Here is a 72,089-nt window from a genome sequence, read left to right as displayed (position 1 = left end):
AGGCCTGATCGTCCCTTCTATCATCATCCTAATCATTAAGAAGCTATGCAACAGCACTAGCCTTTTAAGCTAGCCAAAGAGGGACTTCCCCCTCCTTAATGATATGCCACAGCTTAACCCCGCACCATGATTTTCAATCATAATTATAACCTGATTAACCCTAGCACTCCTCATCCAACCAAAACTACTAGCCTTCACCACAACCAACCCCCCATCAAATAAGACCTCCCTCACTACCAAACCCACACCATGATCCTGACCATGAACCTAAGCTTCTTTGACCAATTTTCCAGCCCCAATCTATTTGGCATCCCCTTAATCCTACTATCCCTACTCTTCCCAGCCCTACTATTCCCGTCCCCAAACAACCGATGAATCAACAACCGCCTTTCTACTATCCAAACATGACTCCTTCACCTAATCACAAAACAACTAATAGTCCCACTCAACAAAAATGGCCACAAATGAGCCATAATATTTACATCCCTAATAATCATACTTCTTACAATCAACCTTCTAGGCCTCCTTCCATATACATTCACCCCAACCACCCAACTATCTATGAACATAGCCCTAGCCTTCCCACTATGGCTCGCCACACTACTAACAGGCCTACGAAACCAACCATCAGCCTCTTTAGCCCACCTATTACCCGAAGGTACCCCTACACCCCTAATCCCCGCACTAATCCTGATCGAAACAACCAGCCTACTAATCCGCCCCCTAGCCCTCGGAGTCCGCCTTACAGCCAACCTTACAGCAGGACACTTACTCATCCAACTCATCTCTACAGCCTCCATTGCATTAATACCCACCCTTCCTGCAGTATCCATCCTAACAATAATCATCCTACTACTCCTAACCATCCTAGAAGTAGCAGTAGCCATAATCCAGGCCTACGTCTTCGTGCTCCTTCTAAGCCTATACTTACAAGAAAACATCTAATGGCACACCAAGCACACTCATACCACATAGTTGACCCAAGCCCTTGACCAATCTTCGGGGCAGCCGCCGCCCTACTCACAACCTCAGGATTAATCATGTGATTCCACTACAACTCATCCATACTACTAACCCTAGGCCTCATCTCAATACTCCTAGTAATACTCCAATGATGACGAGACATTGTACGAGAAAGCACCTTCCAAGGCCATCACACTCCCACAGTCCAAAAAGGCCTACGATACGGCATAATCCTTTTCATCACATCCGAAGCATTCTTCTTCTTAGGGTTCTTCTGAGCGTTCTTCCACTCGAGCCTGGCCCCAACCCCAGAACTAGGAGGCCAATGACCCCCAACAGGAATTAAACCACTCAACCCGATAGAAGTCCCCCTACTAAACACAGCCATCCTACTAGCCTCAGGCGTTACCGTAACGTGAGCCCATCACAGCATCACAGAAGGAAACCGAAAACACGCCATCCACGCCCTAACCCTAACGATCCTCTTGGGATTCTACTTCACAGCCCTACAAGCAATAGAATACCACGAAGCCCCATTCTCAATCGCCGATAGCGTCTACGGATCTACCTTCTTCGTTGCCACTGGATTCCACGGACTCCACGTAATCATCGGATCCTCCTTCCTGACCGTCTGCCTCTTCCGACTGATCAAGTTCCACTTTACATCAGACCACCACTTCGGATTCGAGGCAGCAGCCTGATACTGACACTTCGTAGACGTCATCTGACTATTCCTCTACATAACCATCTACTGATGAGGATCTTGCTCTTCTAGTATATTAATTACAATTGACTTCCAATCTCTAGAATCTGGTATAAACCCAGAGGAGAGCAATGAACGCACTCATGTTCATATTCGCCCTATCATCAATCCTAAGCGCCGCCCTAACCGCATTAAACTTCTGACTCGCCCAAATAAACCCCGACTCAGAGAAACTCTCACCGTACGAATGTGGATTCGACCCACTTGGATCTGCTCGATTACCATTCTCAGTCCGATTCTTCCTCAGTAGCCATCCTGTTCGTCCTATTCGACCTAGAAATCGCCCTCCTACTCCCCCTGCCATGAGCCGTCCAACTCCAATCCCCCCTAATGACCCTCACCTGAACTGTAGTGATCCTCCTTCTCCTAACACTCGGACTGGCCTACGAGTGAATTCAAGGGGGCCTAGAATGAGCAGAATAACAGGAAGTTAGTCTAACCAAAAAGATAGCTGGTTTCGACCCAGCAGATTACAGCCAACCCTGTAACTTTCTTATGTCGCCCCTACATTTAAGCTTCTACTCAGCCTTCATTTTCAGCGGACTAGGGCTAGCCTTCCACCGAACCCACCTAGTATCCGCCCTACTATGCCTTGAAAGCATAATATTATCGATATTCGTAGGCCTATCAATATGATCCATCGAAAACCAAGTCTCCTCATTCACCATGGTACCAATTCTCATGCTAACCTTCTCAGCGTGTGAGGCGGGCACAGGCCTGGCCATCCTAGTAGCCTCCACCCGCACACATGGCTCCGACCATCTACACAACCTAAACCTCCTGCAATGCTAAAAATCATCCTACCCACAATCATACTTCTTCCAACAGCCCTGCTGTCTCCACCAAAATTTCTATGGACTAACACCACCTTATACAGCCTCCTAATCGCTGCCCTAAGCCTACAGTGATTAATCCCAACCTACTACCCCTACAAATTTTTATCCAACTGAACAGGAATTGACCAAATCTCATCCCCCCTCCTAGTACTATCCTGCTGACTACTCCCACTCATAATCATAGCAAGCCAAAACCACCTGCAACAAGAACCCCTACAACGCAAACGAATCTTTATCTCAACCTTAGTCGCAGTCCAGCCATTCATCCTACTAGCCTTTTCCACCACAGAACTAGCACTATTTTACATCTCATTTGAAGCAACCCTCATTCCCACCCTAATCTTAATCACCCGATGGGGGAACCAACCAGAACGCCTAAGCGCTGGCATCTACCTGCTATTCTACACGCCAGTAAGCTCTCTACCCCTGCTAATCACAATCATACACCTATACGTGAAAATTGGCACCCTGCACCTGCCAACCCTACAACTAACCCACCCAACCCTATCCACCTCATGGACAGGAATACTATCAGGTCTAGCACTGCTCATAGCATTCATAGTAAAAGCCCCACTATACGGCCTACACCTCTGACTGCCAAAAGCCCACGTAGAAGCACCCATCGCAGGCTCAATACTCCTCGCCGCCCTACTACTAAAGCTAGGAGGATACGGAATTATACGAGTCACTCTATTTATGGGCCCACTGTCCAACCTCCTGCACTACCCCTTCCTAACCCTGGCCCTATGAGGCGCCCTAATGACTAGCTCAATCTGCCTACGACAGACAGACCTAAAATCACTAATCGCTTATTCATCCGTTAGCCACATAGGCCTAGTTATCGCCGCAGGAATAATCCAAACCCACTGATCATTCTCAGGGGCAATGATCCTAATAATTTCCCATGGACTAACTTCCTCCATACTATTCTGCCTAGCCAACACAAACTATGAACGTACGCACAGCCGAATTCTACTACTCACACGAGGCCTACAACCTCTCCTACCACTCATAGCTACCTGATGATTGCTGGCCAATCTAACAAACATAGCCTTACCCCCAACAACAAACCTCATAGCAGAGCTAACCATTATAATCACCTTATTCAACTGATCTGCCTTCACGATCATCCTAACAGGAATCGCAACCCTACTAACCGCCTCCTACACCTTATTCATACTACTAATGACCCAACGAGGCTCAATCCCCTCCCACATCACATCTATGCAAAACTCAACCACGCGAGAACACCTGCTCATAACACTCCACATTATCCCAATATTCCTCCTAATCCTCAAACCCGAACTGATCTCCGGAATCCCCTCATGCAAGTATAGTTTAAACCAAACATTAGACTGTGATTCTAAGAATAGAAGTTCAAACCTTCTTACCTGCCGAGGGGAGGGTTTAACCAACAAGAGCTGCTAACTCTTACATCTGAGCCTAAAACCTCAGCCCCCTTACTTTTAAAGGATAACAGCAATCCACTGGTCTTAGGAACCACCCATCTTGGTGCAAATCCAAGTAAAAGTAGTGAACCCCACACTACTAATCAACTCCCTCACACTACTCACGCTGACAATCCTCCTAACCCCAATCATCCTGCCATTTCTATTTAAAAACTTTAAAAACACCCCACAAGCCACCACCCGCGCTGTTAAAACCGCATTCCTAATTAGCCTAGCCCCTACAACCGCATTCATCTACTCGGGAGTAGAATCTGTCACCTGCCACTGGGAGTGAAAATTCATTATAAACTTTAAAATCCCCCTGAGCCTAAAAATAGACCAATACTCAATAACATTTCTTCCAATCGCCCTATTTGTAACATGATCAATCCTACAATTCGCCATATGATACATGGCCTCAGAGCCATACGTAACAAAATTTTTCACCTACCTACTGACATTCCTAGTCGCCATACTCCTCCTAACAACCGCAAACAACATATTCCTCCTATTCGTAGGCTGGGAAGGAGTACGAATCATGTCCTTCCTTCTCATCGGCTGATGACAAGGCCGAGCAGATGCCAACACCGCCGCCCTACGAGCCGTAATCTACAACCGAATCGGAGACATCGGACTGATCCTGAGCATAGCATGACTAGCTTCAACATTCAACACCTGAGAGATCCAACAAGCCGTACACCCCCACCAAACCCCAATCCTCCCCCTCATAGGATTAATCCTCGCAGCCGCAGGAAAATCCGCCCAATTTGGACTCCACCCATGACTGCCCGCAGCAATAGAAGGCCCCACCCCAGTATCAGCCCTACTGCACTCCAGTACCATAGTAGTAGCCGGAATCTTCCTGCTCATCCGCATGCACCCCCTGCTAGCCACCAACCAGACAGCCCTAACTGCCTGCCTATGCCTAGGTGCTCTATCAACCCTATTCGCTGCCACATGCACCCTAACCCAAAATGACATCAAAAAAATCATTGCTTTCTCAACATCCAGCCAACTAGGACTAATAATAGTCACTATCGGACTAAACCTCCCACAACTAGCCTTCCTACACATCTCAACCCATGCCTTCTTTAAAGCCATACTATTCCTATGCTCAGGGTCTATCATCCACAACCTAAACGGAGAACAAGATATCCGAAAGATAGGAGGCCTACAGAAAATACTCCCAGTCACTACTTCCTGCCTAACCATCGGAAACCTGGCGCTGATAGGAACCCCATTCCTAGCCGGATTCTACTCAAAAGACCTCATCATCGAAAGCTTAAACACATCATACCTAAATACTTGAGCCCTACTCCTAACCCTTATAGCCACAGCATTCACCGCAACCTACAGCATCCGCATAACCATCCTAGTCCAAGCTGGACAAACCCGAATCCCCCCAATAGTATCAATAAACGAAAACAACCCACTAATCACCGCCCCCCTAACCCGACTCGCCCTAGGCAGCATTACAGCAGGAATAATCATTACCTCTTTCATCACACCAACCAAAACCCCCCCAATAACCATACCCCTTATCACCAAAACCGCTGCCATCCTCATAACAATCCTAGGAATCATCCTAGGCCCCTCATGTACAGGGCCACACCCCTCTAACGGCGCAAGCTTACATAGAAACATTATTAACAGACCTAGACAGATACAAAAACCCCTACAAGACCACGTATTAACTAACCCTGTTAACCCGACTCAGGAGCGCCTATAAGAGCGATTAAAATCTGTGAAAGGAACTCGGCAAATTAATAAGGCCCGACTGTTTACCAAAAACATAGCCTTCAGCAAATTAAACAAGTATTGAAGGTGATGCCTGCCCGGTGACTTAGGTTTAACGGCCGCGGTATCCTAACCGTGCAAAGGTAGCGCAATCAATTGTCCCATAAATCGAGACTTGTATGAATGGCTAAACGAGGTCTTAACTGTCTCTCACAGATAATCAGTGAAATTGATCTCCCCGTGCAAAAGCGGGGATGTGAACATAAGACGAGAAGACCCTGTGGAACTTAAAAATCAACGACCACCGCGAATCCTCAATCAACCCCACTGGGGCCACTACCATCGCAGAGCCTGGTCGATATTTTTCGGTTGGGGCGACCTTGGAGGAGAACAAATCCTCCAAAAACAAGACCATACCTCTTTACCTAGAGCTACCCCTCAAAGTGCTAACAGTGACCAGACCCAATATAATTGATTAATGGACCAAGCTACCCCAGGGATAACAGCGCAATCCCCCTCAAGAGCCCATATCGACAGGGGGGTTTACGACCTCGATGTTGGATCAGGACATCCTAATGGTGCAGCCGCTATTAAGGGTTCGTTTGTTCAACGATTAACAGTCCTACGTGATCTGAGTTCAGACCGGAGCAATCCAGGTCGGTTTCTATCTATGACACACTCTCCCCAGTACGAAAGGACCGGGAAAGTGGGGCCAATACCACAAGCACGCCCCCCCCCTCTAAGCAGTGAAACCAACTAAACCGTGAAGAGGGCCTTCCCCCACCACTTTCAATCCTAGAAAAGGACCAGCTAGAGTGGCAGAGCCCGGCAAGTGCAGAAGGCTTAAGCCCTTTCCCCAGAGGTTCAAATCCTCTCCCTAGCTTCACCCATGATTCAAATAACAACACTAAGCTGCCTCGTTATATCCCTCCTATACATCATCCCAATCCTGATTGCCGTAGCCTTCCTAACCCTAGTAGAACGGAAAATCCTAAGCTACATACAATCCCGCAAAGGCCCTAACGTTGTCGGGCCTTTTGGCCTACTTCAACCATTTGCGGACGGACTGAAACTATTTACCAAAGAGCCCATCCGACCCTCTACCTCTTCCCCACTTCTATTCATTCTGATACCAATACTAGCCCTTGTCCTAGCCCTCACCACTTGAGCACCACTACCACTCCCATTTCCCCTAGCAGATCTAAACCTCGGAATTCTCTTCCTAATAGCCATGTCAAGCCTAGCCGTCTACTCAGTCCTATGATCAGGCTGAGCCTCGAACTCAAAATACGCACTAATCGGAGCCCTACGGGCAGTAGCACAGACCATTTCATACGAAGTGACACTGGCCATAATCCTGCTATCAATAATCATACTAAGCGGAAGCTACACACTCAGCTCCTTTGCCATCGCACAGGAGCCTCTATACTTCATTTTCTCCTCATGACCCCTAGCAATAATATGATACGTATCCACCCTAGCAGAGACAAACCGAGCTCCTTTTGACCTCACAGAGGGTGAATCTGAGCTAGTCTCAGGGTTTAACGTTGAATACGCCGCAGGACCCTTCGCCTTATTCTTCCTAGCTGAATATGCGAACATTATGCTAATAAATACACTTACAGCCATCATATTCCTAAACCCAAGCGCCCTAGGGCCACCCACAGAACTATTCCCCGTCATCCTAGCCACAAAAGTCCTCCTACTATCTTCTGGTTTCTTATGGGTCCGAGCTTCATACCCACGATTCCGATATGACCAACTAATGCACCTACTATGAAAAAACTTCCTACCCCTCACACTAGCTCTGTGCCTCTGACACATCAGCATACCTATCTGCTATACAGGCCTACCTCCTTACATAAGGAAATGTGCCTGAACTACAAAGGGTCACTATGATAAAGTGAACATAGAGGTATAACAGCCCTCTCATTTCCTGTTGACCTTAGAAAAGTAGGAATTGAACCCACACAAGAGAAATCAAAATTCTCCATACTTCCCTTATATTATTTTCTAGTAGAGTCAGCTAATCAAGCTATCGGGCCCATACCCCGAAAATGATGGTTTAACCCCCTCCTCTACTAATGAACCCTTACGCGACCCCAATCATAACCTTCAGTCTCATCTTGGGCACCACAATCACAATTTCCAGCAACCACTGAGTTCTGGCCTGGACAGGACTGGAGATCAACGCACTAGCCATCATTCCCCTAATTGCCAAATCCCACCACCCACGAGCAGTAGAAGCCGCAACGAAATACTTCCTAACCCAAGCAGCTGCTTCCGCCCTGGTCCTATTCTCTAGCATAACCAATGCCTGAGTCACCGGCCAATGAGACATCACACAAATAAACCACCCAACCTCCTGTCTACTACTGACAGCAGCAATCGCTATTAAACTGGGCCTAGTGCCATTTCACTTCTGATTCCCAGAAGTACTACAAGGATCGCCACTAATAACAGCCCTGCTACTCTCGACCCTCATAAAATTCCCCCCACTAACCCTGCTCCTACTAACATCCAAATCCCTTGACCCAGCTCTACTCACCGCCATGGCCCTAGCCTCAACAGCACTAGGAGGCTGAATAGGACTGAACCAAACACAAACACGCAAAATCCTAGCCTTCTCGTCCATCTCCCACTTAGGCTGAATCGCCATCATCCTAGTTTACAGCCCCAAATTGGCCTTACTTACCTTCTACCTATACACAATCATAACATCAGCCGTATTCCTAGCCCTTAACAAAATCAAAGCCCTTAACCTATCCATGATCACAACCTCATGAACAAAAACCCCAGTGCTAAACGCCACCCTAATACTAGTACTTTTATCCCTAGCAGGCCTCCCCCCATTAACAGGCTTTATACCAAAGTGACTTATCATCCAAGAACTAACTAAACAGGAAATAACACCAGCAGCCATGGCAATTGCCATGCTATCACTGCTCAGCCTCTTCTTCTACCTACGCCTCGCATACCACTCAACAATTACCCTTCCCCCCAACTCCTCTAACCACATAAAACAATGATACACTAGCAAAGCCCCAAGCACACCTACTGCGGTCCTTGCCTCACTATCAATCCTCTTACTTCCCCTGTCCCCAATAATACATGCCATTGTCTAGAAACTTAGGATAACACCCCAAACCGAAGGCCTTCAAAGCCTTAAATAAGAGTTAAACCCTCTTAGTTTCTGCACATTAAGACTTACAGAATATTAACCTGTATCTTCTGAATGCAAGTCAGACGCTTTAATTAAGCTAAAGCCTCCCTAGACAGATGGGCTTCGATCCCACAAAACTCTAGTTAACAGCTAAATGCCTAAACCAATTGGCTTCTGCCTACAAAGACCCTGACGCACCCTAGTGCGCATCGATGAGCTTGCAACTCAACATGAATTTCACTACAGAGCCGATAAGAAGAGGAATTAAACCTCTGTAAAAAGGACTACAGCCTAACGCTTCAACACTCAGCCATCTTACCCGTCACCTTCATCAACCGATGACTATTTTCCACTAACCATAAGGATATTGGCACCCTGTACCTCATCTTCGGGGCATGAGCAGGAATAGTCGGCACCGCACTCAGCCTATTAATCCGCGCAGAACTAGGACAACCAGGAACTCTCCTAGGCGACGACCAAATTTACAATGTAATCGTTACCGCTCACGCCTTTGTAATAAGCTTCTTTATAGTCATACCCATCATGATCGGAGGATTCGGCAACTGATTAGTCCCCCTCATAATCGGTGCCCCCGACATAGCATTCCCGCGAATAAACAACATAAGCTTTTGACTCCTCCCCCCATCATTCCTCCTCCTACTAGCCTCATCCACTGTAGAAGCTGGCGCCGGCACAGGCTGAACTGTCTACCCTCCCCTAGCAGGTAACCTTGCCCACGCCGGAGCTTCAGTAGACCTGGCTATCTTCTCACTCCACTTAGCCGGTATCTCCTCCATCCTTGGGGCCATCAACTTTATCACCACAGCCATCAACATAAAACCCCCCGCACTCTCACAATACCAAACCCCACTATTTGTCTGATCCGTACTAATTACCGCCATCCTACTCCTTCTATCACTCCCCGTACTCGCCGCCGGTATTACAATATTACTAACTGATTGAAACCTAAACACCACATTCTTCGACCCCGCTGGAGGAGGAGACCCAATCCTGTACCAACACCTATTCTGATTCTTCGGACACCCAGAAGTCTATATTCTGATCCTACCGGGGTTTGGAATCATCTCACACGTAGTCACGTACTACTCAGGCAAAAAGGAGCCCTTCGGCTACATGGGAATAGTCTGAGCCATACTATCCATCGGCTTCCTAGGATTCATCGTCTGAGCTCACCACATGTTTACAGTAGGAATAGACGTTGATACCCGAGCCTACTTTACATCAGCCACTATAATCATTGCCATCCCTACCGGAATCAAAGTATTTAGCTGACTAGCCACCCTGCACGGAGGAACAATCAAATGAGACCCCCCCAATACTATGAGCTCTAGGATTTATCTTCCTATTTACCATCGGAGGATTAACAGGAATCGTTCTTGCAAACTCTTCCCTAGACATCGCCCTGCACGACACGTACTACGTAGTTGCCCACTTCCACTACGTCCTATCCATAGGCGCCGTCTTTGCCATTCTAGCAGGATTTACTCACTGATTCCCACTACTCACTGGGTTTACCCTACACCAAACATGAGCAAAAGCCCACTTCGGGGTAATATTTACAGGAGTAAACCTAACGTTCTTCCCCCAGCACTTCCTAGGCCTAGCAGGAATACCCCGACGATACTCGGACTATCCCGACGCCTACACACTATGAAACACCATTTCCTCCATCGGCTCCCTAATCTCAATAGTAGCCGTAATCATACTAATATTCATCATCTGAGAAGCCTTTTCGGCCAAACGAAAAGTCCTACAACCAGAACTAACTACCACAAACGTTGAATGAATCCACGGCTGCCCTCCCCCATACCATACTTTCGAGGAACCGGCCTTCGTCCAAGTACAAGAAAGGAAGGAATCGAACCCTCACATGCTGGTTTCAAGCCAACTGCATTCACCGCTCATGCTTCTTTCTTATGAGACGTTAGTAAACCAATTACATAGCCTTGTCAAGACTAAATCACAGGTAAAAATCCTGTACATCTCATGTGGCCAACCACTCCCAACTAGGATTCCAAGACGCCTCATCACCCATCATAGAAGAACTCGTTGAATTCCACGACCACGCCCTAATCGTTGCCCTAGCTATCTGCAGCCTAGTTCTCTACCTTTTAGCCCACATACTAACAGAAAAACTCTCGTCCAATGCTGTAGACGCCCAAGAAGTAGAGCTGATCTGGACAATCCTACCTGCTATCGTCCTGGTACTCCTCGCCCTCCCATCCCTACAAATCCTCTACATAATGGACAAAATCGATGAACCAGACCTCACCCTAAAAGCCATCGGCCACCAATGATACTGAAGCTACGAATACACAGACTTCAAAGACCTATCATTCGACTCCTACATAGTGCCCACCCCAGACTTACCCAACAGCCACTTCCGACTGCTAGAAGTTGACCACCGCGTAGTTATCCCAATAGAATCCCCCATCCGCGTGATCATTACTGCAGGAGACGTACTCCACTCCTGAGCAGTCCCAACGCTCGGAGTTAAAACAGACGCAATCCCAGGCCGACTAAACCATCAACAGTCCTACGTGATCTGAGTTCAGACCGGAGCAATCCAGGTCGGTTTCTATCTATGACACACTCTCCCCAGTACGAAAGGACCGGGAAAGTGGGGCCAATACCACAAGCACGCCCCCCCCCTCTAAGCAGTGAAACCAACTAAACCGTGAAGAGGGCCTTCCCCCACCACTTTCAATCCTAGAAAAGGACCAGCTAGAGTGGCAGAGCCCGGCAAGTGCAGAAGGCTTAAGCCCTTTCCCCAGAGGTTCAAATCCTCTCCCTAGCTTCACCCATGATTCAAATAACAACACTAAGCTGCCTCATTATATCCCTCCTATACATCATCCCAATCCTGATTGCCGTAGCCTTCCTAACCCTAGTAGAACGGAAAATCCTAAGCTACATACAATCCCGCAAAGGCCCTAACGTTGTCGGGCCTTTTGGCCTACTTCAACCATTTGCGGACGGACTGAAACTATTTACCAAAGAGCCCATCCGACCCTCTACCTCTTCCCCACTTCTATTCATTCTGATACCAATACTAGCCCTTGTCCTAGCCCTCACCACTTGAGCACCACTACCACTCCCATTTCCCCTAGCAGATCTAAACCTCGGAGTTCTCTTCCTAATAGCCATGTCAAGCCTAGCCGTCTACTCAGTCCTATGATCAGGCTGAGCCTCGAACTCAAAATACGCACTAATCGGAGCCCTACGGGCAGTAGCACAGACCATTTCATACGAAGTGACACTGGCCATAATCCTGCTATCAATAATCATACTAAGCGGAAGCTACACACTCAGCTCCTTTGCCGTCGCACAGGAGCCTCTATACTTCATTTTCTCCTCATGACCCCTAGCAATAATATGATACGTATCCACCCTAGCAGAGACAAACCGAGCTCCTTTTGACCTCACAGAGGGTGAATCTGAGCTAGTCTCAGGGTTTAACGTTGAATACGCCGCAGGACCCTTCGCCTTATTCTTCCTAGCTGAATATGCGAACATTATGCTAATAAATACACTTACAGCCATCATATTCCTAAACCCAAGCGCCCTAGGGCCACCCACAGAACTATTCCCCGTCATCCTAGCCACAAAAGTCCTCCTACTATCTTCTGGTTTCTTATGGGTCCGAGCTTCATACCCACGATTCCGATATGACCAACTAATGCACCTACTATGAAAAAACTTCCTACCCCTCACACTAGCTCTGTGCCTCTGACACATCAGCATACCTATCTGCTATGCAGGCCTACCTCCTTACATAAGGAAATGTGCCTGAACTACAAAGGGTCACTATGATAAAGTGAACATAGAGGTATAACAGCCCTCTCATTTCCTGTTGACCTTAGAAAAGTAGGAATTGAACCCACACAAGAGAAATCAAAATTCTCCATACTTCCCTTATATTATTTTCTAGTAGAGTCAGCTAATCAAGCTATCGGGCCCATACCCCGAAAATGATGGTTTAACCCCCTCCTCTACTAATGAACCCTTACGCGACCCCAATCATAACCTTCAGCCTCATCTTGGGCACCACAATCACAATTTCCAGCAACCACTGAGTTCTGGCCTGGACAGGACTGGAGATCAACGCACTAGCCATCATTCCCCTAATTGCCAAATCCCACCACCCACGAGCAGTAGAAGCCGCAACGAAATACTTCCTAACCCAAGCAGCTGCTTCCGCCCTGGTCCTATTCTCTAGCATAACCAATGCCTGAGTCACCGGCCAATGAGACATCACACAAATAAACCACCCAACCTCCTGTCTACTACTGACAGCAGCAATCGCTATTAAACTGGGCCTAGTGCCATTTCACTTCTGATTCCCAGAAGTACTACAAGGATCGCCACTAATAACAGCCCTGCTACTCTCGACCCTCATAAAATTCCCCCCACTAACCCTGCTCCTACTAACATCCAAATCCCTTGACCCAGCTCTACTCACCGCCATGGCCCTAGCCTCAACAGCACTAGGAGGCTGAATAGGACTGAACCAAACACAAACACGCAAAATCCTAGCCTTCTCGTCCATCTCCCACTTAGGCTGAATCGCCATCATCCTAGTTTACAGCCCCAAATTGGCCTTACTTACCTTCTACCTATACACAATCATAACATCAGCCGTATTCCTAGCCCTTAACAAAATCAAAGCCCTTAACCTATCCATGATCACAACCTCATGAACAAAAACCCCAGTGCTAAACGCCACCCTAATACTAGTACTTTTATCCCTAGCAGGCCTCCCCCCATTAACAGGCTTTATACCAAAGTGACTTATCATCCAAGAACTAACTAAACAGGAAATAACACCAGCAGCCATGGCAATTGCCATGCTATCACTGCTCAGCCTCTTCTTCTACCTACGCCTCGCATACCACTCAACAATTACCCTTCCCCCCAACTCCTCTAACCACATAAAACAATGATACACTAGCAAAGCCCCAAGCACACCTACTGCGGTCCTTGCCTCACTATCAATCCTCTTACTTCCCCTGTCCCCAATAATACATGCCATTGTCTAGAAACTTAGGATAACACCCCAAACCGAAGGCCTTCAAAGCCTTAAATAAGAGTTAAACCCTCTTAGTTTCTGCACATTAAGACTTACAGAATATTAACCTGTATCTTCTGAATGCAAGTCAGACGCTTTAATTAAGCTAAAGCCTCCCTAGACAGATGGGCTTCGATCCCACAAAACTCTAGTTAACAGCTAAATGCCTAAACCAATTGGCTTCTGCCTACAAAGACCCTGACGCACCCTAGTGCGCATCGATGAGCTTGCAACTCAACATGAATTTCACTACAGAGCCGATAAGAAGAGGAATTAAACCTCTGTAAAAAGGACTACAGCCTAACGCTTCAACACTCAGCCATCTTACCCGTCACCTTCATCAACCGATGACTATTTTCCACTAACCATAAGGATATTGGCACCCTGTACCTCATCTTCGGGGCATGAGCAGGAATAGTCGGCACCGCACTCAGCCTATTAATCCGCGCAGAACTAGGACAACCAGGAACTCTCCTAGGCGACGACCAAATTTACAATGTAATCGTTACCGCTCACGCCTTTGTAATAAGCTTCTTTATAGTCATACCCATCATGATCGGAGGATTCGGCAACTGATTAGTCCCCCTCATAATCGGTGCCCCCGACATAGCATTCCCGCGAATAAACAACATAAGCTTTTGACTCCTCCCCCCATCATTCCTCCTCCTACTAGCCTCATCCACTGTAGAAGCTGGCGCCGGCACAGGCTGAACTGTCTACCCTCCCCTAGCAGGTAACCTTGCCCACGCCGGAGCTTCAGTAGACCTGGCTATCTTCTCACTCCACTTAGCCGGTATCTCCTCCATCCTTGGGGCCATCAACTTTATCACCACAGCCATCAACATAAAACCCCCCGCACTCTCACAATACCAAACCCCACTATTTGTCTGATCCGTACTAATTACCGCCATCCTACTCCTTCTATCACTCCCCGTACTCGCCGCCGGTATTACAATATTACTAACTGATCGAAACCTAAACACCACATTCTTCGACCCCGCTGGAGGAGGAGACCCAATCCTGTACCAACACCTATTCTGATTCTTCGGACACCCAGAAGTCTATATTCTGATCCTACCGGGGTTCGGAATCATCTCACACGTAGTCACGTACTACTCAGGCAAAAAGGAGCCCTTCGGCTACATGGGAATAGTCTGAGCCATACTATCCATCGGCTTCCTAGGATTCATCGTCTGAGCTCACCACATGTTTACAGTAGGAATAGACGTTGATACCCGAGCCTACTTTACATCAGCCACTATAATCATTGCCATCCCTACCGGAATCAAAGTATTTAGCTGACTAGCCACCCTGCACGGAGGAACAATCAAATGAGACCCCCCCAATACTATGAGCTCTAGGATTTATCTTCCTATTTACCATCGGAGGATTAACAGGAATCGTTCTTGCAAACTCTTCCCTAGACATCGCCCTGCACGACACGTACTACGTAGTTGCCCACTTCCACTACGTCCTATCCATAGGCGCCGTCTTTGCCATTCTAGCAGGATTTACTCACTGATTCCCACTACTCACTGGGTTTACCCTACACCAAACATGAGCAAAAGCCCACTTCGGGGTAATATTTACAGGAGTAAACCTAACGTTCTTCCCCCAGCACTTCCTAGGCCTAGCAGGAATACCCCGACGATACTCGGACTATCCCGACGCCTACACACTATGAAACACCATTTCCTCCATCGGCTCCCTAATCTCAATAGTAGCCGTAATCATACTAATATTCATCATCTGAGAAGCCTTTTCGGCCAAACGAAAAGTCCTACAACCAGAACTAACTACCACAAACGTTGAATGAATCCACGGCTGCCCTCCCCCATACCATACTTTCGAGGAACCGGCCTTCGTCCAAGTACAAGAAAGGAAGGAATCGAACCCTCACATGCTGGTTTCAAGCCAACTGCATTAACCGCTCATGCTTCTTTCTTATGAGACGTTAGTAAACCAATTACATAGCCTTGTCAAGACTAAATCACAGGTAAAAATCCTGTACATCTCATGTGGCCAACCACTCCCAACTAGGATTCCAAGACGCCTCATCACCCATCATAGAAGAACTCGTTGAATTCCACGACCACGCCCTAATCGTTGCCCTAGCTATCTGCAGCCTAGTTCTCTACCTTTTAGCCCACATACTAACAGAAAAACTCTCGTCCAATGCTGTAGACGCCCAAGAAGTAGAGCTGATCTGGACAATCCTACCTGCTATCGTCCTGGTACTCCTCGCCCTCCCATCCCTACAAATCCTCTACATAATGGACAAAATCGATGAACCAGACCTCACCCTAAAAGCCATCGACCACCAATGATACTGAAGCTACGAATACACAGACTTCAAAGACCTATCATTCGACTCCTACATAGTGCCCACCCCAGACTTACCCAACGGCCACTTCCGACTGCTAGAAGTTGACCACCACGTAGTTATCCCAATAGAATCCCCCATCCGCGTGATCATTACTGCAGGAGACGTACTCCACTCCTGAGCAGTCCCAACGCTCGGAGTTAAAACAGACGCAATCCCAGGCCGACTAAACCAAACTTCATTCATTACCACCCGGCCTGGGACTTTTTACGGACAATGCTCAGAAATTTGCGGGGCTAATCACAGCTACATACCCATTGTAGTAGAATCAACCCCACTCCCACATTTCGAGGCCTGATCGTCCCTTCTATCATCATCCTAATCATTAAGAAGCTATGCAACAGCACTAGCCTTTTAAGCTAGCCAAAGAGGGACTTCCCCCTCCTTAATGATATGCCACAGCTTAACCCCGCACCATGATTTTCAATCATAATTATAACCTGATTAACCCTAGCACTCCTCATCCAACCAAAACTACTAGCCTTCACCACAACCAACCCCCCATCAAATAAGACCTCCCTCACTACCAAACCCACACCATGATCCTGACCATGAACCTAAGCTTCTTTGACCAATTTTCCAGCCCCAATCTATTTGGCATCCCCTTAATCCTACTATCCCTACTCTTCCCAGCCCTACTATTCCCGTCCCCAAACAACCGATGAATCAACAACCGCCTTTCTACTATCCAAACATGACTCCTTCACCTAATCACAAAACAACTAATAGTCCCACTCAACAAAAATGGCCACAAATGAGCCATAATATTTACATCCCTAATAATCATACTTCTTACAATCAACCTTCTAGGCCTCCTTCCATATACATTCACCCCAACCACCCAACTATCTATGAACATAGCCCTAGCCTTCCCACTATGGCTCGCCACACTACTAACAGGCCTACGAAACCAACCATCAGCCTCTTTAGCCCACCTATTACCCGAAGGTACCCCTACACCCCTAATCCCCGCACTAATCCTGATCGAAACAACCAGCCTACTAATCCGCCCCCTAGCCCTCGGAGTCCGCCTTACAGCCAACCTTACAGCAGGACACTTACTCATCCAACTCATCTCTACAGCCTCCATTGCATTAATACCCACCCTTCCTGCAGTATCCATCCTAACAATAATCATCCTACTACTCCTAACCATCCTAGAAGTAGCAGTAGCCATAATCCAGGCCTACGTCTTCGTGCTCCTTCTAAGCCTATACTTACAAGAAAACATCTAATGGCACACCAAGCACACTCATACCACATAGTTGACCCAAGCCCTTGACCAATCTTCGGGGCAGCCGCCGCCCTACTCACAACCTCAGGATTAATCATGTGATTCCACTACAACTCATCCATACTACTAACCCTAGGCCTCATCTCAATACTCCTAGTAATACTCCAATGATGACGAGACATTGTACGAGAAAGCACCTTCCAAGGCCATCACACTCCCACAGTCCAAAAAGGCCTACGATACGGCATAATCCTTTTCATCACATCCGAAGCATTCTTCTTCTTAGGGTTCTTCTGAGCGTTCTTCCACTCGAGCCTGGCCCCAACCCCAGAACTAGGAGGCCAATGACCCCCAACAGGAATTAAACCACTCAACCCGATAGAAGTCCCCCTACTAAACACAGCCATCCTACTAGCCTCAGGCGTTACCGTAACGTGAGCCCATCACAGCATCACAGAAGGAAACCGAAAACACGCCATCCACGCCCTAACCCTAACGATCCTCTTGGGATTCTACTTCACAGCCCTACAAGCAATAGAATACCACGAAGCCCCATTCTCAATCGCCGATAGCGTCTACGGATCTACCTTCTTCGTTGCCACTGGATTCCACGGACTCCACGTAATCATCGGATCCTCCTTCCTGACCGTCTGCCTCTTCCGACTGATCAAGTTCCACTTTACATCAGACCACCACTTCGGATTCGAGGCAGCAGCCTGATACTGACACTTCGTAGACGTCATCTGACTATTCCTCTACATAACCATCTACTGATGAGGATCTTGCTCTTCTAGTATATTAATTACAATTGACTTCCAATCTCTAGAATCTGGTATAAACCCAGAGGAGAGCAATGAACGCACTCATGTTCATATTCGCCCTATCATCAATCCTAAGCGCCGCCCTAACCGCATTAAACTTCTGACTCGCCCAAATAAACCCCGACTCAGAGAAACTCTCACCGTACGAATGTGGATTCGACCCACTTGGATCTGCTCGATTACCATTCTCAGTCCGATTCTTCCTCAGTAGCCATCCTGTTCGTCCTATTCGACCTAGAAATCGCCCTCCTACTCCCCCTGCCATGAGCCGTCCAACTCCAATCCCCCCTAATGACCCTCACCTGAACTGTAGTGATCCTCCTTCTCCTAACACTCGGACTGGCCTACGAGTGAATTCAAGGGGGCCTAGAATGAGCAGAATAACAGGAAGTTAGTCTAACCAAAAAGATAGCTGGTTTCGACCCAGCAGATTACAGCCAACCCTGTAACTTTCTTATGTCGCCCCTACATTTAAGCTTCTACTCAGCCTTCATTTTCAGCGGACTAGGGCTAGCCTTCCACCGAACCCACCTAGTATCCGCCCTACTATGCCTTGAAAGCATAATATTATCGATATTCGTAGGCCTATCAATATGATCCATCGAAAACCAAGTCTCCTCATTCACCATGGTACCAATTCTCATGCTAACCTTCTCAGCGTGTGAGGCGGGCACAGGCCTGGCCATCCTAGTAGCCTCCACCCGCACACATGGCTCCGACCATCTACACAACCTAAACCTCCTGCAATGCTAAAAATCATCCTACCCACAATCATACTTCTTCCAACAGCCCTGCTGTCTCCACCAAAATTTCTATGGACTAACACCACCTTATACAGCCTCCTAATCGCTGCCCTAAGCCTACAGTGATTAATCCCAACCTACTACCCCTACAAATTTTTATCCAACTGAACAGGAATTGACCAAATCTCATCCCCCCTCCTAGTACTATCCTGCTGACTACTCCCACTCATAATCATAGCAAGCCAAAACCACCTGCAACAAGAACCCCTACAACGCAAACGAATCTTTATCTCAACCTTAGTCGCAGTCCAGCCATTCATCCTACTAGCCTTTTCCACCACAGAACTAGCACTATTTTACATCTCATTTGAAGCAACCCTCATTCCCACCCTAATCTTAATCACCCGATGGGGGAACCAACCAGAACGCCTAAGCGCTGGCATCTACCTGCTATTCTACACGCCAGTAAGCTCTCTACCCCTGCTAATCACAATCATACACCTATACGTGAAAATTGGCACCCTGCACCTGCCAACCCTACAACTAACCCACCCAACCCTATCCACCTCATGGACAGGAATACTATCAGGTCTAGCACTGCTCATAGCATTCATAGTAAAAGCCCCACTATACGGCCTACACCTCTGACTGCCAAAAGCCCACGTAGAAGCACCCATCGCAGGCTCAATACTCCTCGCCGCCCTACTACTAAAGCTAGGAGGATACGGAATTATACGAGTCACTCTATTTATGGGCCCACTGTCCAACCTCCTGCACTACCCCTTCCTAACCCTGGCCCTATGAGGCGCCCTAATGACTAGCTCAATCTGCCTACGACAGACAGACCTAAAATCACTAATCGCTTATTCATCCGTTAGCCACATAGGCCTAGTTATCGCCGCAGGAATAATCCAAACCCACTGATCATTCTCAGGGGCAATGATCCTAATAATTTCCCATGGACTAACTTCCTCCATACTATTCTGCCTAGCCAACACAAACTATGAACGTACGCACAGCCGAATTCTACTACTCACACGAGGCCTACAACCTCTCCTACCACTCATAGCTACCTGATGATTGCTGGCCAATCTAACAAACATAGCCTTACCCCCAACAACAAACCTCATAGCAGAGCTAACCATTATAATCACCTTATTCAACTGATCTGCCTTCACGATCATCCTAACAGGAATCGCAACCCTACTAACCGCCTCCTACACCTTATTCATACTACTAATGACCCAACGAGGCTCAATCCCCTCCCACATCACATCTATGCAAAACTCAACCACGCGAGAACACCTGCTCATAACACTCCACATTATCCCAATATTCCTCCTAATCCTCAAACCCGAACTGATCTCCGGAATCCCCTCATGCAAGTATAGTTTAAACCAAACATTAGACTGTGATTCTAAGAATAGAAGTTCAAACCTTCTTACCTGCCGAGGGGAGGGTTTAACCAACAAGAGCTGCTAACTCTTACATCTGAGCCTAAAACCTCAGCCCCCTTACTTTTAAAGGATAACAGCAATCCACTGGTCTTAGGAACCACCCATCTTGGTGCAAATCCAAGTAAAAGTAGTGAACCCCACACTACTAATCAACTCCCTCACACTACTCACGCTGACAATCCTCCTAACCCCAATCATCCTGCCATTTCTATTTAAAAACTTTAAAAACACCCCACAAGCCACCACCCGCGCTGTTAAAACCGCATTCCTAATTAGCCTAGCCCCTACAACCGCATTCATCTACTCGGGAGTAGAATCTGTCACCTGCCACTGGGAGTGAAAATTCATTATAAACTTTAAAATCCCCCTGAGCCTAAAAATAGACCAATACTCAATAACATTTCTTCCAATCGCCCTATTTGTAACATGATCAATCCTACAATTCGCCATATGATACATGGCCTCAGAGCCATACGTAACAAAATTTTTCACCTACCTACTGACATTCCTAGTCGCCATACTCCTCCTAACAACCGCAAACAACATATTCCTCCTATTCGTAGGCTGGGAAGGAGTACGAATCATGTCCTTCCTTCTCATCGGCTGATGACAAGGCCGAGCAGATGCCAACACCGCCGCCCTACGAGCCGTAATCTACAACCGAATCGGAGACATCGGACTGATCCTGAGCATAGCATGACTAGCTTCAACATTCAACACCTGAGAGATCCAACAAGCCGTACACCCCCACCAAACCCCAATCCTCCCCCTCATAGGATTAATCCTCGCAGCCGCAGGAAAATCCGCCCAATTTGGACTCCACCCATGACTGCCCGCAGCAATAGAAGGCCCCACCCCAGTATCAGCCCTACTGCACTCCAGTACCATAGTAGTAGCCGGAATCTTCCTGCTCATCCGCATGCACCCCCTGCTAGCCACCAACCAGACAGCCCTAACTGCCTGCCTATGCCTAGGTGCTCTATCAACCCTATTCGCTGCCACATGCACCCTAACCCAAAATGACATCAAAAAAATCATTGCTTTCTCAACATCCAGCCAACTAGGACTAATAATAGTCACTATCGGACTAAACCTCCCACAACTAGCCTTCCTACACATCTCAACCCATGCCTTCTTTAAAGCCATACTATTCCTATGCTCAGGGTCTATCATCCACAACCTAAACGGAGAACAAGATATCCGAAAGATAGGAGGCCTACAGAAAATACTCCCAGTCACTACTTCCTGCCTAACCATCGGAAACCTGGCGCTGATAGGAACCCCATTCCTAGCCGGATTCTACTCAAAAGACCTCATCATCGAAAGCTTAAACACATCATACCTAAATACTTGAGCCCTACTCCTAACCCTTATAGCCACAGCATTCACCGCAACCTACAGCATCCGCATAACCATCCTAGTCCAAGCTGGACAAACCCGAATCCCCCCAATAGTATCAATAAACGAAAACAACCCACTAATCACCGCCCCCCTAACCCGACTCGCCCTAGGCAGCATTACAGCAGGAATAATCATTACCTCTTTCATCACACCAACCAAAACCCCCCCAATAACCATACCCCTTATCACCAAAACCGCTGCCATCCTCATAACAATCCTAGGAATCATCCTAGGCCCCTCATGTACAGGGCCACACCCCTCTAACGGCGCAAGCTTACATAGAAACATTATTAACAGACCTAGACAGATACAAAAACCCCTACAAGACCACGTATTAACTAACCCTGTTAACCCGACTCAGGAGCGCCTATAAGAGCGATTAAAATCTGTGAAAGGAACTCGGCAAATTAATAAGGCCCGACTGTTTACCAAAAACATAGCCTTCAGCAAATTAAACAAGTATTGAAGGTGATGCCTGCCCGGTGACTTAGGTTTAACGGCCGCGGTATCCTAACCGTGCAAAGGTAGCGCAATCAATTGTCCCATAAATCGAGACTTGTATGAATGGCTAAACGAGGTCTTAACTGTCTCTCACAGATAATCAGTGAAATTGATCTCCCCGTGCAAAAGCGGGGATGTGAACATAAGACGAGAAGACCCTGTGGAACTTAAAAATCAACGACCACCGCGAATCCTCAATCAACCCCACTGGGGCCACTACCATCGCAGAGCCTGGTCGATATTTTTCGGTTGGGGCGACCTTGGAGGAGAACAAATCCTCCAAAAACAAGACCATACCTCTTTACCTAGAGCTACCCCTCAAAGTGCTAACAGTGACCAGACCCAATATAATTGATTAATGGACCAAGCTACCCCAGGGATAACAGCGCAATCCCCCTCAAGAGCCCATATCGACAGGGGGGTTTACGACCTCGATGTTGGATCAGGACATCCTAATGGTGCAGCCGCTATTAAGGGTTCGTTTGTTCAACGATTAACAGTCCTACGTGATCTGAGTTCAGACCGGAGCAATCCAGGTCGGTTTCTATCTATGACACACTCTCCCCAGTACGAAAGGACCGGGAAAGTGGGGCCAATACCACAAGCACGCCCCCCCCCTCTAAGCAGTGAAACCAACTAAACCGTGAAGAGGGCCTTCCCCCACCACTTTCAATCCTAGAAAAGGACCAGCTAGAGTGGCAGAGCCCGGCAAGTGCAGAAGGCTTAAGCCCTTTCCCCAGAGGTTCAAATCCTCTCCCTAGCTTCACCCATGATTCAAATAACAACACTAAGCTGCCTCGTTATATCCCTCCTATACATCATCCCAATCCTGATTGCCGTAGCCTTCCTAACCCTAGTAGAACGGAAAATCCTAAGCTACATACAATCCCGCAAAGGCCCTAACGTTGTCGGGCCTTTTGGCCTACTTCAACCATTTGCGGACGGACTGAAACTATTTACCAAAGAGCCCATCCAACCCTCTACCTCTTCCCCACTTCTATTCATTCTGATACCAATACTAGCCCTTGTCCTAGCCCTCACCACTTGAGCACCACTACCACTCCCATTTCCCCTAGCAGATCTAAACCTCGGAATTCTCTTCCTAATAGCCATGTCAAGCCTAGCCGTCTACTCAGTCCTATGATCAGGCTGAGCCTCGAACTCAAAATACGCACTAATCGGAGCCCTACGGGCAGTAGCACAGACCATTTCATACGAAGTGACACTGGCCATAATCCTGCTATCAATAATCATACTAAGCGGAAGCTACACACTCAGCTCCTTTGCCATCGCACAGGAGCCTCTATACTTCATTTTCTCCTCATGACCCCTAGCAATAATATGATACGTATCCACCCTAGCAGAGACAAACCGAGCTCCTTTTGACCTCACAGAGGGTGAATCTGAGCTAGTCTCAGGGTTTAACGTTGAATACGCCGCAGGACCCTTCGCCTTATTCTTCCTAGCTGAATATGCGAACATTATGCTAATAAATACACTTACAGCCATCATATTCCTAAACCCAAGCGCCCTAGGGCCACCCACAGAACTATTCCCCGTCATCCTAGCCACAAAAGTCCTCCTACTATCTTCTGGTTTCTTATGGGTCCGAGCTTCATACCCACGATTCCGATATGACCAACTAATGCACCTACTATGAAAAAACTTCCTACCCCTCACACTAGCTCTGTGCCTCTGACACATCAGCATACCTATCTGCTATGCAGGCCTACCTCCTTACATAAGGAAATGTGCCTGAACTACAAAGGGTCACTATGATAAAGTGAACATAGAGGTATAACAGCCCTCTCATTTCCTGTTGACCTTAGAAAAGTAGGAATTGAACCCACACAAGAGAAATCAAAATTCTCCATACTTCCCTTATATTATTTTCTAGTAGAGTCAGCTAATCAAGCTATCGGGCCCATACCCCGAAAATGATGGTTTAACCCCCTCCTCTACTAATGAACCCTTACGCGACCCCAATCATAACCTTCAGCCTCATCTTGGGCACCACAATCACAATTTCCAGCAACCACTGAGTTCTGGCCTGGACAGGACTGGAGATCAACGCACTAGCCATCATTCCCCTAATTGCCAAATCCCACCACCCACGAGCAGTAGAAGCCGCAACGAAATACTTCCTAACCCAAGCAGCTGCTTCCGCCCTGGTCCTATTCTCTAGCATAACCAATGCCTGAGTCACCGGCCAATGAGACATCACACAAATAAACCACCCAACCTCCTGTCTACTACTGACAGCAGCAATCGCTATTAAACTGGGCCTAGTGCCATTTCACTTCTGATTCCCAGAAGTACTACAAGGATCGCCACTAATAACAGCCCTGCTACTCTCGACCCTCATAAAATTCCCCCCACTAACCCTGCTCCTACTAACATCCAAATCCCTTGACCCAGCTCTACTCACCGCCATGGCCCTAGCCTCAACAGCACTAGGAGGCTGAATAGGACTGAACCAAACACAAACACGCAAAATCCTAGCCTTCTCGTCCATCTCCCACTTAGGCTGAATCGCCATCATCCTAGTTTACAGCCCCAAATTGGCCTTACTTACCTTCTACCTATACACAATCATAACATCAGCCGTATTCCTAGCCCTTAACAAAATCAAAGCCCTTAACCTATCCATGATCACAACCTCATGAACAAAAACCCCAGTGCTAAACGCCACCCTAATACTAGTACTTTTATCCCTAGCAGGCCTCCCCCCATTAACAGGCTTTATACCAAAGTGACTTATCATCCAAGAACTAACTAAACAGGAAATAACACCAGCAGCCATGGCAATTGCCATGCTATCACTGCTCAGCCTCTTCTTCTACCTACGCCTCGCATACCACTCAACAATTACCCTTCCCCCCAACTCCTCTAACCACATAAAACAATGATACACTAGCAAAGCCCCAAGCACACCTACTGCGGTCCTTGCCTCACTATCAATCCTCTTACTTCCCCTGTCCCCAATAATACATGCCATTGTCTAGAAACTTAGGATAACACCCCAAACCGAAGGCCTTCAAAGCCTTAAATAAGAGTTAAACCCTCTTAGTTTCTGCACATTAAGACTTACAGAATATTAACCTGTATCTTCTGAATGCAAGTCAGACGCTTTAATTAAGCTAAAGCCTCCCTAGACAGATGGGCTTCGATCCCACAAAACTCTAGTTAACAGCTAAATGCCTAAACCAATTGGCTTCTGCCTACAAAGACCCTGACGCACCCTAGTGCGCATCGATGAGCTTGCAACTCAACATGAATTTCACTACAGAGCCGATAAGAAGAGGAATTAAACCTCTGTAAAAAGGACTACAGCCTAACGCTTCAACACTCAGCCATCTTACCCGTCACCTTCATCAACCGATGACTATTTTCCACTAACCATAAGGATATTGGCACCCTGTACCTCATCTTCGGGGCATGAGCAGGAATAGTCGGCACCGCACTCAGCCTATTAATCCGCGCAGAACTAGGACAACCAGGAACTCTCCTAGGCGACGACCAAATTTACAATGTAATCGTTACCGCTCACGCCTTTGTAATAAGCTTCTTTATAGTCATACCCATCATGATCGGAGGATTCGGCAACTGATTAGTCCCCCTCATAATCGGTGCCCCCGACATAGCATTCCCGCGAATAAACAACATAAGCTTTTGACTCCTCCCCCCATCATTCCTCCTCCTACTAGCCTCATCCACTGTAGAAGCTGGCGCCGGCACAGGCTGAACTGTCTACCCTCCCCTAGCAGGTAACCTTGCCCACGCCGGAGCTTCAGTAGACCTGGCTATCTTCTCACTCCACTTAGCCGGTATCTCCTCCATCCTTGGGGCCATCAACTTTATCACCACAGCCATCAACATAAAACCCCCCGCACTCTCACAATACCAAACCCCACTATTTGTCTGATCCGTACTAATTACCGCCATCCTACTCCTTCTATCACTCCCCGTACTCGCCGCCGGTATTACAATATTACTAACTGATTGAAACCTAAACACCACATTCTTCGACCCCGCTGGAGGAGGAGACCCAATCCTGTACCAACACCTATTCTGATTCTTCGGACACCCAGAAGTCTATATTCTGATCCTACCGGGGTTTGGAATCATCTCACACGTAGTCACGTACTACTCAGGCAAAAAGGAGCCCTTCGGCTACATGGGAATAGTCTGAGCCATACTATCCATCGGCTTCCTAGGATTCATCGTCTGAGCTCACCACATGTTTACAGTAGGAATAGACGTTGATACCCGAGCCTACTTTACATCAGCCACTATAATCATTGCCATCCCTACCGGAATCAAAGTATTTAGCTGACTAGCCACCCTGCACGGAGGAACAATCAAATGAGACCCCCCCAATACTATGAGCTCTAGGATTTATCTTCCTATTTACCATCGGAGGATTAACAGGAATCGTTCTTGCAAACTCTTCCCTAGACATCGCCCTGCACGACACGTACTACGTAGTTGCCCACTTCCACTACGTCCTATCCATAGGCGCCGTCTTTGCCATTCTAGCAGGATTTACTCACTGATTCCCACTACTCACTGGGTTTACCCTACACCAAACATGAGCAAAAGCCCACTTCGGGGTAATATTTACAGGAGTAAACCTAACGTTCTTCCCCCAGCACTTCCTAGGCCTAGCAGGAATACCCCGACGATACTCGGACTATCCCGACGCCTACACACTATGAAACACCATTTCCTCCATCGGCTCCCTAATCTCAATAGTAGCCGTAATCATACTAATATTCATCATCTGAGAAGCCTTTTCGGCCAAACGAAAAGTCCTACAACCAGAACTAACTACCACAAACGTTGAATGAATCCACGGCTGCCCTCCCCCATACCATACTTTCGAGGAACCGGCCTTCGTCCAAGTACAAGAAAGGAAGGAATCGAACCCTCACATGCTGGTTTCAAGCCAACTGCATTCACCGCTCATGCTTCTTTCTTATGAGACGTTAGTAAACCAATTACATAGCCTTGTCAAGACTAAATCACAGGTAAAAATCCTGTACATCTCATGTGGCCAACCACTCCCAACTAGGATTCCAAGACGCCTCATCACCCATCATAGAAGAACTCGTTGAATTCCACGACCACGCCCTAATCGTTGCCCTAGCTATCTGCAGCCTAGTTCTCTACCTTTTAGCCCACATACTAACAGAAAAACTCTCGTCCAATGCTGTAGACGCCCAAGAAGTAGAGCTGATCTGGACAATCCTACCTGCTATCGTCCTGGTACTCCTCGCCCTCCCATCCCTACAAATCCTCTACATAATGGACAAAATCGATGAACCAGACCTCACCCTAAAAGCCATCGGCCACCAATGATACTGAAGCTACGAATACACAGACTTCAAAGACCTATCATTCGACTCCTACATAGTGCCCACCCCAGACTTACCCAACAGCCACTTCCGACTGCTAGAAGTTGACCACCGCGTAGTTATCCCAATAGAATCCCCCATCCGCGTGATCATTACTGCAGGAGACGTACTCCACTCCTGAGCAGTCCCAACGCTCGGAGTTAAAACAGACGCAATCCCAGGCCGACTAAACCATCAACAGTCCTACGTGATCTGAGTTCAGACCGGAGCAATCCAGGTCGGTTTCTATCTATGACACACTCTCCCCAGTACGAAAGGACCGGGAAAGTGGGGCCAATACCACAAGCACGCCCCCCCCCTCTAAGCAGTGAAACCAACTAAACCGTGAAGAGGGCCTTCCCCCACCACTTTCAATCCTAGAAAAGGACCAGCTAGAGTGGCAGAGCCCGGCAAGTGCAGAAGGCTTAAGCCCTTTCCCCAGAGGTTCAAATCCTCTCCCTAGCTTCACCCATGATTCAAATAACAACACTAAGCTGCCTCATTATATCCCTCCTATACATCATCCCAATCCTGATTGCCGTAGCCTTCCTAACCCTAGTAGAACGGAAAATCCTAAGCTACATACAATCCCGCAAAGGCCCTAACGTTGTCGGGCCTTTTGGCCTACTTCAACCATTTGCGGACGGACTGAAACTATTTACCAAAGAGCCCATCCGACCCTCTACCTCTTCCCCACTTCTATTCATTCTGATACCAATACTAGCCCTTGTCCTAGCCCTCACCACTTGAGCACCACTACCACTCCCATTTCCCCTAGCAGATCTAAACCTCGGAGTTCTCTTCCTAATAGCCATGTCAAGCCTAGCCGTCTACTCAGTCCTATGATCAGGCTGAGCCTCGAACTCAAAATACGCACTAATCGGAGCCCTACGGGCAGTAGCACAGACCATTTCATACGAAGTGACACTGGCCATAATCCTGCTATCAATAATCATACTAAGCGGAAGCTACACACTCAGCTCCTTTGCCGTCGCACAGGAGCCTCTATACTTCATTTTCTCCTCATGACCCCTAGCAATAATATGATACGTATCCACCCTAGCAGAGACAAACCGAGCTCCTTTTGACCTCACAGAGGGTGAATCTGAGCTAGTCTCAGGGTTTAACGTTGAATACGCCGCAGGACCCTTCGCCTTATTCTTCCTAGCTGAATATGCGAACATTATGCTAATAAATACACTTACAGCCATCATATTCCTAAACCCAAGCGCCCTAGGGCCACCCACAGAACTATTCCCCGTCATCCTAGCCACAAAAGTCCTCCTACTATCTTCTGGTTTCTTATGGGTCCGAGCTTCATACCCACGATTCCGATATGACCAACTAATGCACCTACTATGAAAAAACTTCCTACCCCTCACACTAGCTCTGTGCCTCTGACACATCAGCATACCTATCTGCTATGCAGGCCTACCTCCTTACATAAGGAAATGTGCCTGAACTACAAAGGGTCACTATGATAAAGTGAACATAGAGGTATAACAGCCCTCTCATTTCCTGTTGACCTTAGAAAAGTAGGAATTGAACCCACACAAGAGAAATCAAAATTCTCCATACTTCCCTTATATTATTTTCTAGTAGAGTCAGCTAATCAAGCTATCGGGCCCATACCCCGAAAATGATGGTTTAACCCCCTCCTCTACTAATGAACCCTTACGCGACCCCAATCATAACCTTCAGCCTCATCTTGGGCACCACAATCACAATTTCCAGCAACCACTGAGTTCTGGCCTGGACAGGACTGGAGATCAACGCACTAGCCATCATTCCCCTAATTGCCAAATCCCACCACCCACGAGCAGTAGAAGCCGCAACGAAATACTTCCTAACCCAAGCAGCTGCTTCCGCCCTGGTCCTATTCTCTAGCATAACCAATGCCTGAGTCACCGGCCAATGAGACATCACACAAATAAACCACCCAACCTCCTGTCTACTACTGACAGCAGCAATCGCTATTAAACTGGGCCTAGTGCCATTTCACTTCTGATTCCCAGAAGTACTACAAGGATCGCCACTAATAACAGCCCTGCTACTCTCGACCCTCATAAAATTCCCCCCACTAACCCTGCTCCTACTAACATCCAAATCCCTTGACCCAGCTCTACTCACCGCCATGGCCCTAGCCTCAACAGCACTAGGAGGCTGAATAGGACTGAACCAAACACAAACATGCAAAATCCTAGCCTTCTCGTCCATCTCCCACTTAGGCTGAATCGCCATCATCCTAGTTTACAGCCCCAAATTGGCCTTACTTACCTTCTACCTATACACAATCATAACATCAGCCGTATTCCTAGCCCTTAACAAAATCAAAGCCCTTAACCTATCCATGATCACAACCTCATGAACAAAAACCCCAGTGCTAAACGCCACCCTAATACTAGTACTTTTATCCCTAGCAGGCCTCCCCCCATTAACAGGCTTTATACCAAAGTGACTTATCATCCAAGAACTAACTAAACAGGAAATAACACCAGCAGCCATGGCAATTGCCATGCTATCACTGCTCAGCCTCTTCTTCTACCTACGCCTCGCATACCACTCAACAATTACCCTTCCCCCCAACTCCTCTAACCACATAAAACAATGATACACTAGCAAAGCCCCAAGCACACCTACTGCGGTCCTTGCCTCACTATCAATCCTCTTACTTCCCCTGTCCCCAATAATACATGCCATTGTCTAGAAACTTAGGATAACACCCCAAACCGAAGGCCTTCAAAGCCTTAAATAAGAGTTAAACCCTCTTAGTTTCTGCACATTAAGACTTACAGAATATTAACCTGTATCTTCTGAATGCAAGTCAGACGCTTTAATTAAGCTAAAGCCTCCCTAGACAGATGGGCTTCGATCCCACAAAACTCTAGTTAACAGCTAAATGCCTAAACCAATTGGCTTCTGCCTACAAAGACCCTGACGCACCCTAGTGCGCATCGATGAGCTTGCAACTCAACATGAATTTCACTACAGAGCCGATAAGAAGAGGAATTAAACCTCTGTAAAAAGGACTACAGCCTAACGCTTCAACACTCAGCCATCTTACCCGTCACCTTCATCAACCGATGACTATTTTCCACTAACCATAAGGATATTGGCACCCTGTACCTCATCTTCGGGGCATGAGCAGGAATAGTCGGCACCGCACTCAGCCTATTAATCCGCGCAGAACTAGGACAACCAGGAACTCTCCTAGGCGACGACCAAATTTACAATGTAATCGTTACCGCTCACGCCTTTGTAATAAGCTTCTTTATAGTCATACCCATCATGATCGGAGGATTCGGCAACTGATTAGTCCCCCTCATAATCGGTGCCCCCGACATAGCATTCCCGCGAATAAACAACATAAGCTTTTGACTCCTCCCCCCATCATTCCTCCTCCTACTAGCCTCATCCACTGTAGAAGCTGGCGCCGGCACAGGCTGAACTGTCTACCCTCCCCTAGCAGGTAACCTTGCCCACGCCGGAGCTTCAGTAGACCTGGCTATCTTCTCACTCCACTTAGCCGGTATCTCCTCCATCCTTGGGGCCATCAACTTTATCACCACAGCCATCAACATAAAACCCCCCGCACTCTCACAATACCAAACCCCACTATTTGTCTGATCCGTACTAATTACCGCCATCCTACTCCTTCTATCACTCCCCGTACTCGCCGCCGGTATTACAATATTACTAACTGATCGAAACCTAAACACCACATTCTTCGACCCCGCTGGAGGAGGAGACCCAATCCTGTACCAACACCTATTCTGATTCTTCGGACACCCAGAAGTCTATATTCTGATCCTACCGGGGTTCGGAATCATCTCACACGTAGTCACGTACTACTCAGGCAAAAAGGAGCCCTTCGGCTACATGGGAATAGTCTGAGCCATACTATCCATCGGCTTCCTAGGATTCATCGTCTGAGCTCACCACATGTTTACAGTAGGAATAGACGTTGATACCCGAGCCTACTTTACATCAGCCACTATAATCATTGCCATCCCTACCGGAATCAAAGTATTTAGCTGACTAGCCACCCTGCACGGAGGAACAATCAAATGAGACCCCCCCAATACTATGAGCTCTAGGATTTATCTTCCTATTTACCATCGGAGGATTAACAGGAATCGTTCTTGCAAACTCTTCCCTAGACATCGCCCTGCACGACACGTACTACGTAGTTGCCCACTTCCACTACGTCCTATCCATAGGCGCCGTCTTTGCCATTCTAGCAGGATTTACTCACTGATTCCCACTACTCACTGGGTTTACCCTACACCAAACATGAGCAAAAGCCCACTTCGGGGTAATATTTACAGGAGTAAACCTAACGTTCTTCCCCCAGCACTTCCTAGGCCTAGCAGGAATACCCCGACGATACTCGGACTATCCCGACGCCTACACACTATGAAACACCATTTCCTCCATCGGCTCCCTAATCTCAATAGTAGCCGTAATCATACTAATATTCATCATCTGAGAAGCCTTTTCGGCCAAACGAAAAGTCCTACAACCAGAACTAACTACCACAAACGTTGAATGAATCCACGGCTGCCCTCCCCCATACCATACTTTCGAGGAACCGGCCTTCGTCCAAGTACAAGAAAGGAAGGAATCGAACCCTCACATGCTGGTTTCAAGCCAACTGCATTAACCGCTCATGCTTCTTTCTTATGAGACGTTAGTAAACCAATTACATAGCCTTGTCAAGACTAAATCACAGGTAAAAATCCTGTACATCTCATGTGGCCAACCACTCCCAACTAGGATTCCAAGACGCCTCATCACCCATCATAGAAGAACTCGTTGAATTCCACGACCACGCCCTAATCGTTGCCCTAGCTATCTGCAGCCTAGTTCTCTACCTTTTAGCCCACATACTAACAGAAAAACTCTCGTCCAATGCTGTAGACGCCCAAGAAGTAGAGCTGATCTGGACAATCCTACCTGCTATCGTCCTGGTACTCCTCGCCCTCCCATCCCTACAAATCCTCTACATAATGGACAAAATCGATGAACCAGACCTCACCCTAAAAGCCATCGACCACCAATGATACTGAAGCTACGAATACACAGACTTCAAAGACCTATCATTCGACTCCTACATAGTGCCCACCCCAGACTTACCCAACGGCCACTTCCGACTGCTAGAAGTTGACCACCACGTAGTTATCCCAATAGAATCCCCCATCCGCGTGATCATTACTGCAGGAGACGTACTCCACTCCTGAGCAGTCCCAACGCTCGGAGTTAAAACAGACGCAATCCCAGGCCGACTAAACCAAACTTCATTCATTACCACCCGGCCTGGGACTTTTTACGGACAATGCTCAGAAATTTGCGGGGCTAATCACAGCTACATACCCATTGTAGTAGAATCAACCCCACTCCCACATTTCGAGGCCTGATCGTCCCTTCTATCATCATCCTAATCATTAAGAAGCTATGCAACAGCACTAGCCTTTTAAGCTAGCCAAAGAGGGACTTCCCCCTCCTTAATGATATGCCACAGCTTAACCCCGCACCATGATTTTCAATCATAATTATAACCTGATTAACCCTAGCACTCCTCATCCAACCAAAACTACTAGCCTTCACCACAACCAACCCCCCATCAAATAAGACCTCCCTCACTACCAAACCCACACCATGATCCTGACCATGAACCTAAGCTTCTTTGACCAATTTTCCAGCCCCAATCTATTTGGCATCCCCTTAATCCTACTATCCCTACTCTTCCCAGCCCTACTATTCCCGTCCCCAAACAACCGATGAATCAACAACCGCCTTTCTACTATCCAAACATGACTCCTTCACCTAATCACAAAACAACTAATAGTCCCACTCAACAAAAATGGCCACAAATGAGCCATAATATTTACATCCCTAATAATCATACTTCTTACAATCAACCTTCTAGGCCTCCTTCCATATACATTCACCCCAACCACCCAACTATCTATGAACATAGCCCTAGCCTTCCCACTATGGCTCGCCACACTACTAACAGGCCTACGAAACCAACCATCAGCCTCTTTAGCCCACCTATTACCCGAAGGTACCCCTACACCCCTAATCCCCGCACTAATCCTGATCGAAACAACCAGCCTACTAATCCGCCCCCTAGCCCTCGGAGTCCGCCTTACAGCCAACCTTACAGCAGGACACTTACTCATCCAACTCATCTCTACAGCCTCCATTGCATTAATACCCACCCTTCCTGCAGTATCCATCCTAACAATAATCATCCTACTACTCCTAACCATCCTAGAAGTAGCAGTAGCCATAATCCAGGCCTACGTCTTCGTGCTCCTTCTAAGCCTATACTTACAAGAAAACATCTAATGGCACACCAAGCACACTCATACCACATAGTTGACCCAAGCCCTTGACCAATCTTCGGGGCAGCCGCCGCCCTACTCACAACCTCAGGATTAATCATGTGATTCCACTACAACTCATCCATACTACTAACCCTAGGCCTCATCTCAATACTCCTAGTAATACTCCAATGATGACGAGACATTGTACGAGAAAGCACCTTCCAAGGCCATCACACTCCCACAGTCCAAAAAGGCCTACGATACGGCATAATCCTTTTCATCACATCCGAAGCATTCTTCTTCTTAGGGTTCTTCTGAGCGTTCTTCCACTCGAGCCTGGCCCCAACCCCAGAACTAGGAGGCCAATGACCCCCAACAGGAATTAAACCACTCAACCCGATAGAAGTCCCCCTACTAAACACAGCCATCCTACTAGCCTCAGGCGTTACCGTAACGTGAGCCCATCACAGCATCACAGAAGGAAACCGAAAACACGCCATCCACGCCCTAACCCTAACGATCCTCTTGGGATTCTACTTCACAGCCCTACAAGCAATAGAATACCACGAAGCCCCATTCTCAATCGCCGATAGCGTCTACGGATCTACCTTCTTCGTTGCCACTGGATTCCACGGACTCCACGTAATCATCGGATCCTCCTTCCTGACCGTCTGCCTCTTCCGACTGATCAAGTTCCACTTTACATCAGACCACCACTTCGGATTCGAGGCAGCAGCCTGATACTGACACTTCGTAGACGTCATCTGACTATTCCTCTACATAACCATCTACTGATGAGGATCTTGCTCTTCTAGTATATTAATTACAATTGACTTCCAATCTCTAGAATCTGGTATAAACCCAGAGGAGAGCAATGAACGCACTCATGTTCATATTCGCCCTATCATCAATCCTAAGCGCCGCCCTAACCGCATTAAACTTCTGACTCGCCCAAATAAACCCCGACTCAGAGAAACTCTCACCGTACGAATGTGGATTCGACCCACTTGGATCTGCTCGATTACCATTCTCAGTCCGATTCTTCCTCAGTAGCCATCCTGTTCGTCCTATTCGACCTAGAAATCGCCCTCCTACTCCCCCTGCCATGAGCCGTCCAACTCCAATCCCCCCTAATGACCCTCACCTGAACTGTAGTGATCCTCCTTCTCCTAACACTCGGACTGGCCTACGAGTGAATTCAAGGGGGCCTAGAATGAGCAGAATAACAGGAAGTTAGTCTAACCAAAAAGATAGCTGGTTTCGACCCAGCAGATTACAGCCAACCCTGTAACTTTCTTATGTCGCCCCTACATTTAAGCTTCTACTCAGCCTTCATTTTCAGCGGACTAGGGCTAGCCTTCCACCGAACCCACCTAGTATCCGCCCTACTATGCCTTGAAAGCATAATATTATCGATATTCGTAGGCCTATCAATATGATCCATCGAAAACCAAGTCTCCTCATTCACCATGGTACCAATTCTCATGCTAACCTTCTCAGCGTGTGAGGCGGGCACAGGCCTGGCCATCCTAGTAGCCTCCACCCGCACACATGGCTCCGACCATCTACACAACCTAAACCTCCTGCAATGCTAAAAATCATCCTACCCACAATCATACTTCTTCCAACAGCCCTGCTGTCTCCACCAAAATTTCTATGGACTAACACCACCTTATACAGCCTCCTAATCGCTGCCCTAAGCCTACAGTGATTAATCCCAACCTACTACCCCTACAAATTTTTATCCAACTGAACAGGAATTGACCAAATCTCATCCCCCCTCCTAGTACTATCCTGCTGACTACTCCCACTCATAATCATAGCAAGCCAAAACCACCTGCAACAAGAACCCCTACAACGCAAACGAATCTTTATCTCAACCTTAGTCGCAGTCCAGCCATTCATCCTACTAGCCTTTTCCACCACAGAACTAGCACTATTTTACATCTCATTTGAAGCAACCCTCATTCCCACCCTAATCTTAATCACCCGATGGGGGAACCAACCAGAACGCCTAAGCGCTGGCATCTACCTGCTATTCTACACGCCAGTAAGCTCTCTACCCCTGCTAATCACAATCATACACCTATACGTGAAAATTGGCACCCTGCACCTGCCAACCCTACAACTAACCCACCCAACCCTATCCACCTCATGGACAGGAATACTATCAGGTCTAGCACTGCTCATAGCATTCATAGTAAAAGCCCCACTATACGGCCTACACCTCTGACTGCCAAAAGCCCACGTAGAAGCACCCATCGCAGGCTCAATACTCCTCGCCGCCCTACTACTAAAGCTAGGAGGATACGGAATTATACGAGTCACTCTATTTATGGGCCCACTGTCCAACCTCCTGCACTACCCCTTCCTAACCCTGGCCCTATGAGGCGCCCTAATGACTAGCTCAATCTGCCTACGACAGACAGACCTAAAATCACTAATCGCTTATTCATCCGTTAGCCACATAGGCCTAGTTATCGCCGCAGGAATAATCCAAACCCACTGATCATTCTCAGGGGCAATGATCCTAATAATTTCCCATGGACTAACTTCCTCCATACTATTCTGCCTAGCCAACACAAACTATGAACGTACGCACAGCCGAATTCTACTACTCACACGAGGCCTACAACCTCTCCTACCACTCATAGCTACCTGATGATTGCTGGCCAATCTAACAAACATAGCCTTACCCCCAACAACAAACCTCATAGCAGAGCTAACCATTATAATCACCTTATTCAACTGATCTGCCTTCACGATCATCCTAACAGGAATCGCAACCCTACTAACCGCCTCCTACACCTTATTCATACTACTAATGACCCAACGAGGCTCAATCCCCTCCCACATCACATCTATGCAAAACTCAACCACGCGAGAACACCTGCTCATAACACTCCACATTATCCCAATATTCCTCCTAATCCTCAAACCCGAACTGATCTCCGGAATCCCCTCATGCAAGTATAGTTTAAACCAAACATTAGACTGTGATTCTAAGAATAGAAGTTCAAACCTTCTTACCTGCCGAGGGGAGGGTTTAACCAACAAGAGCTGCTAACTCTTACATCTGAGCCTAAAACCTCAGCCCCCTTACTTTTAAAGGATAACAGCAATCCACTGGTCTTAGGAACCACCCATCTTGGTGCAAATCCAAGTAAAAGTAGTGAACCCCACACTACTAATCAACTCCCTCACACTACTCACGCTGACAATCCTCCTAACCCCAATCATCCTGCCATTTCTATTTAAAAACTTTAAAAACACCCCACAAGCCACCACCCGCGCTGTTAAAACCGCATTCCTAATTAGCCTAGCCCCTACAACCGCATTCATCTACTCGGGAGTAGAATCTGTCACCTGCCACTGGGAGTGAAAATTCATTATAAACTTTAAAATCCCCCTGAGCCTAAAAATAGACCAATACTCAATAACATTTCTTCCAATCGCCCTATTTGTAACATGATCAATCCTACAATTCGCCATATGATACATGGCCTCAGAGCCATACGTAACAAAATTTTTCACCTACCTACTGACATTCCTAGTCGCCATACTCCTCCTAACAACCGCAAACAACATATTCCTCCTATTCGTAGGCTGGGAAGGAGTACGAATCATGTCCTTCCTTCTCATCGGCTGATGACAAGGCCGAGCAGATGCCAACACCGCCGCCCTACGAGCCGTAATCTACAACCGAATCGGAGACATCGGACTGATCCTGAGCATAGCATGACTAGCTTCAACATTCAACACCTGAGAGATCCAACAAGCCGTACACCCCCACCAAACCCCAATCCTCCCCCTCATAGGATTAATCCTCGCAGCCGCAGGAAAATCCGCCCAATTTGGACTCCACCCATGACTGCCCGCAGCAATAGAAGGCCCCACCCCAGTATCAGCCCTACTGCACTCCAGTACCATAGTAGTAGCCGGAATCTTCCTGCTCATCCGCATGCACCCCCTGCTAGCCACCAACCAGACAGCCCTAACTGCCTGCCTATGCCTAGGTGCTCTATCAACCCTATTCGCTGCCACATGCACCCTAACCCAAAATGACATCAAAAAAATCATTGCTTTCTCAACATCCAGCCAACTAGGACTAATAATAGTCACTATCGGACTAAACCTCCCACAACTAGCCTTCCTACACATCTCAACCCATGCCTTCTTTAAAGCCATACTATTCCTATGCTCAGGGTCTATCATCCACAACCTAAACGGAGAACAAGATATCCGAAAGATAGGAGGCCTACAGAAAATACTCCCAGTCACTACTTCCTGCCTAACCATCGGAAACCTGGCGCTGATAGGAACCCCATTCCTAGCCGGATTCTACTCAAAAGACCTCATCATCGAAAGCTTAAACACATCATACCTAAATACTTGAGCCCTACTCCTAACCCTTATAGCCACAGCATTCACCGCAACCTACAGCATCCGCATAACCATCCTAGTCCAAGCTGGACAAACCCGAATCCCCCCAATAGTATCAATAAACGAAAACAACCCACTAATCACCGCCCCCCTAACCCGACTCGCCCTAGGCAGCATTACAGCAGGAATAATCATTACCTCTTTCATCACACCAACCAAAACCCCCCCAATAACCATACCCCTTATCACCAAAACCGCTGCCATCCTCATAACAATCCTAGGAATCATCCTAGGCCCCTCATGTACAGGGCCACACCCCTCTAACGGCGCAAGCTTACATAGAAACATTATTAACAGACCTAGACAGATACAAAAACCCCTACAAGACCACGTATTAACTAACCCTGTTAACCCGACTCAGGAGCGCCTATAAGAGCGATTAAAATCTGTGAAAGGAACTCGGCAAATTAATAAGGCCCGACTGTTTACCAAAAACATAGCCTTCAGCAAATTAAACAAGTATTGAAGGTGATGCCTGCCCGGTGACTTAGGTTTAACGGCCGCGGTATCCTAACCGTGCAAAGGTAGCGCAATCAATTGTCCCATAAATCGAGACTTGTATGAATGGCTAAACGAGGTCTTAACTGTCTCTCACAGATAATCAGTGAAATTGATCTCCCCGTGCAAAAGCGGGGATGTGAACATAAGACGAGAAGACCCTGTGGAACTTAAAAATCAACGACCACCGCGAATCCTCAATCAACCCCACTGGGGCCACTACCATCGCAGAGCCTGGTCGATATTTTTCGGTTGGGGCGACCTTGGAGGAGAACAAATCCTCCAAAAACAAGACCATACCTCTTTACCTAGAGCTACCCCTCAAAGTGCTAACAGTGACCAGACCCAATATAATTGATTAATGGACCAAGCTACCCCAGGGATAACAGCGCAATCCCCCTCAAGAGCCCATATCGACAGGGGGGTTTACGACCTCGATGTTGGATCAGGACATCCTAATGGTGCAGCCGCTATTAAGGGTTCGTTTGTTCAACGATTAACAGTCCTACGTGATCTGAGTTCAGACCGGAGCAATCCAGGTCGGTTTCTATCTATGACACACTCTCCCCAGTACGAAAGGACCGGGAAAGTGGGGCCAATACCACAAGCACGCCCCCCCCCTCTAAGCAGTGAAACCAACTAAACCGTGAAGAGGGCCTTCCCCCACCACTTTCAATCCTAGAAAAGGACCAGCTAGAGTGGCAGAGCCCGGCAAGTGCAGAAGGCTTAAGCCCTTTCCCCAGAGGTTCAAATCCTCTCCCTAGCTTCACCCATGATTCAAATAACAACACTAAGCTGCCTCGTTATATCCCTCCTATACATCATCCCAATCCTGATTGCCGTAGCCTTCCTAACCCTAGTAGAACGGAAAATCCTAAGCTACATACAATCCCGCAAAGGCCCTAACGTTGTCGGGCCTTTTGGCCTACTTCAACCATTTGCGGACGGACTGAAACTATTTACCAAAGAGCCCATCCGACCCTCTACCTCTTCCCCACTTCTATTCATTCTGATACCAATACTAGCCCTTGTCCTAGCCCTCACCACTTGAGCACCACTACCACTCCCATTTCCCCTAGCAGATCTAAACCTCGGAATTCTCTTCCTAATAGCCATGTCAAGCCTAGCCGTCTACTCAGTCCTATGATCAGGCTGAGCCTCGAACTCAAAATACGCACTAATCGGAGCCCTACGGGCAGTAGCACAGACCATTTCATACGAAGTGACACTGGCCATAATCCTGCTATCAATAATCATACTAAGCGGAAGCTACACACTCAGCTCCTTTGCCATCGCACAGGAGCCTCTATACTTCATTTTCTCCTCATGACCCCTAGCAATAATATGATACGTATCCACCCTAGCAGAGACAAACCGAGCTCCTTTTGACCTCACAGAGGGTGAATCTGAGCTAGTCTCAGGGTTTAACGTTGAATACGCCGCAGGACCCTTCGCCTTATTCTTCCTAGCTGAATATGCGAACATTATGCTAATAAATACACTTACAGCCATCATATTCCTAAACCCAAGCGCCCTAGGGCCACCCACAGAACTATTCCCCGTCATCCTAGCCACAAAAGTCCTCCTACTATCTTCTGGTTTCTTATGGGTCCGAGCTTCATACCCACGATTCCGATATGACCAACTAATGCACCTACTATGAAAAAACTTCCTACCCCTCACACTAGCTCTGTGCCTCTGACACATCAGCATACCTATCTGCTATGCAGGCCTACCTCCTTACATAAGGAAATGTGCCTGAACTACAAAGGGTCACTATGATAAAGTGAACATAGAGGTATAACAGCCCTCTCATTTCCTGTTGACCTTAGAAAAGTAGGAATTGAACCCACACAAGAGAAATCAAAATTCTCCATACTTCCCTTATATTATTTTCTAGTAGAGTCAGCTAATCAAGCTATCGGGCCCATACCCCGAAAATGATGGTTTAACCCCCTCCTCTACTAATGAACCCTTACGCGACCCCAATCATAACCTTCAGCCTCATCTTGGGCACCACAATCACAATTTCCAGCAACCACTGAGTTCTGGCCTGGACAGGACTGGAGATCAACGCACTAGCCATCATTCCCCTAATTGCCAAATCCCACCACCCACGAGCAGTAGAAGCCGCAACGAAATACTTCCTAACCCAAGCAGCTGCTTCCGCCCTGGTCCTATTCTCTAGCATAACCAATGCCTGAGTCACCGGCCAATGAGACATCACACAAATAAACCACCCAACCTCCTGTCTACTACTGACAGCAGCAATCGCTATTAAACTGGGCCTAGTGCCATTTCACTTCTGATTCCCAGAAGTACTACAAGGATCGCCACTAATAACAGCCCTGCTACTCTCGACCCTCATAAAATTCCCCCCACTAACCCTGCTCCTACTAACATCCAAATCCCTTGACCCAGCTCTACTCACCGCCATGGCCCTAGCCTCAACAGCACTAGGAGGCTGAATAGGACTGAACCAAACACAAACACGCAAAATCCTAGCCTTCTCGTCCATCTCCCACTTAGGCTGAATCGCCATCATCCTAGTTTACAGCCCCAAATTGGCCTTACTTACCTTCTACCTATACACAATCATAACATCAGCCGTATTCCTAGCCCTTAACAAAATCAAAGCCCTTAACCTATCCATGATCACAACCTCATGAACAAAAACCCCAGTGCTAAACGCCACCCTAATACTAGTACTTTTATCCCTAGCAGGCCTCCCCCCATTAACAGGCTTTATACCAAAGTGACTTATCATCCAAGAACTAACTAAACAGGAAATAACACCAGCAGCCATGGCAATTGCCATGCTATCACTGCTCAGCCTCTTCTTCTACCTACGCCTCGCATACCACTCAACAATTACCCTTCCCCCCAACTCCTCTAACCACATAAAACAATGATACACTAGCAAAGCCCCAAGCACACCTACTGCGGTCCTTGCCTCACTATCAATCCTCTTACTTCCCCTGTCCCCAATAATACATGCCATTGTCTAGAAACTTAGGATAACACCCCAAACCGAAGGCCTTCAAAGCCTTAAATAAGAGTTAAACCCTCTTAGTTTCTGCACATTAAGACTTACAGAATATTAACCTGTATCTTCTGAATGCAAGTCAGACGCTTTAATTAAGCTAAAGCCTCCCTAGACAGATGGGCTTCGATCCCACAAAACTCTAGTTAACAGCTAAATGCCTAAACCAATTGGCTTCTGCCTACAAAGACCCTGACGCACCCTAGTGCGCATCGATGAGCTTGCAACTCAACATGAATTTCACTACAGAGCCGATAAGAAGAGGAATTAAACCTCTGTAAAAAGGACTACAGCCTAACGCTTCAACACTCAGCCATCTTACCCGTCACCTTCATCAACCGATGACTATTTTCCACTAACCATAAGGATATTGGCACCCTGTACCTCATCTTCGGGGCATGAGCAGGAATAGTCGGCACCGCACTCAGCCTATTAATCCGCGCAGAACTAGGACAACCAGGAACTCTCCTAGGCGACGACCAAATTTACAATGTAATCGTTACCGCTCACGCCTTTGTAATAAGCTTCTTTATAGTCATACCCATCATGATCGGAGGATTCGGCAACTGATTAGTCCCCCTCATAATCGGTGCCCCCGACATAGCATTCCCGCGAATAAACAACATAAGCTTTTGACTCCTCCCCCCATCATTCCTCCTCCTACTAGCCTCATCCACTGTAGAAGCTGGCGCCGGCACAGGCTGAACTGTCTACCCTCCCCTAGCAGGTAACCTTGCCCACGCCGGAGCTTCAGTAGACCTGGCTATCTTCTCACTCCACTTAGCCGGTATCTCCTCCATCCTTGGGGCCATCAACTTTATCACCACAGCCATCAACATAAAACCCCCCGCACTCTCACAATACCAAACCCCACTATTTGTCTGATCCGTACTAATTACCGCCATCCTACTCCTTCTATCACTCCCCGTACTCGCCGCCGGTATTACAATATTACTAACTGATTGAAACCTAAACACCACATTCTTCGACCCCGCTGGAGGAGGAGACCCAATCCTGTACCAACACCTATTCTGATTCTTCGGACACCCAGAAGTCTATATTCTGATCCTACCGGGGTTTGGAATCATCTCACACGTAGTCACGTACTACTCAGGCAAAAAGGAGCCCTTCGGCTACATGGGAATAGTCTGAGCCATACTATCCATCGGCTTCCTAGGATTCATCGTCTGAGCTCACCACATGTTTACAGTAGGAATAGACGTTGATACCCGAGCCTACTTTACATCAGCCACTATAATCATTGCCATCCCTACCGGAATCAAAGTATTTAGCTGACTAGCCACCCTGCACGGAGGAACAATCAAATGAGACCCCCCCAATACTATGAGCTCTAGGATTTATCTTCCTATTTACCATCGGAGGATTAACAGGAATCGTTCTTGCAAACTCTTCCCTAGACATCGCCCTGCACGACACGTACTACGTAGTTGCCCACTTCCACTACGTCCTATCCATAGGCGCCGTCTTTGCCATTCTAGCAGGATTTACTCACTGATTCCCACTACTCACTGGGTTTACCCTACACCAAACATGAGCAAAAGCCCACTTCGGGGTAATATTTACAGGAGTAAACCTAACGTTCTTCCCCCAGCACTTCCTAGGCCTAGCAGGAATACCCCGACGATACTCGGACTATCCCGACGCCTACACACTATGAAACACCATTTCCTCCATCGGCTCCCTAATCTCAATAGTAGCCGTAATCATACTAATATTCATCATCTGAGAAGCCTTTTCGGCCAAACGAAAAGTCCTACAACCAGAACTAACTACCACAAACGTTGAATGAATCCACGGCTGCCCTCCCCCATACCATACTTTCGAGGAACCGGCCTTCGTCCAAGTACAAGAAAGGAAGGAATCGAACCCTCACATGCTGGTTTCAAGCCAACTGCATTCACCGCTCATGCTTCTTTCTTATGAGACGTTAGTAAACCAATTACATAGCCTTGTCAAGACTAAATCACAGGTAAAAATCCTGTACATCTCATGTGGCCAACCACTCCCAACTAGGATTCCAAGACGCCTCATCACCCATCATAGAAGAACTCGTTGAATTCCACGACCACGCCCTAATCGTTGCCCTAGCTATCTGCAGCCTAGTTCTCTACCTTTTAGCCCACATACTAACAGAAAAACTCTCGTCCAATGCTGTAGACGCCCAAGAAGTAGAGCTGATCTGGACAATCCTACCTGCTATCGTCCTGGTACTCCTCGCCCTCCCATCCCTACAAATCCTCTACATAATGGACAAAATCGATGAACCAGACCTCACCCTAAAAGCCATCGGCCACCAATGATACTGAAGCTACGAATACACAGACTTCAAAGACCTATCATTCGACTCCTACATAGTGCCCACCCCAGACTTACCCAACAGCCACTTCCGACTGCTAGAAGTTGACCACCGCGTAGTTATCCCAATAGAATCCCCCATCCGCGTGATCATTACTGCAGGAGACGTACTCCACTCCTGAGCAGTCCCAACGCTCGGAGTTAAAACAGACGCAATCCCAGGCCGACTAAACCATCAACAGTCCTACGTGATCTGAGTTCAGACCGGAGCAATCCAGGTCGGTTTCTATCTATGACACACTCTCCCCAGTACGAAAGGACCGGGAAAGTGGGGCCAATACCACAAGCACGCCCCCCCCCTCTAAGCAGTGAAACCAACTAAACCGTGAAGAGGGCCTTCCCCCACCACTTTCAATCCTAGAAAAGGACCAGCTAGAGTGGCAGAGCCCGGCAAGTGCAGAAGGCTTAAGCCCTTTCCCCAGAGGTTCAAATCCTCTCCCTAGCTTCACCCATGATTCAAATAACAACACTAAGCTGCCTCATTATATCCCTCCTATACATCATCCCAATCCTGATTGCCGTAGCCTTCCTAACCCTAGTAGAACGGAAAATCCTAAGCTACATACAATCCCGCAAAGGCCCTAACGTTGTCGGGCCTTTTGGCCTACTTCAACCATTTGCGGACGGACTGAAACTATTTACCAAAGAGCCCATCCGACCCTCTACCTCTTCCCCACTTCTATTCATTCTGATACCAATACTAGCCCTTGTCCTAGCCCTCACCACTTGAGCACCACTACCACTCCCATTTCCCCTAGCAGATCTAAACCTCGGAGTTCTCTTCCTAATAGCCATGTCAAGCCTAGCCGTCTACTCAGTCCTATGATCAGGCTGAGCCTCGAACTCAAAATACGCACTAATCGGAGCCCTACGGGCAGTAGCACAGACCATTTCATACGAAGTGACACTGGCCATAATCCTGCTATCAATAATCATACTAAGCGGAAGCTACACACTCAGCTCCTTTGCCGTCGCACAGGAGCCTCTATACTTCATTTTCTCCTCATGACCCCTAGCAATAATATGATACGTATCCACCCTAGCAGAGACAAACCGAGCTCCTTTTGACCTCACAGAGGGTGAATCTGAGCTAGTCTCAGGGTTTAACGTTGAATACGCCGCAGGACCCTTCGCCTTATTCTTCCTAGCTGAATATGCGAACATTATGCTAATAAATACACTTACAGCCATCATATTCCTAAACCCAAGCGCCCTAGGGCCACCCACAGAACTATTCCCCGTCATCCTAGCCACAAAAGTCCTCCTACTATCTTCTGGTTTCTTATGGGTCCGAGCTTCATACCCACGATTCCGATATGACCAACTAATGCACCTACTATGAAAAAACTTCCTACCCCTCACACTAGCTCTGTGCCTCTGACACATCAGCATACCTATCTGCTATGCAGGCCTACCTCCTTACATAAGGAAATGTGCCTGAACTACAAAGGGTCACTATGATAAAGTGAACATAGAGGTATAACAGCCCTCTCATTTCCTGTTGACCTTAGAAAAGTAGGAATTGAACCCACACAAGAGAAATCAAAATTCTCCATACTTCCCTTATATTATTTTCTAGTAGAGTCAGCTAATCAAGCTATCGGGCCCATACCCCGAAAATGATGGTTTAACCCCCTCCTCTACTAATGAACCCTTACGCGACCCCAATCATAACCTTCAGCCTCATCTTGGGCACCACAATCACAATTTCCAGCAACCACTGAGTTCTGGCCTGGACAGGACTGGAGATCAACGCACTAGCCATCATTCCCCTAATTGCCAAATCCCACCACCCACGAGCAGTAGAAGCCGCAACGAAATACTTCCTAACCCAAGCAGCTGCTTCCGCCCTGGTCCTATTCTCTAGCATAACCAATGCCTGAGTCACCGGCCAATGAGACATCACACAAATAAACCACCCAACCTCCTGTCTACTACTGACAGCAGCAATCGCTATTAAACTGGGCCTAGTGCCATTTCACTTCTGATTCCCAGAAGTACTACAAGGATCGCCACTAATAACAGCCCTGCTACTCTCGACCCTCATAAAATTCCCCCCACTAACCCTGCTCCTACTAACATCCAAATCCCTTGACCCAGCTCTACTCACCGCCATGGCCCTAGCCTCAACAGCACTAGGAGGCTGAATAGGACTGAACCAAACACAAACACGCAAAATCCTAGCCTTCTCGTCCATCTCCCACTTAGGCTGAATCGCCATCATCCTAGTTTACAGCCCCAAATTGGCCTTACTTACCTTCTACCTATACACAATCATAACATCAGCCGTATTCCTAGCCCTTAACAAAATCAAAGCCCTTAACCTATCCATGATCACAACCTCATGAACAAAAACCCCAGTGCTAAACGCCACCCTAATACTAGTACTTTTATCCCTAGCAGGCCTCCCCCCATTAACAGGCTTTATACCAAAGTGACTTATCATCCAAGAACTAACTAAACAGGAAATAACACCAGCAGCCATGGCAATTGCCATGCTATCACTGCTCAGCCTCTTCTTCTACCTACGCCTCGCATACCACTCAACAATTACCCTTCCCCCCAACTCCTCTAACCACATAAAACAATGATACACTAGCAAAGCCCCAAGCACACCTACTGCGGTCCTTGCCTCACTATCAATCCTCTTACTTCCCCTGTCCCCAATAATACATGCCATTGTCTAGAAACTTAGGATAACACCCCAAACCGAAGGCCTTCAAAGCCTTAAATAAGAGTTAAACCCTCTTAGTTTCTGCACATTAAGACTTACAGAATATTAACCTGTATCTTCTGAATGCAAGTCAGACGCTTTAATTAAGCTAAAGCCTCCCTAGACAGATGGGCTTCGATCCCACAAAACTCTAGTTAACAGCTAAATGCCTAAACCAATTGGCTTCTGCCTACAAAGACCCTGACGCACCCTAGTGCGCATCGATGAGCTTGCAACTCAACATGAATTTCACTACAGAGCCGATAAGAAGAGGAATTAAACCTCTGTAAAAAGGACTACAGCCTAACGCTTCAACACTCAGCCATCTTACCCGTCACCTTCATCAACCGATGACTATTTTCCACTAACCATAAGGATATTGGCACCCTGTACCTCATCTTCGGGGCATGAGCAGGAATAGTCGGCACCGCACTCAGCCTATTAATCCGCGCAGAACTAGGACAACCAGGAACTCTCCTAGGCGACGACCAAATTTACAATGTAATCGTTACCGCTCACGCCTTTGTAATAAGCTTCTTTATAGTCATACCCATCATGATCGGAGGATTCGGCAACTGATTAGTCCCCCTCATAATCGGTGCCCCCGACATAGCATTCCCGCGAATAAACAACATAAGCTTTTGACTCCTCCCCCCATCATTCCTCCTCCTACTAGCCTCATCCACTGTAGAAGCTGGCGCCGGCACAGGCTGAACTGTCTACCCTCCCCTAGCAGGTAACCTTGCCCACGCCGGAGCTTCAGTAGACCTGGCTATCTTCTCACTCCACTTAGCCGGTATCTCCTCCATCCTTGGGGCCATCAACTTTATCACCACAGCCATCAACATAAAACCCCCCGCACTCTCACAATACCAAACCCCACTATTTGTCTGATCCGTACTAATTACCGCCATCCTACTCCTTCTATCACTCCCCGTACTCGCCGCCGGTATTACAATATTACTAACTGATCGAAACCTAAACACCACATTCTTCGACCCCGCTGGAGGAGGAGACCCAATCCTGTACCAACACCTATTCTGATTCTTCGGACACCCAGAAGTCTATATTCTGATCCTACCGGGGTTCGGAATCATCTCACACGTAGTCACGTACTACTCAGGCAAAAAGGAGCCCTTCGGCTACATGGGAATAGTCTGAGCCATACTATCCATCGGCTTCCTAGGATTCATCGTCTGAGCTCACCACATGTTTACAGTAGGAATAGACGTTGATACCCGAGCCTACTTTACATCAGCCACTATAATCATTGCCATCCCTACCGGAATCAAAGTATTTAGCTGACTAGCCACCCTGCACGGAGGAACAATCAAATGAGACCCCCCCCAATACTATGAGCTCTAGGATTTATCTTCCTATTTACCATCGGAGGATTAACAGGAATCGTTCTTGCAAACTCTTCCCTAGACATCGCCCTGCACGACACGTACTACGTAGTTGCCCACTTCCACTACGTCCTATCCATAGGCGCCGTCTTTGCCATTCTAGCAGGATTTACTCACTGATTCCCACTACTCACTGGGTTTACCCTACACCAAACATGAGCAAAAGCCCACTTCGGGGTAATATTTACAGGAGTAAACCTAACGTTCTTCCCCCAGCACTTCCTAGGCCTAGCATCCCCAGTGGTGCCAGTGCACTCTCTGGAGTCACAGCACTGCATCCCCAGTGGTGCCAGTGCACTCTCTGGACTCACTGCAGTGCATCCCCAGTGGTGCCAGTGCACTCTCTGGACTCACTGAAGTGCATCCCCAGTGGTGCCAGTGCACTCTCTGGACTCACTGAAGTGCATTCTCAGTGGTGCCAGTGCACTCTCTGGACTCACTGCAGTGCATCCCCAGTGGTGCCAGTACACTCACTGGACTCACTGCACTGCATCCCCAGTGGTGCCAGTGCACTCTCTGGACTCACTAAACTGCATCACCAGTGGTGCCTCTGCACTCTCTGGACTCACTGCACTGCTTCCCCAGTGGTGCCAGTGCACTCACTGGACTCACTGCAGTGCATCCCCACTGGTGCCAGTGCACTCTCTGGGCTCACTGCAGTGCATCCCCAGTGGTGCCAGTGCACTCTCTGGACTCACTGCACTGCATCCCCAGTGGTGCCTGTGCGCTCTCTGGAGTCACAGCACTGCATCCCCAGTGGTGCCAGTGCAATCTCTGGACTCACTGCACTGCATCCCCAGTGGTGCCAGTGCACTCTCTGGACTCACTGAAGTGCATTCTCAGTGGTGCCAGTGCACTCTCTGGACTCACTGCACTGCATCCCCAGTGGTGCCAGTGCACTCTCTGGACTCACTGCAGTGCATCCCCAGTGGTGCCAGTGCACTCTCTGGACTCACTGCACTGCATCCCCAGTGCTACCAGTGCACTCTCTGGACTCACTGCACTGCATCCCCACTGGTGCCAGTGTACTCTCTGGACTCACTGCAGTGCATCCCCAGTGGTGCCAGTGCACTCTCTGGACTCACTGCACTGCATCCCCAGTGGTGTCAGTGCACTCTCTGGACTCACTGCAGTGCATCCCCAGTTGTGCCAGTGCACTCTCTGGACTCACTGCAGTGCATTCCCAGTGGTGCCAGTGCACTCTTTGGACTCACTGCACTGCAGCCCCATTGGTGCCAGTGCACTCTCTGGACTCACTGCACTGCATCACAGGTGGTGCCAGTGCACTCTCTGGACTCACTGCACTGCATCCCCAGTGGTGCCAGTGCACTCTCTGGACTCACTGCACTGCATCCCCAGTGGTGCCAGTGCACTCTCTGCACTCACTTCTCTGCATTCCCAGTGGTGCCAGTGAAGTCTCTGGACTCACTGCACTGCATCCACAGTGGTGCCAGTGCAATCTCTGGACTCACTGCAGTGCATCACCAGTGGTGCCAGTGCACTCTCTGGACTCACTGCAGTGCATCCCCAGTGGTGCCAGTGCACTCTCTGGACTCACTGCAGTGCATCCCCAGTGGTGCCAGTGCACTCTCTGGACTCACTGCACTGCATCCCCAGTGGTGCAAGTGCACTCTCTCGAGTCACTGCACTACATCCCCAGTGGTACCAGTGCACTCACTGGACTCACTGTACTGCATCATCTGTGGTGCCAGTGCACTCTCCGGACTCACTGCAATGCATCCCCAGTGGTGCCAGTGCACTCTCTGGACTCACTGCACTGCATCCCCAGTGGTGCCAGTGCACTCACTGGATTCACTGCAGTGCATCCCCAGTGGTGCCAGTGCACTCTCTGGACTCACTGCACTGCATCCCCAGTGGTGCCAGTGCACTCTGTGGACTCACTGCACTGCATCCCCAGTGGTGCCAGTGCACTCTCTTGACTCACTGCACTGCATCCCCAGTGGTGCCAGTGCAGTCTCTGGAGTAACTGCAGTGCATCCCCACTGGTGCCAAAGCACTCTCTGGACTCCCGGCACCGCATCCCCAGTGGTGCCAGTGCACTCTCTGGACTCACTGCACTGCACCCCAGTGGTGCCAGTGCACTCTCTGGAGTCACAGCACTGCATCCCCAGTGGTGCCAGTGCACTCTCTGGACTCACTGAAGTGCATTCTCAGTGGTGCCAGTGCACTCTCTGGACTCACTGCAGTGCATCCCCAGTGGTGCCAGTACACTCACTGGACTCACTGCACTGCATCCCCAGTGGTGCCAGTGCACTCTCTGGACTCACTAAACTGCATCACCAGTGGTGCCAGTGCACTCTCTGGACTCACTGCACTGCTTCCCCAGTGGTGCCAGTACACTCACTGGACTCACTGCAGTGCATCCCCACTGGTGCCAGTGCACTCTCTGGGCTCACTGCAGTGCATCCCCAGTGGTGCCAGTGCACTCTCTGGACTCACTGCACTGCATCCCCTGTGGTGCCTGTGCGCTCTCTGGAGTCACAGCACTGCATCCCCAGTGGTGCCAGTGCAATCTCTGGACTCACTGCACTGCATCCCCAGTGGTGCCAGTGCACTCTCTGGACTCACTGAAGTGCATTCTCAGTGGTGCCAGTGCACTCTCTGGACTCACTGCAGTGCATCCCCACTGGTGCCAGTGCACTCTCTGGGCTCACTGCAGTGCATCCCCAGTGGTGCCAGTGCACTCTCTGGACTCACTGCACTGCATCCCCAGTGGTGCCTGTGCGCTCTCTGGAGTCACAGCACTGCTTCCCCAGTGGTGCCAGTGCACTCTCTGGACTCACTGCACTGCATCCCCAGTGGTGCCAGTGCACTCACTGGACTCACTGCAGTGCATCCCCACTGGTGCCAGTGCACTCTCTGGACTCACTGCACTGCATCCCCAGTGGTTCCAGCGCACTCTCTGGACTCACTGCACTGCATCCCGAGTGGTGCTAGTGCACTCTGTGGACTCACTGCAGTGCATCCCCAGTGGTGCCAGTGCACTCTCTGGACTCACTGTACTGCACCCCCAGTGGTGCCAGTGCACTCACTGGACTGACTGCACTGCATCCCCAGTGGTGCCAGTGCACTCTCTGGACTCACTGCACTGCATCCCCACTGGTGCCAGTGTACTCTCTGGACTCACTGCACTGCATCCCCAGTGGTGCCAGTGCACTCTCTCGAGTCACTGCACTACATCCCCAGTGGTGCCAGTGCACTCTCTGGTCTCACTGCAGTGCATCCCCAGTGGTGCCAGTGCACTCTCTGGACTCACTGCACTGCATCCCCACTGGTGCCAGTGTACTCTCTGGACTCACTGCAGTGCATCCCCAGTGGTGCCAGTGCACTCTCTGGACTCACTGCACTGCATCCCCAGTGGTGCCAGTGCACTCTCTGGACTCACTGTACTGCATCACCAGTGGTGCCAGTGCACTCTCTGGACTCACTGCAGTGCATTCCCAGTGGTGCCAGTGCACTCTTTGGACTCACTGCACTGCAGCCCCATTGGTGCCAGTGCACTCTCTGGACTCACTGCACTGCATCACAGGTGGTACCAGTGAACTCTCTGGACTCACTGCACTGCATCCCCAGTGGTGCCAGTGCACTCTCTGCACTCACTTCTCTGCATGCCCAGTGGTGCCAGTGAAGTCTCTGGACTCACTGCACTGCATCCACAGTGGTGCCAGTGCACTCTCTGGACTCACTGCAGTGCATCCCCAGTGGTGCCAGTGCACTCTCTGGACTCACTGAAGTGCATTCTCAGTGGTGCCAGTGCACTCTCTGGACTCACTGCAGTGCATCCCCAGTGGTACCAGTGAACTCTCTGGACTCACTGCACTGCATCCCCAGTGGTGCCAGTGCACTCTCTGGACTCACTGCACTGCATCCCCAGTGGTGCCAGTGCACTCTCTGGACTCACTGCACTGCATCCCCAGTGGTGCCAGTGCACTCTCTGCACTCACTTCTCTGCATGCCCAGTGGTGCCAGTGAAGTCTCTGGACTCACTGCACTGCATCCACAGTGGTGCCAGTGCAATCTCTGGACTCACTGCAGTGCATCACCAGTGGTGCCAGTGCACTCTCTGGACTCACTGCACTGCATCCCCAGTGGTGCCAGTGCACTCTCTGGACTCACTGCAGTGCATCCCCAGTGGTGCCAGTGCACTCTCTGGACTCACTGCACTGCATCCCCAGTGGTGCAAGTGCACTCTCTCGAGTCACTGCACTACATCCCCAGTGGTACCAGTGCACTCACTGGACTCACTGTACTGCATCCCCAGTGGTGCCAGTGCACTCTCTGGACTCACTGCAATGCATCCCCAGTGGTGCCAGTGCACTCTCTAGACTCACTGCACTGCATCCCCAGTGGTGCCAGTGCACTCTCTGGACTCACTGAAGTGCATTCTCAGTGGTGCCAGTGCACTCTCTGGACTCACTGCACTGCATCACCAGTGGTGCCAGTGCACTCTCTGGACTCACTAAACTGCATCCCCAGTGGTGCCAGTGCACTCTCTGGACTCACTGCACTGCATCCCCAGTGCTGCCAGTGCACTCTCTGGACTCACTGCACTGCATCCCTAGTGGTGCCATTGCACTCTCTGGACTCACTGCACTGCTTCCCCAGTGGTGCCAGTGCACTCTCTGGACTCACTGCACTGCATCCCCAGTGGTGCCAGTGCACTCACTGGACTCACTGCAGTGCATCCCCACTGGTGCCAGTGCACTCTCTGGACTCACTGCACTGCATCCCCAGTGGTGCCAGTGCACTCTCTGGACTCACTGCACTGCATCCCCAGTGGTGCCAGTGCACTCTGTGGACTCACTGCACTGCATCCCCAGTGGTGCCAGTGCACTCTCTTGACTCACTGCACTGCATCCCCAGTGGTGCCAGTGCAGTCTCTGGAGTAACTGCAGTGCATCCCCACTGGTGCCAAAGCACTCTCTGGACTCCCGGCACCGCATCCCCAGTGGTGCCAGTGCACTCTCTGGACTCACTGCACTGCACCCCAGTGGTGCCAGTGCACTCTCTGGAGTCACAGCACTGCATCCCCAGTGGTGCCAGTGCACTCTCTGGACTCACTGAAGTGCATTCTCAGTGGTGCCAGTGCACTCTCTGGACTCACTGCAGTGCATCCCCAGTGGTGCCAGTACACTCACTGGACTCACTGCACTGCATCCCCAGTGGTGCCAGTGCACTCTCTGGACTCACTAAACTGCATCACCAGTGGTGCCAGTGCACTCTCTGGACTCACTGCACTGCTTCCCCAGTGGTGCCAGTACACTCACTGGACTCACTGCAGTGCATCCCCACTGGTGCCAGTGCACTCTCTGGGCTCACTGCAGTGCATCCCCAGTGGTGCCAGTGCACTCTCTGGACTCACTGCACTGCATCCCCTGTGGTGCCTGTGCGCTCTCTGGAGTCACAGCACTGCATCCCCAGTGGTGCCAGTGCAATCTCTGGACTCACTGCACTGCATCCCCAGTGGTGCCAGTGCACTCTCTGGACTCACTGAAGTGCATTCTCAGTGGTGCCAGTGCACTCTCTGGACTCACTGCAGTGCATCCCCACTGGTGCCAGTGCACTCTCTGGGCTCACTGCAGTGCATCCCCAGTGGTGCCAGTGCACTCTCTGGACTCACTGCACTGCATCCCCAGTGGTGCCTGTGCGCTCTCTGGAGTCACAGCACTGCTTCCCCAGTGGTGCCAGTGCACTCTCTGGACTCACTGCACTGCATCCCCAGTGGTGCCAGTGCACTCTGTGGACTCACTGCAGTGCATCCCCACTGGTGCCAGTGCACTCTCTGGACTCACTGCACTGCATCCCCAGTGGTTCCAGCGCACTCTCTGGACTCACTGCACTGCATCCCGAGTGGTGCTAGTGCACTCTGTGGACTCACTGCAGTGCATCCCCAGTGGTGCCAGTGCACTCTCTGGACTCACTGTACTGCACCCCCAGTGGTGCCAGTGCACTCACTGGACTGACTGCACTGCATCCCCAGTGGTGCCAGTGCACTCTCTGGACTCACTGCACTGCATCCCCACTGGTGCCAGTGTACTCTCTGGACTCACTGCACTGCATCCCCAGTGGTGCCAGTGCACTCTCTCGAGTCACTGCACTACATCCCCAGTGGTGCCAGTGCACTCTCTGGTCTCACTGCAGTGCATCCCCAGTGGTGCCAGTGCACTCTCTGCACTCACTGCACTGCATCCCCACTGGTGCCAGTGTACTCTCTGGACTCACTGCAGTGCATCCCCAGTGGTGCCAGTGCACTCTCTGGACTCACTGCACTGCATCCCCAGTGGTGCCAGTGCACTCTCTGGACTCACTGTACTGCATCACCAGTGGTGCCAGTGCACTCTCTGGACTCACTGCAGTGCATTCCCAGTGGTGCCAGTGCACTCTTTGGACTCACTGCACTGCAGCCCCATTGGTGCCAGTGCACTCTCTGGACTCACTGCACTGCATCACAGGTGGTACCAGTGAACTCTCTGGACTCACTGCACTGCATACCCAGTGGTGCCAGTGCACTCTCTGGACTCACTGCACTGCATCCCCAGTGGTGCCAGTGCACTCTCTGCACTCACTTCTCTGCATGCCCAGTGGTGCCAGTGAAGTCTCTGGACTCACTGCAGTGCATCCACAGTGGTGCCAGTGCACTCTCTGGACTCACTGCAGTGCATCCCCAGTGGTGCCAGTGCACTCTCTGGACTCACTGAAGTGCATTCTCAGTGGTGCCAGTGCACTCTCTGGACTCACTGCAGTGCATCCCCAGTGGTACCAGTGAACTCTCTGGACTCACTGCACTGCATCCCCAGTGGTGCCAGTGCACTCTCTGGACTCACTGCACTGCATCCCCAGTGGTGCCAGTGCACTCTCTGCACTCACTTCTCTGCATGCCCAGTGGTGCCAGTGAAGTCTCTGGACTCACTGCACTGCATCCACAGTGGTGCCAGTGCAATCTCTGGACTCACTGCAGTGCATCACCAGTGGTGCCAGTGCACTCTCTGGACTCACTGCACTGCATCCCCAGTGGTGCCAGTGCACTCTCTGGACTCACTGCAGTGCATCCCCAGTGGTGCCAGTGCACTCTCTGGACTCACTGCACTGCATCCCCAGTGGTGCAAGTGCACTCTCTCGAGTCACTGCACTACATCCCCAGTGGTACCAGTGCACTCACTGGACTCACTGTACTGCATCCCCAGTGGTGCCAGTGCACTCTCTGGACTCACTGCAATGCATCCCCAGTGGTGCCAGTGCACTCTCTGGACTCACTGCACTGCATCCCCAGTGGTGCCAGTGCACTCTCTGGACTCACTGAAGTGCATTCTCAGTGGTGCCAGTGCACTCTCTGGACTCACTGCACTGCATCCCCAGTGGTGCCAGTGCACTCTCTGGACTCACTAAACTGCATCCCCAGTGGTGCCAGTGCACTCTCTGGACTCACTGCACTGCATCCCCAGTGCTGCCAGTGCACTCTCTGGACTCACTGCACTGCATCCCTAGTGGTGCCATTGCACTCTCTGGACTCACTGCAGTGCTTCCCCAGTGGTGCCAGTGCACTCTCTGGACTCACTGCACTGCATCCCCAGTGGTGCCAGTGCACTCACTGGACTCACTGCAGTGCATCCCCACTGGTGCCAGTGCACTCTCTGGACTCACTGCACTGCATCCCCAGTGGTGCCAGTGCACTCTCTGGACTCACTGCACTGCATCCCCAGTGGTTCCAGCGCACTCTCTGGACTCACTGCACTGCATCCCCAGTGGTGCTAGTGCACTCTGTGGACTCACTGAAGTGCATCCCCAGTGGTGCCAGTGCACTCTCTGGACTCACTGAAGTGCATTCTCAGTGGTGCCAGTGCACTCTCTGGACTCACTTCAGTGCATCCCCAGTGGTGCCAGTACACTCTCTGGACTCACTGCAGTGCATCCCCAGTGGTGCCAGTGCACTCTCTGGACTCACTGCAGTGCATCCCCAGTGGAGCCAGTGCACTCTCTGGACTCACTGCAGTGCATCCGCAGTGGTGCCATTGCACTCTCTGGACTCACTGCACTGCATCTCCAGTGGTGCCAGTGCACTCTCTGGACTCACTGCACTGCATCCCCAGTGGTGCCAGTGCACTCTCTTGAGTCACTGCACTGCATCCCCTGTGGTGCAAGAGCACTCTCTGGACTCACAGCAGTGCATCACCAGTGGTGCCAGTGCACTCTCTGGACTCACTGCACTGCATCCCCAGTGGTGCCAGTGCACTCTCTGGACTCACTGCACTGCTACCCCAGTGGTGCCAGTGCACTCTGTGGACTCACTGCACTGCATCCGCAGTGGTGACAGTGCACTCTCTGGACTCACTGCACTGCATCCCCAGTGGTGCCAGTGCACTCTCTGGACTCACTGCACTGCATCCCCAGTGGTGCCAGTGCAGTCTCTGGAGTAACTGCAGTGCATCCCCACTGGTGCCAAAGCACTCTCTGGACTCCCGGCACCGCATCCGCAGTGGTGCCAGTGCACTCTCTGGACTCACTGCACTGCATCCCCAGTGGTGCCAGTGCACTCTCTGGAGTCACAGCACTGCATCCCCAGTGGTGCCAGTGCCCTCTCTGGACTCACTGCAGTGCATCCCCAGTGGTGCCAGTGCTCTCTCTGGACTCACTGAAGTGCATTTTCAGTGGTGCCAGTGCACTCTCTGGACTCACTGCAGTGCATCCCCAGTGGTGCCAGTACACTCACTGGACTCACTGCACTGCATCCCCAGTGGTGCCAGTGCACTCTCTGGACTCACTAAACTGCATCACCAGTGGTGCCTCTGCACTCTCTGGACTCACTGCACTGCTTCCCCAGTGGTGCCAGTGCACTCACTGGACTCACTGCAGTGCATCCCCACTGGTGCCAGTGCACTCTCTGGGCTCACTGCAGTGCATCCCCAGTGGTGCCAGTGCACTCTCTGGACTCACTGCACTGCATCCCCAGTGGTGCCTGTGCGCTCTCTGGAGTCACAGCACTGCATCCCCAGTGGTGCCAGTGCAATCTCTGGACTCACTGCACTGCATCCCCAGTGGTGCCAGTGCACTCTCTGGACTCACTGAAGTGCATTCTCAGTGGTGCCAGTGCACTCTCTGGACTCACTGCACTGCATCCCCAGTGGTGCCAGTGCACTCTCTGGACTCACTGAACTGCATCCCCAGTGGTGCCAGTGCACTCTCTGGACTCACTGCACTGCATCCCCAGTGCTGCCAGTGCACTCTCTGGACTCACTGCACTGCATCCCTAGTGGTGCCACTGCACTCTCTGGACTCACTGCACTGCTTCCCCAGTGGTGCCAGTGCACTCTCTGGACTCACTGCACTGCATCCCCAGTGGTGCCAGTGCACTCACTGGACTCACTGCAGTGCATCCCCACTGGTGCCAGTGCACTCTCTGGACTCACTGCACTGCATCCCCAGTGGTGCCAGTGCACTCTCTGGACTCACTGCACTGCATCCCCAGTGGTTCCAGCGCACTCTCTGGACTCACTGCACTGCATCCCCAGTGGTGCTAGTGCACTCTGTGGACTCACTGCAGTGCATCCCCAGTTGTGCCAGTGCACTCTCTGGACTCACTGAAGTGCATTCTCAGTGGTGCCAGTGCACTCTCTGGACTCACTTCAGTGCATCCCCAGTGGTGCCAGTACACTCTCTGGACTCACTGCAGTGCATCCCCAGTGGTGCCAGTGCACTCTCTGGACTCACTGCAGTGCATCCCCAGTGGTGCCAGTGCACTCTCTGGACTCACTGCAGTGCATCCCCAGTGGTGCCAGTGCACTCTCTGGACTCACTGTACTGCATCCCCAGTGGTGCCAGTGCAGTCTCTGGACTGACTGCACTGCATCCCCAGTGGTGCCAGTGCACTCTCTGGACTCACTGCACTGCATCCCCACTGGTGCCAGTGTACTCTCTGGACTCACTGCAGGGCATCCCCAGTGGTGCCAGTGCACTCTCTGGACTCACTGCACTGCATCCCCAGTGGTGCCAGTGCACTCTCTGGACTCACTGCAGGGCATCCCCAGTGGTGCCAGTGCACTGTCTGGACTCACTGCAGTGCATCCCCAGTGGTGCCAGTGCACTCTCTGGACTCACTGCACTGCATCCCCAGTGGTGCCAGTGCACTCTCTGGACTCACTGCAGGGCATCCCCAGTGGTGCCAGTGCACTGTCTGGACTCACTGCAGTGCATCCCCAGTGGTGCCAGTGCACTCTCTGGACTCACTGTACTGCATCCCCAGTGGTGCCAGTGCAGTCTCTGGACTGACTGCACTGCATCCCCAGTGGTGCCAGTGCACTCTCTGGACTCACTGCACTGCATCCCCACTGGTGCCAGTGTACTCTCTGGACTCACTGCACTGCATCGCCAGTGTTCCCAGTGCACTCACTGGACTCACTGGACACATCCCCAGTGGTGCCAGTGCACTCTCTGGACTCACTGCAGTGCATCCCCAGTGGTGCAAGTGCACTCTCTGGACTCACTGCACTGCATCCCCACTGGTGCCAGTGTACTCTCTGGACTCACTGCAGTGCATCCCCAGTGGTGCCAGTGCACTCTCTGGACTCACTGCACTGCATCCCCAGTGGTGCCAGTGCACTCTCTGGACTCACTGAAGTGCATCCCCAGTTGTGCCAGTGCACTCTCTGGACTCAATGCACTGCATCCCCAGTGGTGCCAGTGCACTCTCTGGACTCACTGCACTGCATCCCCAGTGGTGCCAGTGCAATCTCTGCACTCACTGTAGTGCATCCCCAGTGGTGCCAGTGCACTCTCTGGACTCACTGCAGTGCATCCCCAGTGGTGCCAGTGCAGTCTCTGGACTCACTGTACTGCATCACCAGTGGTGCCAGTGCACTCTCTGGACTCACTGCAGTGCATTCCAAGTGGTGCCAGTGCACTCTTTGGACTCACTGCACTGCAGCCCCATTGGTGCCAGTGCAATCTCTGGACTCACTGCACTGCATCACAGGTGGTGCCAGTGCACTCTCTGGACTCACTGCACTGCATCCCCAGTGGTGCCAGTGCACTCTCTGCACTCACTTCTCTGCATTCCCAGTGGTGCCAGTGAAGTCTCTGGAGTCACTGCACTGCATCCACAGTGGTGCCAGTGCAATCTCTGGACTCACTGCAGTGCATCACCAGTGGTGCCAGTGCACTCTCTGGACTCACTGCACTGCATCCCCAGTGGTGCCAGTGCACTCTCTGGACTCACTGCAGTGCATCCCCAGTGGTGCCAGTGCACTCTCTGGACTCACTGCACTGCATCCCCAGTGGTGCCAGTGCACTCTCTGGACTCACTGCACTGTATCCCCAGTGGTGCCAGTGCACTCACTGGATTCACTGCAGTGCATCCCCAGTGGTGCCAGTGCACTCTCTGGACTCACTGCACTGCATCCCCAGTGGTGCCAGTGCACTCTCTGGGCTCACTGCACTGCGTCCCCAGTGGTGACAGTGCACTCTCTGGACTCACTGCAGTGCATCCCCAGTGGTGACAGTGCACTCTCTGGACTCACTGCAGTGCATCCCCAGTGGTGCCAGTGCACTCTCTGGACTCACTGCACTGCATCCCCAGTGGTGCCAGTGCAGTCTCTGGAGTAACTGCAGTGCATCCCCACTGGTGCCAAAGCACTCTCTGGACTCCCGGCACCGCATCCCCAGTGGTGCCCGTGCACTCTCTGGACTCACTGCACTGCATCCCCAGTGGTGCCAGTGCACTCTCTGGAGTCACAGCACTGCATCCCCAGTGGTGCCAGTGCACTCTCTGGACTCACTGAAGTGCATCCCCAGTGGTGCCAATGCACTCTCTGGACTCACTGAAGTGCATTCTCAGTGGTGCCAGTGCACTCTCTGGACTCACTGCACTGCATCCCCAGTGGTGCCAGTACACTCACTGGACTCACTGCACTGCATCCCCAGTGGTGCCAGTGCACTCTCTTGAGTCACTGCACTGCATCCCCTGTGGTGCAAGAGCACTGTCTGGACTCACAGCAGTGCATCACCAGTGGTGCCAGTGCACTCACTGGACTCACTGCAGTGCATCCCCACTGGTGCCAGTGCACTCTCTGGGCTCACTGCAGTGCATCCCCAGTGGTGCCAGTGCACTCTCTGGACTCACTGCACTGCATCCCCAGTGGTGCCTGTGCGCTCTCTGGAGTCACAGCACTGCATCCCCAGTGGTGCCAGTGCAATCTCTGGACTCACTGCACTGCATCCCCAGTGGTGCCAGTGCACTCTCTGGACTCACTGAACTGCATCCCCAGTGGTGCCAGTGCACTCTCTGGACTCACTGCACTGCATCCCCAGTGCTGCCAGTGCACTCTCTGGACTCACTGCACTGCATCCCTAGTGGTGCCACTGCACTCTCTGGACTCACTGCACTGCTTCCCCAGTGGTGCCAGTGCACTCTCTGGACTCACTGCACTGCATCCCCAGTGGTGCCAGTGCACTCACTGGACTCACTGCAGTGCATCCCCACTGGTGCCAGTGCACTCTCTGGACTCACTGCACTGCATCCCCAGTGGTGCCAGTGCACTCTCTGGACTCACTGCACTGCATCCCCAGTGGTTCCAGCGCACTCTCTGGACTCACTGCACTGATATGGTATGGAAGAGGTAATGATTATTCCTGCTGTAATGCTGCCTAGGGCGAGTCGGGTTAGGGGGGCGGTGATTAGTGGGTTGTTTTCGTTTATTGATACTATTGGGGGGATTCGGGTTTGTCCAGCTTGGACTAGGATGGTTATGCGGATGCTGTAGGTTGCGGTGAATGCTGTGGCTATAAGGGTTAGGAGTAGGGCTCAAGTATTTAGGTATGATGTGTTTAAGCTTTCGATGATGAGGTCTTTTGAGTAGAATCCGGCTAGGAATGGGGTTCCTATCAGCGCCAGGTTTCCGATGGTTAGGCAGGAAGTAGTGACTGGGAGTATTTTCTGTAGGCCTCCTATCTTTCGGATATCTTGTTCTCCGTTTAGGTTGTGGATGATAGACCCTGAGCATAGGAATAGTATGGCTTTAAAGAAGGCATGGGTTGAGATGTGTAGGAAGGCTAGTTGTGGGAGGTTTAGTCCGATAGTGACTATTATTAGTCCTAGTTGGCTGGATGTTGAGAAAGCAATGATTTTTTTGATGTCATTTTGGGTTAGGGCGCATGTGGCAGCAAATAGGGTTGATAGAGCACCTAGGCATAGGCAGGCAGTTAGGGCTGTCTGGTTGGTGGCTAGCAGGGGGTGCATGCGGATGAGCAGGAAGATTCCGGCTACTACTATGGTACTGGAGTGCAGTAGGGCTGATACTGGGGTGGGGCCTTCTATTGCTGCGGGCAGTCATGGGTGGAGTCCAAATTGGGCGGATTTTCCTGCGGCTGCGAGGATTAATCCTATGAGGGGGAGGATTGGGGTTTGGTGGGGGTGTACGGCTTGTTGGATCTCTCAGGTGTTGAATGTTGAAGCTAGTCATGCTATGCTCAGGATCAGTCCGATGTCTCCGATTCGGTTGTAGATTACGGCTCGTAGGGCGGCGGTGTTGGCATCTGCTCGGCCTTGTCATCAGCCGATGAGAAGGAAGGACATGATTCGTACTCCTTCCCAGCCTACGAATAGGAGGAATATGTTGTTTGCGGTTGTTAGGAGGAGTATGGCGACTAGGAATGTCAGTAGGTAGGTGAAAAATTTTGTTACGTATGGCTCTGAGGCCATGTATCATATGGCGAATTGTAGGATTGATCATGTTACAAATAGGGCGATTGGAAGAAATGTTGTTGAGTATTGGTCTATTTTTAGGCTCAGGGGGATTTTAAAGTTTATAATGAATTTTCATTCCCAGTGGCAGGTGACAGATTCTACTCCCGAGTAGATGAATGCGGTTGTAGGGGCTAGGCTAATTAGGAATGCGGTTTTAACAGCGCGGGTGGTGGCTTTTGGGGTGTTTTTAAAGTTTTTAAATAGAAATGGCAGGATGATTGGGGTTAGGAGGATTGTCAGCGTGAGTAGTGTGAGGGAGTTGATTAGTAGTGTGGGGTTCACTACTTTTACTTGGATTTGCACCAAGATGGGTGGTTCCTAAGACCAGTGGATTGCTGTTATCCTTTAAAAGTAAGGGGGCTGAGGTTTTAGGCTCAGATGTAAGAGTTAGCAGCTCTTGTTGGTTAAACCCTCCCCTCGGCAGGTAAGAAGGTTTGAACTTCTATTCTTAGAATCACAGTCTAATGTTTGGTTTAAACTATACTTGCATGAGGGGATTCCGGAGATCAGTTCGGGTTTGAGGATTAGGAGGAATATTGGGATAATGTGGAGTGTTATGAGCAGGTGTTCTCGCGTGGTTGAGTTTTGCATAGATGTGATGTGGGAGGGGATTGAGCCTCGTTGGGTCATTAGTAGTATGAATAAGGTGTAGGAGGCGGTTAGTAGGGTTGCGATTCCTGTTAGGATGATCGTGAAGGCAGATCAGTTGAATAAGGTGATTATAATGGTTAGCTCTGCTATGAGGTTTGTTGTTGGGGGTAAGGCTATGTTTGTTAGATTGGCCAGCAATCATCAGGTAGCTATGAGTGGTAGGAGAGGTTGTAGGCCTCGTGTGAGTAGTAGAATTCGGCTGTGCGTACGTTCATAGTTTGTGTTGGCTAGGCAGAATAGTATGGAGGAAGTTAGTCCATGGGAAATTATTAGGATCATTGCCCCTGAGAATGATCAGTGGGTTTGGATTATTCCTGCGGCGATAACTAGGCCTATGTGGCTAACGGATGAATAAGCGATTAGTGATTTTAGGTCTGTCTGTCGTAGGCAGATTGAGCTAGTCATTAGGGCGCCTCATAGGGCCAGGGTTAGGAAGGGGTAGTGCAGGAGGTTGGACAGTGGGCCCATAAATAGAGTGACTCGTATAATTCCGTATCCTCCTAGCTTTAGTAGTAGGGCGGCGAGGAGTATTGAGCCTGCGATGGGTGCTTCTACGTGGGCTTTTGGCAGTCAGAGGTGTAGGCCGTATAGTGGGGCTTTTACTATGAATGCTATGAGCAGTGCTAGACCTGATAGTATTCCTGTCCATGAGGTGGATAGGGTTGGGTGGGTTAGTTGTAGGGTTGGCAGGTGCAGGGTGCCAATTTTCACGTATAGGTGTATGATTGTGATTAGCAGGGGTAGAGAGCTTACTGGCGTGTAGAATAGCAGGTAGATGCCAGCGCTTAGGCGTTCTGGTTGGTTCCCCCATCGGGTGATTAAGATTAGGGTGGGAATGAGGGTTGCTTCAAATGAGATGTAAAATAGTGCTAGTTCTGTGGTGGAAAAGGCTAGTAGGATGAATGGCTGGACTGCGACTAAGGTTGAGATAAAGATTCGTTTGCGTTGTAGGGGTTCTTGTTGCAGGTGGTTTTGGCTTGCTATGATTATGAGTGGGAGTAGTCAGCAGGATAGTACTAGGAGGGGGGATGAGATTTGGTCAATTCCTGTTCAGTTGGATAAAAATTTGTAGGGGTAGTAGGTTGGGATTAATCACTGTAGGCTTAGGGCAGCGATTAGGAGGCTGTATAAGGTGGTGTTAGTCCATAGAAATTTTGGTGGAGACAGCAGGGCTGTTGGAAGAAGTATGATTGTGGGTAGGATGATTTTTAGCATTGCAGGAGGTTTAGGTTGTGTAGATGGTCAGAGCCATGTGTGCGGGTGGAGGCTACTAGGATGGCCAGGCCTGTGCCCGCCTCACACGCTGAGAAGGTTAGCATGAGAATTGGTACCATGGTGAATGAGGAGACTTGGTTTTCGATGGATCATATTGATAGGCCTACGAATATCGATAATATTATGCTTTCAAGGCATAGTAGGGCGGATACTAGGTGGGTTCGGTGGAAGGCTAGCCCTAGTCCGCTGAAAATGAAGGCTGAGTAGAAGCTTAAATGTAGGGGCGACATAAGAAAGTTACAGGGTTGGCTGTAATCTGCTGGGTCGAAACCAGCTATCTTTTTGGTTAGACTAACTTTCTGTTATTCTGCTCATTCTAGGCCCCCTTGAATTCACTCGTAGGCCAGTCCGAGTGTTAGGAGAAGGAGGATCACTACAGTTCAGGTGAGGGTCATTAGGGGGGATTGGAGTTGGACGGCTCATGGCAGGGGGAGTAGGAGGGCGATTTCTAGGTCGAATAGGACGAACAGGATGGCTACTGAGGAAGAATCGGACTGAGAATGGTAATCGAGCAGATCCAAGTGGGTCGAATCCACATTCGTACGGTGAGAGTTTCTCTGAGTCGGGGTTTATTTGGGCGAGTCAGAAGTTTAATGCGGTTAGGGCGGCGCTTAGGATTGATGATAGGGCGAATATGAACATGAGTGCGTTCATTGCTCTCCTCTGGGTTTATACCAGATTCTAGAGATTGGAAGTCAATTGTAATTAATATACTAGAAGAGCAAGATCCTCATCAGTAGATGGTTATGTAGAGGAATAGTCAGATGACGTCTACGAAGTGTCAGTATCAGGCTGCTGCCTCGAATCCGAAGTGGTGGTCTGATGTAAAGTGGAACTTGATCAGTCGGAAGAGGCAGACGGTCAGGAAGGAGGATCCGATGATTACGTGGAGTCCGTGGAATCCAGTGGCAACGAAGAAGGTAGATCCGTAGACGCTATCGGCGATTGAGAATGGGGCTTCGTGGTATTCTATTGCTTGTAGGGCTGTGAAGTAGAATCCCAAGAGGATCGTTAGGGTTAGGGCGTGGATGGCATGTTTTCGGTTTCCTTCTGTGATGCTGTGATGGGCTCACGTTACGGTAATGCCTGAGGCTAGTAGGATGGCTGTGTTTAGTAGGGGGACTTCTATCGGGTTGAGTGGTTTAATTCCTGTTGGGGGTCATTGGCCTCCTAGTTCTGGGGTTGGGGCCAGGCTCGAGTGGAAGAACGCTCAGAAGAACCCTAAGAAGAAGAATGCTTCGGATGTGATGAAAAGGATTATGCCGTATCGTAGGCCTTTTTGGACTGTGGGAGTGTGATGGCCTTGGAAGGTGCTTTCTCGTACAATGTCTCGTCATCATTGGAGTATTACTAGGAGTATTGAGATGAGGCCTAGGGTTAGTAGTATGGATGAGTTGTAGTGGAATCACATGATTAATCCTGAGGTTGTGAGTAGGGCGGCGGCTGCCCCGAAGATTGGTCAAGGGCTTGGGTCAACTATGTGGTATGAGTGTGCTTGGTGTGCCATTAGATGTTTTCTTGTAAGTATAGGCTTAGAAGGAGCACGAAGACGTAGGCCTGGATTATGGCTACTGCTACTTCTAGGATGGTTAGGAGTAGTAGGATGATTATTGTTAGGATGGATACTGCAGGAAGGGTGGGTATTAATGCAATGGAGGCTGTAGAGATGAGTTGGATGAGTAAGTGTCCTGCTGTAAGGTTGGCTGTAAGGCGGACTCCGAGGGCTAGGGGGCGGATTAGTAGGCTGGTTGTTTCGATCAGGATTAGTGCGGGGATTAGGGGTGTAGGGGTACCTTCGGGTAATAGGTGGGCTAAAGAGGCTGATGGTTGGTTTCGTAGGCCTGTTAGTAGTGTGGCGAGCCATAGTGGGAAGGCTAGGGCTATGTTCATAGATAGTTGGGTGGTTGGGGTGAATGTATATGGAAGGAGGCCTAGAAGGTTGATTGTAAGAAGTATGATTATTAGGGATGTAAATATTATGGCTCATTTGTGGCCATTTTTGTTGAGTGGGACTATTAGTTGTTTTGTGATTAGGTGAAGGAGTCATGTTTGGATAGTAGAAAGGCGGTTGTTGATTCATCGGTTGTTTGGGGACGGGAATAGTAGGGCTGGGAAGAGTAGGGATAGTAGGATTAAGGGGATGCCAAATAGATTGGGGCTGGAAAATTGGTCAAAGAAGCTTAGGTTCATGGTCAGGATCATGGTGTGGGTTTGGTAGTGAGGGAGGTCTTATTTGATGGGGGGTTGGTTGTGGTGAAGGCTAGTAGTTTTGGTTGGATGAGGAGTGCTAGGGTTAATCAGGTTATAATTATGATTGAAAATCATGGTGCGGGGTTAAGCTGTGGCATATCATTAAGGAGGGGGAAGTCCCTCTTTGGCTAGCTTAAAAGGCTAGTGCTGTTGCATAGCTTCTTAATGATTAGGATGATGATAGAAGGGACGATCAGGCCTCGAAATGTGGGAGTGGGGTTGATTCTACTACAATGGGTATGTAGCTGTGATTAGCCCCGCAAATTTCTGAGCATTGTCCGTAAAAAATCCCAGGCCGGGTGGTAATGAATGAAGTTTGGTTTAGTCGGCCTGGGATTGCGTCTGTTTTAACTCCGAGCGTTGGGACTGCTCAGGAGTGGAGTACGTCTCCTGCAGTAATGATCACGCGGATGGGGGATTCTATTGGGATAACTACGCGGTGGTCAACTTCTAGCAGTCGGAAGTGGCCGTTGGGTAAGTCTGGGGTGGGCACTATGTAGGAGTCGAATGATAGGTCTTTGAAGTCTGTGTATTCGTAGCTTCAGTATCATTGGTGGCCGATGGCTTTTAGGGTGAGGTCTGGTTCATCGATTTTGTCCATTATGTAGAGGATTTGTAGGGATGGGAGGGCGAGGAGTACCAGGACGATAGCAGGTAGGATTGTCCAGATCAGCTCTACTTCTTGGGCGTCTACAGCATTGGACGAGAGTTTTTCTGTTAGTATGTGGGCTAAAAGGTAGAGAACTAGGCTGCAGATAGCTAGGGCAACGATTAGGGCGTGGTCGTGGAATTCAACGAGTTCTTCTATGATGGGTGATGAGGCGTCTTGGAATCCTAGTTGGGAGTGGTTGGCCACATGAGATGTACAGGATTTTTACCTGTGATTTAGTCTTGACAAGGCTATGTAATTGGTTTACTAACGTCTCATAAGAAAGAAGCATGAGCGGTGAATGCAGTTGGCTTGAAACCAGCATGTGAGGGTTCGATTCCTTCCTTTCTTGTACCTGGACGAAGGCCGGTTCCTCGAAAGTATGGTATGGGGGAGGGCAGCCGTGGATTCATTCAACGTTTGTGGTAGTTAGTTCTGGTTGTAGGACTTTTCGTTTGGCCGAAAAGGCTTCTCAGATGATGAATATTAGTATGATTACGGCTACTATTGAGATTAGGGAGCCGATGGAGGAAATGGTGTTTCATAGTGTGTAGGCGTCGGGATAGTCCGAGTATCGTCGGGGTATTCCTGCTAGGCCTAGGAAGTGCTGGGGGAAGAACGTTAGGTTTACTCCTGTAAATATTACCCCGAAGTGGGCTTTTGCTCATGTTTGGTGTAGGGTAAACCCAGTGAGTAGTGGGAATCAGTGAGTAAATCCTGCTAGAATGGCAAAGACGGCGCCTATGGATAGGACGTAGTGGAAGTGGGCAACTACGTAGTACGTGTCGTGCAGGGCGATGTCTAGGGAAGAGTTTGCAAGAACGATTCCTGTTAATCCTCCGATGGTAAATAGGAAGATAAATCCTAGAGCTCATAGTATTGGGGGGGTCTCATTTGATTGTTCCTCCGTGCAGGGTGGCTAGTCAGCTAAATACTTTGATTCCGGTAGGGATGGCAATGATTATAGTGGCTGATGTAAAGTAGGCTCGGGTATCAACGTCTATTCCTACTGTAAACATGTGGTGAGCTCAGACGATGAATCCTAGGAAGCCGATGGATAGTATGGCTCAGACTATTCCCATGTAGCCGAAGGGCTCCTTTTTGCCTGAGTAGTACGTGACTACGTGTGAGATGATTCCGAACCCCGGTAGGATCAGAATATAGACTTCTGGGTGTCCGAAGAATCAGAATAGGTGTTGGTACAGGATTGGGTCTCCTCCTCCAGCGGGGTCGAAGAATGTGGTGTTTAGGTTTCGATCAGTTAGTAATATTGTAATACCGGCGGCGAGTACGGGGAGTGATAGAAGGAGTAGGATGGCGGTAATTAGTACGGATCAGACAAATAGTGGGGTTTGGTATTGTGAGAGTGCGGGGGGTTTTATGTTGATGGCTGTGGTGATAAAGTTGATGGCCCCAAGGATGGAGGAGATACCGGCTAAGTGGAGTGAGAAGATAGCCAGGTCTACTGAAGCTCCGGCGTGGGCAAGGTTACCTGCTAGGGGAGGGTAGACAGTTCAGCCTGTGCCGGCGCCAGCTTCTACAGTGGATGAGGCTAGTAGGAGGAGGAATGATGGGGGGAGGAGTCAAAAGCTTATGTTGTTTATTCGCGGGAATGCTATGTCGGGGGCACCGATTATGAGGGGGACTAATCAGTTGCCGAATCCTCCGATCATGATGGGTATGACTATAAAGAAGCTTATTACAAAGGCGTGAGCGGTAACGATTACATTGTAAATTTGGTCGTCGCCTAGGAGAGTTCCTGGTTGTCCTAGTTCTGCGCGGATTAATAGGCTGAGTGCGGTGCCGACTATTCCTGCTCATGCCCCGAAGATGAGGTACAGGGTGCCAATATCCTTATGGTTAGTGGAAAATAGTCATCGGTTGATGAAGGTGACGGGTAAGATGGCTGAGTGTTGAAGCGTTAGGCTGTAGTCCTTTTTACAGAGGTTTAATTCCTCTTCTTATCGGCTCTGTAGTGAAATTCATGTTGAGTTGCAAGCTCATCGATGCGCACTAGGGTGCGTCAGGGTCTTTGTAGGCAGAAGCCAATTGGTTTAGGCATTTAGCTGTTAACTAGAGTTTTGTGGGATCGAAGCCCATCTGTCTAGGGAGGCTTTAGCTTAATTAAAGCGTCTGACTTGCATTCAGAAGATACAGGTTAATATTCTGTAAGTCTTAATGTGCAGAAACTAAGAGGGTTTAACTCTTATTTAAGGCTTTGAAGGCCTTCGGTTTGGGGTGTTATCCTAAGTTTCTAGACAATGGCATGTATTATTGGGGACAGGGGAAGTAAGAGGATTGATAGTGAGGCAAGGACCGCAGTAGGTGTGCTTGGGGCTTTGCTAGTGTATCATTGTTTTATGTGGTTAGAGGAGTTGGGGGGAAGGGTAATTGTTGAGTGGTATGCGAGGCGTAGGTAGAAGAAGAGGCTGAGCAGTGATAGCATGGCAATTGCCATGGCTGCTGGTGTTATTTCCTGTTTAGTTAGTTCTTGGATGATAAGTCACTTTGGTATAAAGCCTGTTAATGGGGGGAGGCCTGCTAGGGATAAAAGTACTAGTATTAGGGTGGCGTTTAGCACTGGGGTTTTTGTTCATGAGGTTGTGATCATGGATAGGTTAAGGGCTTTGATTTTGTTAAGGGCTAGGAATACGGCTGATGTTATGATTGTGTATAGGTAGAAGGTAAGTAAGGCCAATTTGGGGCTGTAAACTAGGATGATGGCGATTCAGCCTAAGTGGGAGATGGACGAGAAGGCTAGGATTTTGCGTGTTTGTGTTTGGTTCAGTCCTATTCAGCCTCCTAGTGCTGTTGAGGCTAGGGCCATGGCGGTGAGTAGAGCTGGGTCAAGGGATTTGGATGTTAGTAGGAGCAGGGTTAGTGGGGGGAATTTTATGAGGGTCGAGAGTAGCAGGGCTGTTATTAGTGGCGATCCTTGTAGTACTTCTGGGAATCAGAAGTGAAATGGCACTAGGCCCAGTTTAATAGCGATTGCTGCTGTCAGTAGTAGACAGGAGGTTGGGTGGTTTATTTGTGTGATGTCTCATTGGCCGGTGACTCAGGCATTGGTTATGCTAGAGAATAGGACCAGGGCGGAAGCAGCTGCTTGGGTTAGGAAGTATTTCGTTGCGGCTTCTACTGCTCGTGGGTGGTGAGATTTGGCAATTAGGGGAATGATGGCTAGTGCGTTGATCTCCAGTCCTGTCCAGGCCAGAACTCAGTGGTTGCTGGAAATTGTGATTGTGGTGCCCAAGATGAGGCTGAAGGTTATGATTGGGGTCGCGTAAGGGTTCATTAGTAGAGGAGGGGGTTAAACCATCATTTTCGGGGTATGGGCCCGATAACTTGATTAGCTGACTCTACTAGAAAATAATATAAGGGAAGTATGGAGAATTTTGATTTCTCTTGTGTGGGTTCAATTCCTACTTTTCTAAGGTCAACAGGAAATGAGAGGGCTGTTATACCTCTATGTTCACTTTATCATAGTGACCCTTTGTAGTTCAGGCACATTTCCTTATGTAAGGAGGTAGGCCTGCATAGCAGATAGGTATGCTGATGTGTCAGAGGCACAGAGCTAGTGTGAGGGGTAGGAAGTTTTTTCATAGTAGGTGCATTAGTTGGTCATATCGGAATCGTGGGTATGAAGCTCGGACCCATAAGAAACCAGAAGATAGTAGGAGGACTTTTGTGGCTAGGATGACGGGGAATAGTTCTGTGGGTGGCCCTAGGGCGCTTGGGTTTAGGAATATGATGGCTGTAAGTGTATTTATTAGCATAATGTTCGCATATTCAGCTAGGAAGAATAAGGCGAAGGGTCCTGCGGCGTATTCAACGTTAAACCCTGAGACTAGCTCAGATTCGCCCTCTGTGAGGTCAAAAGGAGCTCGGTTTGTCTCTGCTAGGGTGGATACGTATCATATTATTGCTAGGGGTCATGAGGAGAAAATGAAGTATAGAGGCTCCTGTGCGACGGCAAAGGAGCTGAGTGTGTAGCTTCCGCTTAGTATGATTATTGATAGCAGGATTATGGCCAGTGTCACTTCGTATGAAATGGTCTGTGCTACTGCCCGTAGGGCTCCGATTAGTGCGTATTTTGAGTTCGAGGCTCAGCCTGATCATAGGACTGAGTAGACGGCTAGGCTTGACATGGCTATTAGGAAGAGAACTCCGAGGTTTAGATCTGCTAGGGGAAATGGGAGTGGTAGTGGTGCTCAAGTGGTGAGGGCTAGGACAAGGGCTAGTATTGGTATCAGAATGAATAGAAGTGGGGAAGAGGTAGAGGGTCGGATGGGCTCTTTGGTAAATAGTTTCAGTCCGTCCGCAAATGGTTGAAGTAGGCCAAAAGGCCCGACAACGTTAGGGCCTTTGCGGGATTGTATGTAGCTTAGGATTTTCCGTTCTACTAGGGTTAGGAAGGCTACGGCAATCAGGATTGGGATGATGTATAGGAGGGATATAATGAGGCAGCTTAGTGTTGTTATTTGAATCATGGGTGAAGCTAGGGAGAGGATTTGAACCTCTGGGGAAAGGGCTTAAGCCTTCTGCACTTGCCGGGCTCTGCCACTCTAGCTGGTCCTTTTCTAGGATTGAAAGTGGTGGGGGAAGGCCCTCTTCACGGTTTAGTTGGTTTCACTGCTTAGAGGGGGGGGGCGTGCTTGTGGTATTGGCCCCACTTTCCCGGTCCTTTCGTACTGGGGAGAGTGTGTCATAGATAGAAACCGACCTGGATTGCTCCGGTCTGAACTCAGATCACGTAGGACTG

This window comes from Anser brachyrhynchus (assembly GCF_964034855.1).
Source record: "Anser brachyrhynchus genome assembly, chromosome: 3".
NCBI classification, from domain to species: Eukaryota; Metazoa; Chordata; class Aves; order Anseriformes; family Anatidae; genus Anser; species Anser brachyrhynchus.
The sequence above is the reverse complement of the archived record's forward strand: the minus strand, read 5'-3'. Positions refer to the sequence as shown.